Genomic DNA, 72,089 nt, shown 5'->3' on the forward strand with positions numbered 1-72,089 from the left:
CAGTAGTATTTCCCATCCTTGCCCCTGCTCACAAGTTCCCACTCAGCCCATAGATTTTTAAAGATTTGAAGAGAGTTTTACAGATGTCTCTTTTATAATGGTGGCCTGTGGGTAAAACAAATACTTTTTGGACTGCAGCAGAATTTTTCACTGCAATACCGTAAGTGGCCACAGGGTCAAAATGAAGGCAAGGCTGTGCAATAATTCCCTGCCTAGGTTCTATTATATGTCTAAGATTACAGCTCAGCAGAGGAAGATGCCATAGACACACACTTCCTTCTGCCTGGGGATAAGGTTGGCGGATGTAGTTTGGTCAAAAGACTGCTCACAACAAGGTCTGTGGGTTAGCTTGAGTAACTGGATTATGATTTTTTGACACTTTACGCACCACAAAGTCCCATTTTGTTTCATTACATTATGGATGAGGCAGACATCCCTATGCAAGATATCTACAAAACTCTGCAACTCACACAAAAACAATATAGATGGATAAATAGTATTACTGGTTTTGATTTTGGGGTGAACTGCCCCTTTAATCAACCATCAAACGTAGGTTTGAGGTTAATGGAAAACAGGCAACACAAGAACCCACTGAGGATTAAAACATTGCAGTTTTGAGTCAGTCTGCAGGTGTTATTTTCTGTAGGTAGCACGTCCATCAGAAAAATGTAATACACATTTTGCATCAGTGTCTGAGTTTCAGCACATTTGCAATAAGGTCTGTAATACTGTAGAGCAGACAGGACGGGCAGCATGGATTAGACTTTAAATCTTATACATACTGAACCATCTTCAGATTGGACTTTTCACACACACACATTACTATGCATTAAACATATAATGGGATCTTCAGTGGGAAAAAAAACTCGCCCTCACTAAGTCCAGGCACTTTTTTTTTTTTTTTTTGCAGCCAGAACAGTCAGAACTGCTGATGAGACACAACATGCTTTGCTCGACTCCCAGTTTTCCCTGGTTTGCCTGCCCCAGCCAATTCTAAAGACTGGGTGAACTCTGAGTCTCCTCCTGCCTAAGCAGATTTTGTGTTGAATAATGGTTATATACAGGAGCAGACAGAAACACTCCTCCTGCTGTGAAAAATGGTCAGCAGCACATTTCCAGACTGGAAACCAACCTGTAGTTAATGAAGACATGGACAAATTGACAGCTGAGCATTTGCACCCTAAAATTAAGTTGTCATCTAACTGGAAAAGAAAATAATTCAAGTTACATAAAATGTGAATGTTTTCGGCTCAAAACTGGTTAAAATGTGATGAGAGAAAAGGACTGGATGACCCCGTTCTTAGACTCAATCCTCTCTGTCACTGAGGATGCAAATAGGAGATTCAAGAGGATTGAAAAGCTCCAGTGTGACTTATCTCTCTCTGCTCCATGTTTTATCTCTGTGCTATCCACGCTGCTCTGTTTCATCTCAGCATGTCCTAAGTAGCTGTAATCAGAGGGAGAGGCTGGTTTCTGTAGCAGCAAACAAATATCCCTCATTCAAACTGATCATATCTTCACTGTCATGCTTTTTTTCCTCAAACACCTTATTTCACTGCGTGTGTTAAACATTTATGTGCAGTACGCAAACTGTTTTATAACATATCATGATGTGGTTGAAAGCAGATTGATTTTCCAACAACTATGACTGTTCTTATGAAGCATCTGTAACCAGTGTATGAACAGTTAAGTGATTTACATTATATCACAGTCGTGACCATGCAAAAAATGTCTTCATATATTCAATATATATTCCTTTTAATTATATTAATCAATTAAGCAAGGTTGTCAAAAGTGTCTATACTTCATTGAAATCACGTTTAAAAACTATGTTAACTATGGCATTTTAAAAATTCCTATTTTGTGTGCCTTTTTTTAATACTAGTTTTGTGTTGAATAAAATAAAATGTTATAATAATAGTTCTACATAAACATCAATCTTTACATTTATTCAACCTTTATGACAGGGGGCCATATCACTGAGTTCTACTGACACCAAGGTCTTCATCTAACTATGTATTGAAAGAAAATTAAAAAGTGTTTAAATTTGAATGACAGCAGATTTATTTCAATTATTTAAATCAGATAAGTATACATTTCTTACACCTATTTTTTCAAATTATTCAGCTTGGTTTCAAACTATTAAAATGTTATTATTATTATTGCTTTAGCAAAAGTACAAGTGAAGTGGGGGCAGCCATATGCTAATGATATTAATTATTAATGAATTATTTTTTTCTTTTCAGACGACATTAATTACATAACTAATAATGATTTTGAGAGGAATTAAGTGAACATTTTGCTATGATGGTTGTTTCTCACCAGGGCCGTGCAGAGACCTTTGGAGGGGCAGGTGCTCAAAGTTAAAAGGGGGCCACAAATTTGCTCCATGGTGCTGATTCATAATCTGCCCTTTATTATTCGTAGTGCTAATAATAAAGTAAAAAATAATTAAATGATATAGAAATCATGTATTTAAATGTATTTGTGCTTTTATTCAGTTTGACTATCCAGTTTGTGCAAGACAACAAAGTTTAAAAGTTATATATTTTATATTTATGCATATTATATTGAATTTGTGTGTATATATACAAATGTTATAAACAAGTACTGATATGTTTAAATGAGAGGTTGAGAAAATCACACTTCAAATTCTTCTATTTATTATTGTTATTGTTGTTGTATTTATACTGTAATAGTCCAAAATTATGTGAATATGCATGTACATTGCATAGTTTTAGTGAAATAGCAGCCTATGCCTCATTGTCTCTAGAAACAGAGGAAAAACACTGCAACTCACTTGACATTAAAATGATACATCTCTCTAATGCACTTTGCTCATGACAAAAGAAACATATAGCAACAAAAAGAAGCCTGACTTTTTTCTCTCAGCATGCTGTGTGTGGTTAACTAGCGGGTATAACTTATGCGAGGTGTGTGCAGAGTCAGACACACACACACACAGGATGCTCACGGATCGTATCACGGTTTTGAGTATCGGATCGGATAATTTTTCAGATCAGCAAAAAAGAAAAAAGTGGTGGGATTAGGGTTAAATTATTTTAAAAATGTACTTGTCTTTGATCTTTGTCCATCTGTAATTATCACCATAGTTATGTAATGTAATAATAATGATAATAGTAATGATAATGGTAATAATATTAAAAACTTCAAACTTAAACAGTGCTGTACTATGTATATACTACACATATATCAGATCATTATACACTGTACAGTATAATACACAACTACGCTCTGTAGTCTGGCTCAATGTCCCGCCTACAGCAGCACATCTGATTGGTTAGAAGTCATGATCAATCAATCAATCAGCAGACACACTGTGTCACAGACAGGGTGAGACAGAGCTGCAGCGGTGAGCAGAGAGGAGCTGTGTAGAAGTTAAGACAGCTGATATCACCAAAGTTTCAATGAACATCACAGTTTGATGATCTGTTTCTATCTGTTTACTTATACAAAAGTAACAGTGACAGTAAAACTATGATGCTCACATGTGGTCCGCGGATCACATGCATGCCGAACCGTAGAGGGCGATCCGTACGGGACACGGATCAACTGCGATCCGTTGCTTAGCAGCGCTTAGCTACAGGGCACATCTGGCCACGTCAGGGCAGTGAGGGCATGTCTGCGTGGATCATGTGACCGACCGAGGGTAACTCTGAATTATTATTATTTTGTTTTATTTATTATTTTGGGCCACACAGACAGACTTTCACACACACACTTACAAAAAACAAACAAAAAAACAAAAAAACACTTTGACAAAAGGGCACTTTGGGCATCAAGGGGCAAAGGGGCAGGTGCTCCAGCACCCTCCGCCCCCCCCTCTGCACGTGCCTGTTTCTCACAGTCATCTTTATATGTTAAATATGTTTGCAGGATGAGGATTATTCATTCAGTTACAGATGCTTCACAAATGTATATTACAGATGCTGACAAATGTATTCAAATCCACTTTAAAATGCCCTTTTCTTTGATTCACATTACATTAAAATGTGTTATAAACCATTCATTAACAGTTTGACCACAGTGCCAGTTTTCCAGATCTAAGCTTTCAGTCTACTTGAGAGGAAGGCGAACCTTAAGATTATTAAAGCATCCTCACTGCGGTCTGCAAGTTGTTGTGAACTTTGCAGCACTTTGTCTCCCCCTAGTGGGAGCCACAGATCTTACAACCCTGTTACTAACAGCTGGCTGCATTTGAATTCAGCATCACATCCAGTTTATCACGTCCCTCGCTGTCCCCCACACCCCCCACCCTGCTCTGTGGTGGCGTTGTGAAGCAGCTTTCACAGAAGCCTTATAAATAGTACTCAGGAATCAAATATTTATCATCTCAATTCGTGTGTCCCTCCAACCCTGCAGCGGACACACACACACACACACACGCACGCACAAAGAGTGGTGTTCCTGAAGCACAAGAAGAAGAAAACGCCACAGATACAGTTAACCCACACAAAAAATTTAATACCCTTCGCAAGGGGATAAATGGTCCAAACTTTGACATACTAAATAGGGAGAGGTGTGATGACACAGGTTTTTAATGTAAAAACTTGCAGCCAACACCCAAATGCTTTGTAAAAAGTCATGTGACATATGACTTACTTACTTACATAGTTAGTACACATACACCAATGTTTTTAATATACTTATATATGTCTTTTTTGTTGGTTGTCTTTTTATCTAGACCAGCCAGATACAGTACCGATTAATATACAGTCACATCTGGAACAGTTACCTATTTAACATCATACAGTCCGACCGTTAAAGAGGAATCCACGCTCAGTTTCCAGCAGGTCCGTCCTCTCTGTGCTCTAACTTTAGAAATCGGCATGTGTAAAATCCCGTTCTCTTTTTTTAATCATTATTATTATTGTATAGACTGGTGGTGATACTTGTCCTTGTATCTCGTGTCTTCTGTGCAAAAGTTTTTTTTTCTTTTTTATTAATCTTTTGAAAGAACCCAAAAACATGATTGACATAACAGGATACCTGGCTGTTTCACTTTACAGTTAATGATGGAGTTTTTTTTTTTTCTTGTTTTTTTTTTTGTTGTGTTTTTTAACAATTAAAACAGTCACATCCAATCACCACACTCCCTTGGCATGTCACAGAAAACGGAGGAAAAAACAAAAATCCAAAGAAATGCCTCCTGTTATCAGGGCGGGAGGCAATGATAAGAGAGAGGAAGGTTTATGACTACAGTGAGCAGCATCCTCCATTCGTACATTTTTTTCAGAATAAGGCACTGCTGCATAAAGAAAGGACATGGCCGACAAACCTCTCTGGGAGTATGATGAGGAGGCAGGATGATGGGAGACTGCGTTCTTCTCCAGCGACTCACAGAAAGTTTGCTTGTCTTAGTTAATGTGCTTTGTTTGCTGTGTGCGAGAGGAGAAAACGTGTGTGTTTTATATGGCATGTTTGTGTTTTTACATGTGTACGTTTGAGCTTTCCCTCTCACACTGTGCTCTCCAGCATCCACTCAGTGCTGCTGAACGTAACTCTCCTGTTGGCAAGCGGCGACGACTCCATGTTGAGCTGGTTGGTGGACTTGTGCCACCTCGTCCTCGCCCTGCGCGGGTAACTATGACTCTGAAAAATGGAGTAATCCCCTCCGTCGAAAGAGAATCTGTGCCTAGTTCGTGCAAGCTCATTAGGGAGCAGCCCCATGTTGGCGAGGGCGCTTTTCTTGTCCTTGAGCCGGGGAGCCTCCTTGGTGCCGGCGTTCGGGCCTATGAGACACAGGGACATGGTGGAGCCCGTCAGGCTACTGTCCGTCTGCGTGTCCTCGGACGGTGGGCCGGAGTGCTGTGCGTCCAGGCTGGTCCTCCTCTTCAACTTGTCTGCGCTCAGTGGAGGCAGCTCCACCTCCAGGATGGCAGTGGTGGCTCCCGGATCCTCCCTCTTCTCGCTGTCCACCCTCAGCACCAGCGCCATGCACTCTTTGGGCGCTGAGGCTTCACGCTGGCCCTCATCGGACGGCTGCTTAGAGGCAGAGCGCTGCAGCCGCTGCTGGCTGCCGTTGGTCTGGGAGTGCATGCTGGAGCTGACCTTGGTCTTGGCGTCCTCTGGGCTGCTGTAGGCCTTGTAACGGATCATCAGGATGATAATGAAAACCAGAACAGAAGCAACGATTATACCACCAATAATGATGATCATAGTGCCTCCCAGGAACTGGCTGTGCATGAAGCGGCACTGGCTGACCTCGCTGGCCGTGTGGAACTGCACGCAGCCGACCACACGTGTGGCCGTTAATGATGTGATGCCGTCGTCGTAAACCGCCAGCACACAAAGGTCATACTCACGCCCTGCGGCCAGATCATTGATTAAGAAGTTCTTGCTGGTGGATGGGATCATTCTGCAGAGAGAGGAGACACAGCGAGGTGGTAAAGATGTGGACGATTAATCATCAGAATTACAACGCCCACATTTACTGATTTGCATAAGGTGTATTAAATCACACAAAGGTGTCAACTCCGCACAACAAAAAGACAACAGGGCCGCCGCAGCTCTAGCATTAAATATCACTCATTCTGCTAGACAAACATAAAAAGCACAACACTTCATTAAAACTGACTTATGAGAGACGATGTTATATGATAAAAAAGCTGTGAGAAGTTGCTCCACTGGGTTTGTGTATGAAATGACAGCGAGGGTAAACTCCAAGGTGATAAACACGACAGAGGAGGCTTGCTGTCTAAAGAATATGCCACAACAGCTGCGGGCTGCAGGACAAGTGACGCATGATGCGAAAGCACTTTTGATGTGTGAATACCTGAGGTCACATTTCGTTGGCAACCGCAGGATTACACCACTCTAAATACATCGGAGCATGGCATTGTCTTCAGGTCAGCATTGGCGTTAATATAATTAGAAGCTTGTTCCTTTTCCCTAAAGGGGGGCTTTGATGGTTATCATTTGTAGGTAATAATGTACCACCTAAAGACAAAACAACACTCAGCTCCATGCCTAAACCGGATGAGAAAATTATACAGGAGAGCGGCTCATTATATCTGATAAAACCTCAAAAAAAGGGAAGTCGACCACTATTATTAACTCGCTCCATGAATGCATAAATCCTGAAGTATTTCTCCGTTCGGTTCATGTGAGTCACATATTGCATTAGAAGCACATCAAACTTAATCTCATATTTAAAACTGTATTTAAATAAGGTTTGCAAATGTTTGCACTCACTTTTCAAGAAAGAGGGAGCTCATTTCGCATAACCATTAACAGATTTTAATTGTAGCACAGGTGTATTGGTTTTGCCATTTTTGTCTGCACTTTATATATTACACATTGCAACTTACCTTATACAGTATATTGACCTTGTGCTTCTATAATATTTTCTGTTTTTTGCAACCAAGCAGTGGGGGAAATAATTCAAATAATGTATTTAAAGGTAAAAATTCAGCACTTTTCATGTAGATGTTCAGTCAATGTTGATTGTAAATCAGCTGAAGCAATAAATTCTTCAGTGCCGTTATATCGACCAAGACAGATGAGCTCTCCTGCCGCAAAATCTGATGTTCCTCCCGCATCCAGTGATGTCACAGTGATGTCACTGAATGTAGGGAAGAACTACAGACAATTTCAGCTTAGTTTCTGGTCTCTGCCTCTGGGTGTGGTGGTGTGGGTGTGCCAAATGAGTATACTCATTTACTTTATACTCAGCACCTTCATTTCACAGCTATTGTTACAAGTTACTTTTCAGATTAAGATTTTATATGCAAAACATATAGTAAAATATGATTATGTAGATGCTTATAATATCTATATATCTATATCTATAATGAGATAAATAATATAAGTAAGTATAAGTATTCCATGTCGACTTTAACATCTCTTTCCACAAATCATGACCCACTTATTCAAAATTAAGCACAGAGCTTGTTGTGAGCAGTCTCATGTAGGAACTGTTTTGTTTCTAGTACAAAGAATGAAAGTTCTACTTTACATTTTAAAGTAGTTTCTGCACATTTTACTAAGTAAGAGGAAAATGTGTATTTTTTTTTTTTTTTTATTTTGGAGTGAACTGTCCCTTTAATTTATACAGCATATTGATCTTGTGCTTTTACAGTATGCCTATGTTTTTGCAACCAAGCACTTACTTGGACTTGTACAGTCGTACATTTATTTCACAGGAGATGCTGACATTTTTGTCAATTACTTTTGAGACAATTTTGAGGTTCTTGTACTTCATTTGAGAAATTCTATTTTACTTTACCCTTTATTTACTTTAATATTGTGCTGTTTAATCTAACAGCTACGGTTACTAATTACTTTCTTACATTAAAAAATATGATGACTTTATAACATATACTCAACATAAATTTTAACACAATAGTTTTTGCTCCCATTTTACAGGAGTTCAAGTAAAAGATCTGAGACTTAACATCTGTGTTGTTGAGCACTGATGCTGATTAAACAGCATGATTATTGAACAGGTGTGCCTATGACTGGTCACCACAAAAGGCCACTCTAAAATGTGCAGGTTTATCTTGAAAAAACCCCCCACTTATTTGGCAATGAAGTGTCGCTACTTCACAGATTCATTTTTTTTTTTCACAGGATGGTAAAGTCATGACCTGCTCCACTCGAACGGGAACTGCAAATCTGTGAAACAGTCATAGTTCAGTGCCAAATAAATGTCTCTTTTTTTCTGTTGCATTTATATTTTTGTTCAGTATACAATATGTTCTTAAAAAATAAATCATTCATGGCCAACCTTTCTGGCTTGTGACCCCTTCCATAAAAGTCTAGTTGGGGCCTGCTGTCATGTTTCAGATGTCTGCGAGCTACTTGACATTTCCCCTCTGAACGTCTCAAATGGTTTAATTTAAATAACTGTTTGAAGGCCAGAAAGGTCAAATCATTGAAAATTTCACAAATAAACCACAGATTAGAGAAAAGTTTTATAGAAAAATCAATACAAACTGATATAGTAGAACTTTCTTTTTCTTTTTTTTTGCTTCTTCTTGTGTCTCCCATTAATAATCACATAACCCGTTGTGACCCCTTGAAAGGGGTCTGACCCTCAGGTTGCAAACCATTACATTAAACTAACAAACTACATATAATACAGTTAATACTAGCTCCACTTCCAACAGCTACAACAATGAAATACTGCTTACACATCAATGCATCAGTGTTTGTATTTTATAGCGTGTTGTTAATTTACCTACAGTAAGTAAATGATCTGAATACTTATTCCACCACTGCAACCAAGCCTATCATTAGACAACCACATCTAATCACACTCTGTGTTTCTACCAATTAATACAGACACTCGCTAATGATACAAACAGTTACATGCAGTGTAGTAGTTGGCCCTCATGTTATTGTTTATTGTCATATTATATTTTAATGATGCTGAAAAGGCTCTTTGGTGCTTTAGAGAGTTGGACTCCACAGTCTATTCAGCTGATGGTGAAAATCAAATATCAGAGATTGAAAATTGTTTACTGAGGCTCTAAATATCTTAACTCTACTGTATATTTTAATGTATTGTCATTTATGGAACCTTCCTCAGTTTTTCTTCAAGATCACACTATAGGGGTTCTGCTTATTTTTGGTCGTACTTAATCATTTTGCGTCTTTGGGATCTGTCAATCTGCCATTATGTACCACCGTGTCATTCAGCAGATGGTAACTCCAGATGTCTCACCTTTCCTCGTGTCCCTGCTCCCCCACCCACTCCCGTCCCTCCACCATGGCTTACCTGTACACCAAAGTATCATCCGCTGTGCTGTTGTACTGAATCTGGTACATCCTGATGCCGGGGATGTGGCGCTCAGACGGCCAACGGATCACAGCGGAGGAGGAGGTCAGCTCGGTGACCATCACCCTCCTGTCCTGCTTGTCGTAGCCCTTGGTATCGTTGCCAGATTTGGAGGAGGTGGTGATGTCTGAGAGGCCGGGGTCCTCGCGCATGTGGCCTGTGTTGTTAACAAACAAGGGTAAGGGGATCATGTTGATCTCAACAGCAGCTGTGGCGATGCCTGCGGCATTGGATGCCACACAATTAAACGCCCCGCTGTCCTTCAGCGTGGTGATGAGAATATCAAGGGTGCCATTATCATACAGGATGGTGCGGGAGTTATTATGCACCAGCTTGCCGTCTGGTGACCGCCAGTGGATATCAGGGTCCGGATCACCCACTGCTTTACATTTAAGAGTCACGCCCTGCCCCTCCATCACGTAGGGCTTTGTGGCGAGATGTTTGGTGATCAGCGGAGGCTCGCAGATAAACTCTTCCTCTTGGATAGACCAGAAATACTTATCCATGAGGTGCTCTGGTGAGGCACAGGTCTCCAGATCATCCTCTCGTGTCAGCCTGCGCAGCCACAGCAGCTCGCAGTTGCAGTGGAGAGGGTTTCCGCCGAAGCTCACTGCTAGCGTGGATGAGCTGGAGCCTTTGGCGTCTGACAGCACCTGTGCGTGCTGGAACAGGCTGTCTGGCGGCAGCTTCTGCAGCCTGTTGGAGGTCATGTCTAGGCGGACCAGCTTAGTGAGAAGCGTAAAAGTCCCCGCTCCTATGTGGTCGATCAGGTTGTGGTCCAGCGTGAGCGTGTTGATGTTGGTCATTCTGGCTATGGCTTCCCAAGGAAGGCTGCGCAAGTTGTTATTGGACAGATCCAAGTCCTCTATGGTGGACACAAACTCGTCAAAGGAAGAGGCGGCCACCTGGTGGATCTGGTTGTTCCCGAGGATGAGGTGCCGCAGGTTGATGAGGCCTTTAAAGTGGTCAGTTTTTATCACGCTGAGGCGGTTTCCGTCCATGTGGAGCGCTCGCAGGGAGCGCAGGCCGACGAAAGCGTGGGGCGTGATCTGACTGATGGTGTTACGGGACAACGTAAGGTGCACCAGACTCGTCATGTTGAAAAAGTCTTTCCTGCGGATGATGGTGATGAAGTTGTCGGTGAGTCGCAGCTCGACGGTCTTGCGGTCGATGGTGGGGGGCACAAACAACAGCCCGGTCTTGGCACAGAGCAGAGTCAGAGTGGGGGAGAGGTGCTGGCAGATGCAGCGGCCAGGGCAGCTGTAGCCCTTCACCAGAGCCGCACAGAGCAGCACGCACACGACCAGCCGCTCCATTGTTGATCTGCTTCCAGGTCCTGTATGTAAGACAGACAAAGACAAAATAAGAGAGACGCTGAGTCAAAAAATAGAGACTTTTGAATTAATAAATAGCATCATAGCCTTTATGAGACCCTGCTGCAGAAATCCAGAGTCTGACCAAGACTGCTGAGACTGCCAGCGAGGTATCAATCACAAAATGAAATGGAGCTTTTCTGAAATAATGGCACCTGGGATGATGAAAGGCTGCACCAACTCTGTCAGCCCATGTCTCTGTAGCCTTTTAATGGAAATAATAGAATGTTTTTTTGTGCCACCACCAGGCTGCATCACTGCTGAACCATATAATTTCTTGAGTGATCACAAGGCGGTTTTCCTACACACGGTAACCATATGCCACGTACATTTCCATCATATAACAAGGCTTGTTTTTCTCGCTCTGAAACTCCACATCAGGATGGAGAATTAAAGGTAGAAAAGGGCACTTGTCAACAGCGCTCAAGGATTTTCATGACCTTTTCATGCTCTCTACTCTCCCTATGGTTCTGAGATGTACAGCAGAATTAGACAGAAACCTGTCATGTAAATCACGGCAGCAAAAAGTAAAGGTGAAAACGGTGGGAATACGGCTTGTTTTCCAGTCCATCTGATCCGATGGAGGCATTGAGGATGTTCTGACTCTCTGATTTCCATTAGAGGTATTGATTTCAGTCTGGGAGAGAACACGCCTGTGGTGACAGGAGTAAAAAGTGATGTTTGCTGTAATAACCATAAGAGACCTCAGTGGAACACAAATGGTGATGTGCTGATGCCACATTGTCGGTGGTTTTACCCTCTCTGGCATCCATCTTGATTGCTAATGCCTTAAGCGCCACCGTTGATGAGAGAGCCTGTTAATGCAGATAAAGTAAAAGGATGACAACTGACTTTTCTAGGTTTAGAGAATGACATCCAACCCCACAGGGTGACATTTTTTTTTTTTATCCCTGCCGGATCCAATATGTCAATCAAAAGGCAATGTCTGTTTTTTGGAGGTCCAGCATAATTATTTTAATTCATACAGGAAAACCTGGCTGTGGATTTTAAACACAAATTGTGTCTGTTTTTCCACCATTTTTGATGCTTCATCCAATTTGTCAGGACTAATTTTAGAGCCCCTTTATCTGCGTTCCACCATGTTGAGGTGGCACTGACGTTTTAACACCACCGATTTTGTCCCCCAGCGGGCCCAAAGCAAAAAGCATAGCGTAGAAGAAGTCCTAAATTAAATTTGATTTAAAAAAAGCGCCTGGAATAAATGTCATATGTCAAATTTCATGGCAGAAATAAAGCTCTGTTCCTCCATTTCTCAAGCTTTGCCTCATTCACATGCTCTGCACAGACACTGTTTTCACCCATGTCTGCAACAAAACAAACTTGAGTCTGATAAGAGTTGTTATGCATGTTCGAGATAGTGAGAGAAGTGAGAAATTGTGAGTGTATTGCTGTCATTTCACTTCAACCTGTGCTGCATTTGCTAGACAGCAATGAAAATTCCCAGTTGCTTTTTCCCTTTGCGCTCTCTTGCACACACACACACACACACACACACACACACACACACACACACACACACACACACACACACGCACACACGCACACATACACACTGACACTGCTGGCTGTCTGGCTGGCTACTATCTGACAGACAACAGGGCACCTCGTTAACTATGAAATACCGCTGTCCAATCAGAGCTCTCATTAAAATCTGGGTTTGTCTGATGTCATTTTATGAGGCAAGTGGAACAGCTTGAAGCACGAGTTCAGGCCAGTGGGAGAGTTTCTCAAAGGTTGTTGATAGAATTTAGTCAACCCTGACAGTTGTATTACATCTAATTTATATAATACATTTAAAGCCACTGGAGACCAAAATCCACAATAGCCTCCAAACTATGTAATTTAGGGTCTTGTGAATATAATAGTATGCATCTAAAAAGTATTATAAGTTAGTTTTAATAGAAATCTGAAATGTTGACCTTTCCTAACCTGCCCCCTTTGGAACCATGGTCAAATTTCTTCTTCCCTGTTTCCTGTACTAAGATATGCAATCTGCTTGGCTCGTCTATGAAAAGAAAAACAGTTTGAAGATGTTAGCAAAACGCTAGCTAGCTCACTCGCTAATCCATCAGTTGTTAGCTAGCTAATTTCATTTAGCTAATGTCAGATAGGTCAAACTGTAGCTACACAGAAGTGCAGGACCTGCCTGCTACACCAGCCCTGAAACTGCACTATGATTAACCACCCAAACTACATGGGTGGGTTTAGCCAAAAAAAAAAACTTGGGTATGTTTAGAAAAAGATTGTAGTTTGGTCCATTAATACAGCAAGTTGTGTCATGGAGGGAGTCGTGCAGTGAAGTAGGTGCATCATTTAATAAAGCAGGCGTGTATTGTAATCAGTGAGGAATGTTATCAGCCTAAAATCAGTCATACAATAACACACACAGCCTAACTGAGGCAGCGGCTGTCCAACAGCTCCTGTGTTCTGTGAGGTTTTTGTGAAAGGGAGCGTAGTGTAGAGTGTTACTTTCCAAACTGTCTTTTTTAGGTGGTTAAAATGCATTATACTGCTACTCTTTGTGTAGACTATTTTTTTCAATTCAATTTCAGTTCAAAAGAGCTTTATTGGCATGGGAAACAGAGGTTTACATTGCCAAGGCAAGTGTGAAAAAACAACAACAATAAAACTACATTGCTAAAACCAAAAAATGAACATGAACAAAAGAAATGTGGTTTTGTTCTAAGAAATATGCATATAAATGCAAATGTGTGCAAAAATGGCTTTAAAAAATGTAGATTTCAGTTAAAAAATATAAAGACAAATGTGAGAACTGTAAGCGCAATCTTTCTTTTATGAATGTGTTTACAGATATTTGTTCTGCAGACTTTATTTGACATTTCAACCATGTAGCTTGTAGGCTACTAGTGAAACAAAACGTTCCTCAGGGACCAAGGTGCTACAACAACACTACAGAGCGTGCACAGGCTACACAGGGCTACATAAAGTGCATTTAGTGTGCAACCATGTAAGATGTTTGGTTGGTGTGTTCAGTGTGTTCTCAAGGTCTGGGTCACACGCTGAAGATGTACAGACCATTAAACTGTATTTAAGATAGACACTAAACCCAAACCTTTGCTTGGTTTGTATCTACACTTCTCTCCCTCCTTGTTCTGACTCTGCAGGTTTAGCTCCATCTCCGAAACAGAAACTGTGCACCTTATTCAACAAAGAATACACACAATAAACCATTTCTATGTGCTTAAAACACACACTAGGTGGTACACTTTGTGAGAAAAGTTCCAATCCCCCCAGAGACAATTTATTTATTTAGCAACGCTCCTTTATTGTTGGCAGCACAGTGCTCCTGCCTTGTCTAAATTAATTCCCCAGATTTCCCTTTTTACAGACGCAGGGAAAACAATAAAGTAGGCTACAGCAGTGCAGATCAGACTTCCTGTTAAACAGGCTCCAGTCCTGTGGTCTTTTGGTTCAGATTTAATTTAATATTGTTGCACAAGTTTGTTAAATTTCAGTATAATAGTGACCTTACTCGATTGTGTTAGTTTTCAGATGCTAACTAGGCCACAAAGCTCGTGGTTTCTCAGAGGACCATCTGTGCCAGAGCATTTCCTGCCACACCGTCGAGGATACTCTATTGATCTTTCAGCATCTTGGGGAGGGAGTGGGGTGGGGGGGGGGCGTTGTTGCCACGGCAACTCTGGTGTAGAATGTAGGTCTTTGAATTGCATTAAGATGATGTCGGGCTGCCCAAAAAGCAATCTTAATGGGTGCTGAGGAGGTGAGGAGGGACATGAACAGATGTATGAATGGCCGAGTGAAAATTAAAAGAAAAGGGCAGCTCCGCCTCACATTTCTATTTCTGTTTTATTGCTTAATATTAGCGGCGGTCCACCGAATCAATATGTAGAGGAGGGAACACAAGGTGAACTGGAGTTTAGGCTTGTTTTTGTGTCCAGTCGTGCAGGAAAACAACACTTCACAGGGGATTACTCAGATCACACACATTTACATACACCCATGCAAACATATGATACACAAAGTTATGCATGCAAATACACCGATAAACATATGGTACAGGCATTTAGACCTATAAACATATGGAGCTATCAACAATCTGCATGCAGCTTTAGAAACTAGTTTTACATTGAACTTACAAGTTACAACTTTATTTGTGAGGTCCAATTTAATTAGACCCCTATTTAATTCTGAATATAGTGAGATTAGCATTAAAATTTGTTATAATTTCAAGATCTGGACCCCTTTAAGCCCTCCTGGAGTGAACCAGACACTCAACACTATGCTCAAGTTTTCTAAATTTGTATCCATCCCACAGCCTAAAATCCATCGAGCTTCCTTTGACATTTGTTGCCGTTGGCTACAAAAGGCTGAATTACTATGAGTCTGAATGGTTAAAACACCCCGAAGACCTGCAGAAACAACCTGAACATGAGATCTGAGCTGCATAAGAAAGATATGGAATTTTGAGCCAGTGATAAAAAAAATGAGCAATGATAAAATGTCTTGCTCTGTTGTTTTACTATTATATCTAAAATAAATACATTTTTATTATTAAAGCTACTACAAGAAGTTATTAATTGTTTGTTAAACCATCTCAGTGTAATTGGGTGGGGACTATTTGCATATTCATGAATCCTTGAATACTAAATGAAGGCATGGTGTACAGCTTTATGTAAGCCATTTTAACAATGGCTTTTTTTTTTTTTATTTTGCAAAAAGAAAAAAAACCCTATTGTTTAAAACATAACTGGAGGTGGGCTTAATATTAATTAAAAAATAATGATAATTAATTTATCCAATTGGAAAGTATTACCATAAATATATTAAGAAAATAATGATATTGACTTTTTTCCTACAATTTGCTGTTCTGCAAAATGATTCCCAGGATTTTTTTCAGGCTCAAGCAACACTTTAATTCTGACTATATTAAAGCTACTACAAGGATCTTTCATATTTTGTTGATTTTGGAGGACCCCGTGGAGAAAAGCCGTAGTGTTTTAACTGAAATGCTCATAAAATATAACCTAAAAAAAAAAAAAAAAAGTACTACTCACTGTTACTGTACCTGGGGAAATGTAAACACAAACACTTCATCTGATTCAAGGGAATTTGGACCCGATGGCAGCAGTAAAAATAACTACATGGAAATAGCTGATCTTCTTGGTCTCGTTAACTTATGTAGGTCAAATAGAGGCATCAGTATTGAGACTGTTTCACAACCAGTTAAAACTCCTTGTAGTAGGTTTAAGTACATTAAATACAAACTGCCATGAAAGTACACAAAAAACACACCCTGGCGCACAAACAGCCTCTCATTTCCCCTGATAATGGAGTGTGCTTCAAGTGACATGCAAACAGTCAGTCATTTGACGGGAGTGTTATTCAGTCACACCACCAACATGTGACATAACAGCAGAATCAGTGTGTAAAATGAGAAAATGAGTACAGACAGTGAGGAAAACGTTTTTGTTTGTCTGTTTGTTTTTGAAAGTCTATTAAGTCTTCTACCTGTGTAGCTTGATAAATTAAGTGGTTAAATCCTTTTTTTTTCTCTATGCCTTTATAAAAAAAACTTAATTAACTGGAAGGACACACACAGTAGAGTCCAACATTTTGGTATTAAGTAGGGCTAACTATTAAAAAATGTTTCTTGTTAACACTTATTCAACACTAATGATGCATTCATGAAGTCTTACTTAAGTAATACATGGGATATATGGTTTCAATAAGGGTCACAAACAACATTAATAAATGGTTAAGTAATGCACAAAAATGTAGACGTCATGTAGATGTCTGTTTAACAGACATCTACATACAGATTGAGGAACAACAAACCTCTACATTAACTTTTTCTACAATTTTCTGTTAATGAAATGACTTAACTGAGAGTTAATACTTACAATGATTTAATTAATGTTATATTATGTATCCTTATTGTAAAATGTTACCAGATTTATTTCTTTATAATACCGAACATCTGCAAGTACAAAGACCTATACAAATTTGTTTTTCTTATGTTTTTTTTTCTTCTTAATTTTGCTGCATGGAACAGCTTAAAATGCACATCAGACTTACAGTAGTAAAGAAATTCAGGTATATTTGACAGCTAAGTAGCTCTCCCTCTGGACACTAATGCCTGATGACTCTCATCTGTATTAGAGGTGTATTTGAGTGGGAGGGAAAACAAGCATGAATTTAAAAAAGTTAATTTAAATGCTGAAGCTTGTGTGAGATAACAAGCTGCTCCTTCCATGGCAGTGGCAGTCAGGGGAGGGGGAGGATTTGCTGTGCACGACTTCTGGCGTTGCTGTCGTTGTGCCCCTGAGGAAGGGCTGAAATAATCACAAAAGTGGTGTTTCCTCAATACAGTGTTTTCACTGGAATGAATTCTTCACAAAAATGTAACAACTTACAGAATAACATATCTACAGGTGCGTAGAGGAGTAGACTATACACACCCTATGGAAACCACAATAATATTTACAGAATTAACTCGAGATTATTCTCACTCCTTCTCATCTCACTTTCAAGCGAAAAACTGTTTAAGCTCAGTAAACATTCACACAAGTAACCAAAACTCACTAAAGTGCATTTAATATGTTAAATAACAGTGAAAAATATATTACAACATGTGTGCATGTGAATTCACTGTATAAACACAAGGTAGCGTATGCACTTGGCAAGATGACAGTTTGCTTTGTTAAAACAAGGGAGCACATAATGTCAGGCAAACACACTTTATTAAGCTCCTCAAAAGCTCTAACTTACTCAAATGTCACAATAACAACCTCCAAACACTTTGACATGTTTATAATCCACAACACATCTGAAAAAGGGACAAGTTTCCTGAATGAGGAAGTTATCACAAATTCCCCTGGGACTCTGGTTGGGTGCCCAGCTTGGTTTACATGAAATCAATCAGTGCAAAATCTTGATACCTGGGAGCACATCTGGGTGAGAGACTATCTCAAAATATAGAGAAAAAGAGAAAGAGATAAAGTGGAGTTAAAGCGAGCAGGAGCAGCGGGGAGTGAGTGAGACACGGTAATATCGAGGTGAAAGTGGTCACAGGGTTAACTTTTCAAAACTCATTGCAGACAGCGCTCGTTGCAGTACATCTAAAGTGAGAGTGCACCGTTTTCACGGCCTGAAGTTAAATCCCCCGAAACAGCAGCAGCTAACGTTGGCATGCCTGCAGCTAGTGTCTAAACAGTGTAGCTTAACCCTACTTAAGTAAGGTATGGGCGTCCTGTTGAACATCTCTAGGTGATTAACTGTCTCACTGGATAACCTGCTGTTGGAGATATCTGGCCTGTTTATTGTGATAACTGCTTTGGTTGGCTTAGCATTTTTTTTTTTTTTTTTTTTACAAGAGTTTGCCAACATTCTCACACTGGCTGTGTCTGAAACTCCTTACCAGCATGATATTTAGTCAACAGTGTGCAAAATTTATTGGTATGTCAGAAACCTTAGTATGAAGCCAATATTTGTTAATTGCAGACTATCAACAGGGAAATATTAAAGATTGCAAACACAGTGTTGGTAATGACGACAAGAACATTACAGGAAAGAAATCACACACGTTCCCTCTATGACACAGACAACAGTGTCGCCCTTGAGACTGCACCTTTGTGTGTGTGTGTAAAATGCTCTAAATAACAAAATATTCAAAATAAATAAGAATGTTGAAATGGAGAAGACAACTGAAATTACATTTTGTCATTACAGAAAAAATACCCCCCCCCAAAAAAAGTGTATCAAAATCCAGGTACTGGTATCGGTACCATGTTGATTCAAATGTGAACGGCCCCTCAGTTTGGTGTGATCTTGTGTGCCCACTGTTGCTTTCACTGGGTGTGCTTGGGTTTGTTTTCTCCCCCTGTGCAGATACACAGAATACTGTATTCATGGTTTGAAGGAGGAGCCGTCCTTTAATCGACTGTGCGGGGGTTTTCTGTCCCATGGTGCCCATTCAGACCTTAACTGAATTGTTTATGTTGAGTAAAGGTTGTAAATTTGTCTGCTTAACATCTGGCTGTGTGGCGATTGTCCTCTTTTGCCTGACATTGCACCAAAAATAGGTGATAGCAACTAGAACTGAAACGAAATAGTGTAATTGTCAATTAGACAGTTGATAGAGAAATTAATCAACACATATGATGTTTTTCGGTTCCAGCTTATTCAATGCAAGGATAATCGATTATGCATCTTACACACATCGGCACTGAGCAAACAAAAAAGAACTAATCTGTCTGATCTGTTCTGTACAAGTAGAAGTTTTTAAGGTGTTTTTGAGCAGCATTTGACCGGATTACTGGGCAGTCCTCCAGGTGTGACAGAACACACGACTGACTATGCATTGCATATCATTAGGGTAGCAATTGCCTGTTTGCAAACTCAATATAAAACTCAATGAACACACACATCTTCACCCTTATTTCCATAGCAGTGTAACAGTGTAGCAGTAGGTTATGGTTTAGCATATCAGAGTAAAGTAAGGGTTAGGGTTAGGGTTAGACATACTGACAGGGAAACAGATTCAAACACAACACTTGTTGTATTTGCTACAGTGGCACGACAATAATACCGCTGGTAAACACGAGGGGCCTGAAAAGTTGTCTGTTTACATTTTAAATGTCATCTTTCAACCAACAGAAGAGACAACACTTCCATCACATTTACATAAAAGCACAAGTCTGCACAGGGCATGTACACGTGAGAGTGCACACACAGCCGCCCACATACACAATCACAAGAGAATACATGCAGAAACACAACATGTCCATGTATCTACATATTAATGTACAGACAAATATACTGAATAAAGCAGTGAGTGCCCAAGAGGAGAAAACAAAGAGAAGAATTTATTATTAGTTTTCAAGGTCAGATGGACTAGTATTAGCTTGTGTTTATACTCAAAAATTCTGACAAGAAACATGAACAAAAGATAAACTCTCTAAGCTCTTTTTTTTTTTTTTTTCACAAACTCACAATAGAGCTCCGTTAAAAGAGGACACAAAAGCAAGTACTTGTGCAATTTCTTAAACAATCAGCTGCTCAAAGACAGATCTCAGAGAGCATCATAGACGACGCTGGAGGAATCAAATAAAAGCTTCTCTAACAGCTCGTGCTATTTTCTGACTGAGAAACACCTTCCTGCTGCTGCATTCTTAACACATAGCATCCAGTTTACACATTAGACAGGGGATGATAATGCAGCCGCACAACTTCCAAGAAGGAGTCATGAAATCCTTGAAATCAGAGGTCCGTCTTTTATCGGCTAGAATAACACAGTTTGCTTGTTCACCTTCTCCGTCGTGTTGGAAATTTTAATTAGGGCGTCCATGAAGTCTCCAGGATATTCTCATAATTAAATAAGCAGGGAGCAGAGCGGGCTTTATACATTCAGCAGCTAGTCAAGACAACTCAGGACCTCTCATAACTCACAGAGCTGTCACATGAGGGAAACACACACCCCCAGTTTAAAAAAAGGATCTGATGGTGTCTTAAATAATCATTCTCTGTGGGAATAATGTATATGAGTGTTAACTACCGTCATTAAACTGTACAGGGACGTGCTATTATCTGCCATTTTATATTCACTCAACATGAAATATGACCTACTTGATGTAATCTTGACATCATAACATGGTGACAATAGCATCCATAGGCTGCTTCCCACTGAGCCACCACTGGACATTAAAATCTGAATTCATATGACATCGGAGCTGAAATTATTGGTCAGTGATCAGATAATTAATCTGCAGTTATTCTGATAATTGAGTAATCTTTTTTTCAGCATAAATGTAAAGTTTTAACTAATTCCAGCTTATGGACTGTGAGGACTTTCTTGTTTTATGTAATAGTAAACTGGGTTTTAGACAAAACAAGCAATTTGAATATGTCATCCTGGATTTTGCCATTTTTCCACGTTTTCACTTTTTATAGACCAAATTTGTTTTTTAAGCCAAAATGCCCCAAAAATGTTATAGTCTCAGCTCCTGAAATCAAATAAGATTAAAAAATTAATCAGCAACAGAATATACATGTACTGTATGTCTGACAGATTTTAATAATTGATCATTTTGCATGGGCTGGCTCAAATGATGAAAGAAGTCTGACTGTGAATGCTTGGGGTGTTGCTTGTTTTTTTTGTTCTCAACCACACATAAAGTATTAAAACAAGAGCATGTACTCAAAAATTTTTTTTTAAAATATACATATACAACTGTCAACAAACAAAGCCACAAACAACACAATACCACTGCATTTAGGATTTAGTGCAAACAGTGTATTAAAGAAGAGCAAACCACAAAACAACAACAGAGAAATCAAACCGTCAGTCCAGAAAACTAAAAAAAATCCAGTCAGTTATTTCTCCCCAAGAAATCCCAAAACAAAAAGCACTTCCTTTTCCACAGTTCAGTTCAGTTCAGTTCAGTTCAGAGCAAAAAACAGAACAATCCACTCGATTCAAAAAAAGACAAGAGTTCAGAAAGTTTAACTGAGAATCAGCTCATCAGTTTTGTGTGTGCAAATGCTTATTGAACATATTGTAGACATATGTGCTTACTTCTTGTACACATTTGCCAAAACATGATTGAATGATTAATCCTTCTTTTTTGTGTGTATTACCTAATTCCAGCTGTGAGGACTCATTGCTTTTCTTGCTATCACTATAGAAAACTTGGTTTTAGACTGTTTGTCAAACAAGTAAGTAATTTGAAGATGTCATCTCGGGATTTAAGCACTTGCCAGGAAATTTCTGACATTTTTTTTACTTTATTTAGACCAAATTATGAATGGAATGGGTCTTTTTAGCAGTGACTGGGAGCTCTATAACTCTATTGCTCGTTGGTTAATCCACATAAAGTTCCCCACCATTTGGTGGCCATATTTGTTGCCCTAGCAGGACGGGCAATAAGCACCAGCCACAAGCTAAATGCTGGTAAGTGGCAGGTAGATTTCAGACACAAAATAAATACTAATAAGTGGCTGAGTGATTTATCTGTCAGTGGATGATAGATGTTCCTGTTTTGATCATTTTATTTTGTGTGTGTGTGTGTATGTGTGTGTGTGTGTGTGTGTGTGTGTGTGTGTGTGTGTGTGTGTGTGTGTGTGTGTGTGTGTGTGTGTGTTCATGCCAACTGACAAAAAGGGGTTATGGCAGTGAGCTGTGACAAAAAGGTGCATCGCTTCTAAACATATTCCCTTAACCTTGAGCAAATAGTTTAGAAAGACACACACACACACACACACACACACACACACACACACACACACACACACACACACACACACACACACACACATACAACTGCAACTTTCTAGCTATGACTGAAATTTGCACTGGAGGTCAAGTGTTCATGAGTCTGTGTGTGTATGAATGCAACAACATATGAATGCATATGCATACATCATATGAATTTACATTTAAAATTAAAAAAAGGATTTTAAAAAATCAGTACTACACTTGAATAATAATTTTGTCTTTTTTCCCCATTTGAAGACAGTCAAGAGGTGAAAGGTAACGACATGTTAGAGAGGAGGAATGACATGCAACAAAGATCTGAATAGAATATGTCAACTAATGATAAGGAAAATTATGACTGACAATTTCACCACTTCAAGACACTTTATAGATCAAACGCAGCAGCCATAGTGTTACAACATAGTACAGGAAACACAGGTGTTACCAGTGATAGAGCCTTTCCAGTGAGCCAAGATGCACAATAACAGTAGCCTGATTCTGTTTCACCTGAATGTAACAGAATCTATTCCATATTAAAATATAATAATCGTTAGTTTAACAATAATAAATAATCATTAGCAGCAGCCCTAGGTTACAGGTAGAATACATGTTAGCTGAAGCTACAGCTTATTTTGAATATGACATTGAAAACAGGGACTGAATACAAACTATGGCAGAGCGTGTCCTCTCCTCAGGAAAACATCTGCCCAGAGCCGGTGCATTGTAAGGATATTTTCTGGACACGACTTTGTCGGGGAACTGTAAACGCCAATTAGACAGCGCAGGCAGTGAACTGCTAGCTGCCCTTGTGCGACTCTTGTCAGGATGCTGGCATAATTATTGACAGCCCGAGTTCATCGGGAGTCAGCTCTGTCTCCACCAGTGGACGCCTAAACCGAGGCTCCACAGCCCCGGGGATTTCTGGTCGCATCTCATCAACGGGGATGGGGGCTATCATCGTAAACAGGAGGAGCATTTGCATATTATAATTATGTCTGCATGCAAAGACGGTCTTCTCAATTACATCCCATTTAAAACTTTCAATGAGGAAGAATTGAGAAGCACAAACTATTGTGGCTCCATAAAGTTTAATTGTAAGAGATTGTTCCCTAAACAAGATAGAGAACATTACATTGGTGCTGCGTCAGTATGGTCACGTCACTTGTTGATTGAACACTTACGGTAGATGATTAATTGCTACCCTTTACTGCTACCTGTTCTTTTTAATTTGAATATATCAGACACAAGCGACCTTCAATAGCTGCTGCTACACTTACTGCAACATGTTTTTTTTTTTTTATGAATGGATAAATGAAGCTTTTAAAGGTAAAATAAAAGTGCAGCCTTGAATATCCCCTGCTAATTGATGATTAATGACTGCTCTAACATAAAAAGGAAATGACAGGGAGGGATTGGAGGACATACAGTACTCATGATTAACGTTAGTCACTAATATTTGCTTTGACAACTGGTATACAGTCTTGGAGACTCAACAATCTAAGCACATTCACTGCAATTAATCTGCTGAGTGCTTTCTCAATCAATCAATTAATTATTTGACCTATAAAATATCAGAAAGTAGTAAAAAAAAATGTCCATCATAAAATAAGCAATGAAAAATACAGTGAGTCCCAGTTAACTATGATAGAAGAAAAAGAAAATCATTAAAGACTCATATTTGAGAAGCTGAAACCGGTGGATTTTTGGCATTTCACCTTCATACATGATTCACATGAATGCTAGTGGACTATTCATTTAAAGGAGAAGTCTGTACAATTTTACTGTAATAAATCAGAAAATAGCCATGATATATCATCAGAGATTAAGGAAACATGCCAAGTTGAAATACTTACCTCTCTGACAACAATGTGACAGCTGAGGTGTCTTCTTTTGAAATGTCTTTTCTGGCCTGTGACTTGTTTTTTAGAGTTCAGTTTGGATCTAAATGAATCCTGAATGTTTGCAGAATGAGTAAGTGTTAGAAGACATCAATGATCTTTGAGAAGGGGTAGATGTGGTAGATGTAGCAGTTAAATTGAGCAACATGTTATTGGAGTCTGACAGACAGTCACTGAACTCGAACTCCAGAGTAGAGTTGGGCGATATGTTAAAATTTTCCAAATGATCATCGTCAGCCCATCCATCGGAGGCTCAGAGTACTCATGGTCGGCACAGTGGGTGTGTACTGCGCCGATGGACGAGAGTACAATGCAGAGCAGATGCTGTCACTCTGCAGATTGTTACAATAGCAAAATAAAATGACAAACACCCTGAAAATTGGCCAAAAAAAGCAAACGGCGATGGATTCAGCCCATTGTCCATAGACAATATAGTCATCCAATCACCCAAACCTACTCCAGAGTGTGTATTTTCAGGGCAGTGGGCTTTTGTTTTCAGGATAACAGGCTTATCTTTACATTGACAGACAAATGATAGTGATGATGATGAACAGCTGATCAGATCTCGCTGTCACTTGTCATTGTCAAATTTTTATGTTGGACTCGTCTTGTGCTCCTGCAGTGTTCCTGCAGCCTGCCTGAGCTTCCTTCAGTCTGGGGAGGAGGGGTCGGGGCGAAACAAAACGCTGCAACCATGGACTATGTATCTAATAATCAATCTATTTAATATACAGTCTGCTGCTGCAACTCGTTATTTGGTCTGCAGTACTCATTTTTATATCCACAGTTATTACATATTGCTCCTTTAAGCTCAGCCTCATGGTCTACCTCATATTTTGCTTAAACATGTCTTTACATCAGACAGTCTTCATGAATCATCATGCTATGTGATGCTCTCTAAAGGTCAGACCACTCAAATAATCAAAGGGGAAATTATCCTGATTTACATGAAAGACATATGAGTGATTTTTCCATGTCAAGTGATTGTTTCCTTCTTTTTAAGTCTCACAGCCACACATACTACATCTCTGCCTAGAATCCTGATTACTGTACATCCCCTGAATTCTTCACTAAAATATCCTCATTAATCACAAGTAGGCTACCATATGATACATAATAGAATTATTAGATATGGTGCTGTTCCAGTCAATCCACTTTATTCTCAAATTGCTTCCACAACTGAGCAAAAAAAACCCTCTGATTGGATTCCATCTGTTAGCTGTCATGATTAATAGAATAAATAGGACAATGTGCTGCCCTCCGATTTACACTGGCCACTTGCCTATTTCAGATCTGCTGCGAGAGGTTTCGCAGAGGCTCACACACGGAGAGGAAGCTGGCCTTTCTGAAGTTCACACTTTGGATTAGGATGAACTATACTGTTTGATGTTTAATGATGTCAAAGGTGGGAGGAGTATCAAGATCTTTGCACTGCTTGTTCTGGCAGAGGCTGAACCTCCCGCAATGTTCAGAATAATATTGTTCATATGGTACATACAACTTACTATTCATGTTCTGTCCATACTGTACATAATAACCCTTATATATACATTTCCTCCGGCCACATTACCTTTAGGTTTAACACACTTGAGATATACACGTAGATATATTATATAATAGTCAAAATATATGTTGCTCTCCACTGTCAGTACAACTGTACATACTGTAAGATATAACATCACTTACGTGGTACTAACTTACACTTAATCTAATCTAATCTAATCTAATCTAATCTAATCTAATCTTAGTAGTAGTTACGAGTACAATTCCTGGATTTAAAATCTTACTTAAACATCGAATGTGTAGGTATTACGGGATTTTATTGGCAGACTATTGCAGAAATGTAATAATAATTTAATAATATTATTCATAAATATGTTTTCATTAGTGTATAATCACCTGAAAATAATATTCATTGTGTGTATGTTACCTTATACTTGGTTGTTTATATCTACAGAAGGTGCAGGTCCTCCTCCATGGAGGCCATCATATTGTTTCAACTGTAACCCAGAACTGACAAACCAAATGTCAGCTCTAGATACGGCGTTATGCATTTTGTGGCCACCATAGGTTCTCCTACATGCCTGGAAATGTATTTAAAATATAAAAGTAAAAGTACATATAGTTCTATCAATGATGCATTAGTATATGTTATTACATGCTTTGTTAAATACTTCATTTTGATTGGTCAGTTACAGGATTTTAACATCTGTTATTTCTGTACAGCAGACCGTTGTCATGACAAACAGACCGTTGCTATGGATACAGACTCTGGAGGAACAATAAAATAATTTTTAAACCACCAAAATCATTTTAAAATTAATATTTTGTGTCATATAAATAAGTGACCTCTTTTTTTTTTGGTAAATAAACATGTAATATGCAAGATAAATTATTCAGAACCCCTCCACTTCGTATCAGGATTCTGCATCAACCTGTCGGGATTTATTTCACAATAATGACCTGCTCACTGTACTTTAACACTCATTTGATGAATTGTTACAGTAACGTGTAAGCTGCTTTAACTTACTGTTTAAAAATTGAAGGTTGTCATCTTCATCTGCAAATTAACTAGTGACTATAGCTTCCAAATAAATGTTGTCAAGTAAAAACTACAATATTTCCCTCTGGTATTTAGTGGAGTGCAGGCAGAAAGCAGCACAAAATTAAAACACTCAAGCTAAGTGCACAATTTTCATTTTCATTGACAAAAAAACAAAAACAAATTCATGATGATGTGACATTTGTTGGGGTTTGTACAAACATGTTTTCTTACATCTGGAGAACAAGATTTGTAGGCTGGGGGCAGCACTACAGTGCTTCATTATAATGCTGTTTTGTCAGACGTTTTCCTTCATCAGAAAATTGTAGCTTCTGTGATTTGGACATTGTACTTGGCCATGTTATGCTGCTTTGTTATTTACCACCATTGAATGATGATGAATAACCTGCTGATGAATTATAACACACCACTACGTATTCTGGGGTGATTTTCTTGACAGGTCATGAGCCAATTATAATGGTCTCATTACAGTCAATGTCAACACCAACTACATACAATATAATGTAATATTAATTAAGTTTCTTTAAGTTTGATGAAGAGGCCTGCTATGACATGTTTATGACAGGTAATATTGTCCTGGTTAAGTTGTCGTAATAAAGACATACCTGCCTTAATGAATGTCAAGTCGTCATAGCAAAGACATTGACAGGTTATGTTACTGCGGTTTAAGTCACGTTGTCATAACAAAGACATTTTAGTCTTAATAAATGTCAAGTTGTCATAAGAAAGACATTTTTGTTTTGAATAATGTCAGGCTGTAATGAAGACGTTGATAGGTTATGTTGTCTTGGTTAATGCCAAGTTTTTGTAACACAGGTAACTCAAACAATGTCAACTGCCCATTAAGAATAACACAACTGACTGATGACACCAAATGATAACAGTCATAAACATTCATAAAGACTCCTTCATGCTCATGACAGTGGCTATGTCATGGTTACGGCAGTGTCACATCAGTCTTATGCACACTCCTTAAAATAAAATGTTCCCCATAATTTCTTCACGAGCTCAAAAACACAGAATCTGTATCTTTAAAACATAAAAAAACAATACTCCTCAGTGATTTTAAGGGCCGGGCTTAAATTTGTTCAATTTTGGAGTACTTTCAGGAGGTAGAAAGCCCTGACATCAACAAATATCTCTGCAATACACAGAGTGGCTGTTACTCTTTTTTTTTCCATCTAGCAGTTTCACTGACACCCTCCAAGAGATTGCTGAAGTACAGTCGACATATTTGTCAGAAAAAGAAAATAAAAGCACAGACAAACAGGCCGTGATAAAAGCAGAAGCTGCTAGCAAACAATATGAGGACAGACAGTGATTCTGAATGACACCCAGCTTATGGGATTTCTATTTCTAGAGCTTAGTTTTTTTGAAATCCAGCGACAAGAATTGGTGATTTTACAAATACTGTAGCAGCATGATGGTCTCTTCCATAGGTTGTGTCTGCATGTGTTCCCCTGTGGTGACAGTTTTGTTATTTCCTCATTGTTTGTCCTCCACGCTCATCATTTTATCCACTGACTGTTTTATTTTAATCTTAGTCTTCTTGTCCTTTAGCATAGCGGCTCCATACCCTGCTTACTCTGTGCTGACAAGCTGAATAGACCCTGTGAATTGGAGCCTTATGGTGCCACGTTGTGCTACAGTGACGCTGAGGAATCCACACTTGGTTTCAAATCCTCCTCCCAAGGCTCCTATACTGCATTGATCCTGCTCTGTATGTACCCTCGCAAGGTATTATGTATGCCTGTTATGTGCTCCACTGTCACAGCAGCATCTAGCGAAGAGGCGATTTATACTGCGGAAAGAAAAAGTGTCAAATGGCTGAACTTAAAACCTTTCCTGGTTGAAAGTCTCCATATTATTCTTTTTATAAGAAGACATCACTGATCTTTCATTAATATAGGTCGTTGTCTTACACTGGAGCTGGATTAGTAACCAGCTTGTTCTACGACAAAGGAAACACGTCTGAAACAAACAATGTAGACCATCTGTTAAATCACTTAATAATGAATTCCTTTAAAACAGTTACAATAAAACTTTGGTTTTATTCAAAAATAAAAACATATGCACACACACACACACACACACACACACTAACACAGACCAATGTTTCTATCATTAACAATGAAGCTACTGAAATTTGCAGAACATTTATCTTCGGTTTTTGTCACGTTAACCGGATGGAAATGCCAGTCTTTCGGCAAACCACTTCGATCCTACTGAAATATTTGCTGGATAACTACTGAATGGATTGCAATACAGCTTTGTTCAAACATTTATTGTAATGACTTCTGTGATCCTCTGACATTTCCTCTAGCAACACCATAAATTTGGCATTTTTTGCATTTTAGTGAATTATCTTGACAACTTTTGGAGGGACTGAGATGAAATTGGGTTCAGGTCTTCATTGTGTCCAGAGGATAACTTAATGACTTTGGTGATCCCCTGACTTTTTATTTAGTGTAATCAGCAGGTCAAATTTTCACTTATCCATAAAATAAAAAGAAATATCTCAACATCTATGCAAGGTTCGGTACATTTCCAGATGATGTATCCTAATGACTTTGGCATTTCTCTGACTTTACCTCTACCACCATCATGAAGTTGACATTTACGGTTTCCAGGAAATACTATTGGATGGATTTCGAAAAAACTTGTTACAGGCATTCATGTCCCCCTTAGAGGGTGGATTCAATTGATCCTAACAATTTCTTGACAATCCACCCAGTATATTTTGCTCAAAACCACAAATGTCAACTTCATAGTGGCAATAGAGGAAGATGGTGCTGGGAGACCTGTAAAACAGTCTTATGCTAGCCGATGTTAGCAAAATGCTTGCAAACATTAGATGTAGATTAGCTACCTACTTAACTAGTGTTTTTCTAACATTAGCTATCAGATGTAATACTGCAGTCTATTGCAAGTCAGAAGTCGATAGTTATGAGTTGATATTCCTGACTTATAACCTAAATGTGTACCAGTGCAACTGCTTGGGAAAACATGGACGCCCACAGCACAACGATGTTTGTATGGTATCACTACAGCAGCAGCTGCTCAGCACAGGAAGTGACAGAAGGAGTAGGTGAACGCCACATCCTAACTTTTATCAAGCACAAATCACCTTAATGGGATCTACTAAGTAGATAAAACACGTTTCACACCAAAAAACACTACATATAGTAAACAGCACTGCCGTATTGCTGTGGCATCAAGTGTGTTTGTGATGGTAAACTCAGATCACATGGATCTCGTTGAGTTTCCGACTTGAAATTCTGACTAATGTAACCATCCTATTGCACTTTTTTGCGTTGGAAATTGTTTTTTCAGAGTACAATAGCTGCAGCATAACTAGCCAGCTAATGGTTGCTAATATAAGCTATTAGATGTTTTGATGTTTTTTATCAGACATTTTGCTAACTTTTGTTAACTTAAGGTGTTGTTATATGCCCCCCAGCACCACATTCAACTGTCGACTTTTCATGTAGTGCTATCATCAGGTCAAAATTTAAATCATCCCAATACTTAGCTCTTTTATTTCAATAACAGATATATTGTACATATTATTTTTATTGTTGAAATTTTATATTTATGCCTCTTTATTTGCAGTGCTTGCTTTCATCTTCTTTATATTTTCTCACACTATGTTTATTAGTATGAATCAATATACAAAGGCAAATTCTTTGTATGTGAAAACCTACTTTGCAATAAACCTGATTCTAATTTTTCTCCACTGAACTTTGGATTCAACGCTAATTAGCAAACATTAGACTGCTAACATGCTAAACTAATATAGAGAGCTGGTAAACACTGTGCCTGCTAAATGTCAGCATACTGACATCTCACTGAGCTGCTAGCACGGCTGCAGACGCTCGTTCTTGGTAAACCAGTGCAGCGTGTTGTTTTCCAACCAGACCCCACCAAATGTAGATGATCCCATTCATCATTTTGTTTCTTAAGTCAAATGCAAAGTAAATATCCAATACAACTGCCTTATGACTTCAGTATCGTTTAATTAAACAGAAACAATTGAGATTTATTACCAATGGGATCTGCATGAATAAATCTGTGAAAACTGGATGCAATAATGAGAAACTTGCACAGCTCTAATTGATATAGAAGACAGTGGCCCAAATTCACTCAAGGCTGTAATGCTTATGAGTGTGTGTTACAACCTCAGAACAAGGCAGCTATGGCTGCATGTGATTCACTCAGTGCACATAAATAATAGAGCGCAGAGCTTCAATTTGACACACTTCAGAGGAAAGCCTGTGCAAAGCAGGTTTAGGCAGAACTTTTGTCAAACATATATTGTAGGTATTATATTCATATATACTGCGGGGCGTCTGAGCTTCACTAATCCTGTCTCTGCGTCAAATAAAGCACCTTTCAATGTCAATACATACACAGTGGCAGTGGGGCAGTAAATACACATAAGGGGTGGATTTATCTCCACTTGGCTTTGTACCAAGAGAATGAAGTAAATTAAAGTGCACACTAGCTGCTTCCTGCACCATAATTTTATCACCAAGAACCATTCGCTATATCCCAGTCCCTCTAGTTGTTTACTGCAACTCTTCCAAGAGAAAAAAAAGCACCAAAATTCTGTGCACCAGTTGCTTTTATAGAACTGTTAGCGCTGGATTAGCATTCGCATGTGTGCATATCTTTATTGGCATGTTTAGTGTCATCCTGATCTTATTTTATTTCTGTTTGGGGTGCACCATTAAGAACTGGTGTGTTGTTAATCCTTTTTTTTTAAATGTTTTCTTAAAATATAATCCTTAAACGATGATTCAGGTTTATTTCAACCTGGAGTATTTCCTATGAATGTGGCTATTGTGGCTCCATGTAGATCCACATTCAGTTTTCCTTAATGCAGGTTCCAGGTGTCTACTTTCTATGTGTTTAATCAGACTCAGACTCAGATACACAAATCTGAGATAATTATGGTAAAAACCATGTCTCTTGGTTGTGGAAAGCTGTTGGGGGATTGTGCTGTTTGCGACGATATAGTTTGCGTGAGTCCTCGTTTCCCCTCTACAAAGGAGGTGGTGGATGCAGACCTTGCATGAACCACTGAAGCACATTAGCCACATTCATCTTTTTTCACACCCAGAGAACAAATAAGGTTCCGGCTTGAGTCTTGATTTGAGATATTTCTTATTAAATTCATTGCAGGCCTGTACAGAAAGTGAGAAATGTGCAAAAGTGTATAGAGTGCAAAAGTGCAAACGCTTCAGTTCAGGTTGGACTTTCCTTAGTTCAGACTGAAGCATGCATGATGAGTCACCCCATTTGAGGGTCACTCTACAGCGGCACATAATCAGTGATATATAAGGCTTGATTAAACAAGCATGAAGACAAATGCCAGCAGGTGAAGTCACCACAAATGCATCAGAACAGTAAAATTACATAACGTTGATGGTAATGGAACCCACTGGTATTGAAAAAGTCACAGAAAACAGGTAATATCCAATTCTTCATTTAAGCCACTGTGGTGTAGTGTTTTAAGGTAAAAGACTTTTTTGCATTCACACCGGGGTAAAATTTGATTCACATTTCCACAATGATGATTAGGAATCATCATGTCAATGTTATAGAGTGCCAAATCCAAAATAAAATGATTGTCACCTGAAAAGTGAAAAGAGAAGAACAAAGGCACAGCTCAGTCCTCCTGAATCACAAACATGCCAACTTTAACTAAACCAGACTGATCCTTTAACTACATCCAAGTTAATGGAAAAAAACAGAATAGTTTGTAAATGCACCATTCAAAGTTGGCTGCTCCGCCGCAGCTCAACAAACAAGAAAACGGGGGAGAGAGTATGGAGCTATATTGGGGTCAAAAGTTTTGTACTTGAAAAAAAAAAATTTGAAACTGAAAATTCAAGTTTTGATCTTGAATTTTGAAAAATACATTAGCGTATTCAAAATAAAAATAAGTGCACAAAAAAAAATTTCAGGTTAAATATAATTATGAATCACTCTGGTAATTCTTTTGAATAAATTATTAATTTTCACTTTTCACTTTCATATGTTTTGATATTTGAGATCTTATTTTTTTCAGATTCAAATCTTATTTTTTACAGTTTCAAAAAAAATTTTTTCAGTTTCAGATCTTTATTTTTCAGGTTCAGATCTTTTCTTTTCAGTTTCAGACTTTTGACCCGAATTTCGCGTGGGGGGCGTGGCATCAACTGAGAGGGGTGTGGAATCATGACAGACAGCTTAACAAAAAGGCTGGGGACCTTCCCCTATCACGTTGCCTTTAGGGAACGTAGGAACTAAAACAATTCAACTCAACACTTCATGTAGGCTACACCAGGTGATTGGCAGTGAAAAAACTGATGTCAGTGACAAACTTCCATTTGCACGGCGTGCAGGAATAAATCTGTTTTAATTTTCTCTGTAAGTCTAAAGCTGCTAATATGTCACTTTATATACGTTTTATATTCTTTAATACGTGGTAGGTTTGTCCAAACATCGCCTTTTTTGAAATTTAATCCGACGTTTTCGGAGATGTGAGATGTGAAAGCTGTTTTAGACAGTACTGAGGACCAACTGCAGAAGCGGGGGGATAAATTATGCCAGATTGTTCACTTCAACAGACACACTTTAATGCTTTCCACGTAGTACTGTGAATGCAGCACAGTGTCCGCTCGTAATGATGGCGTCCGGCTCTGCAGGCCGATCTGCTGGAGCAGCACACAGGTGAGACATGTTCAAAATGAGAGGTCAGTTTGTGACACCATGCAATGTTTCTGGTGTCTTAAGTGGTGAATTGGCAAAGCTGGAAGTTAAGCATAGGGCTAAAGCACTCGCACTCACACCATGCATCTATTTGCGATATAAACTCAGTAGGACTCGCGATCAACAACTAGCCAGAGCCCCGTTTCCCAGAGCCTTCGTAGCGCTACGTGCGTCGTAAGTCTCCGTTAAGGTTGTCCCAACTCTGGGAAACAGCCCATAACCTTAAGGGAGACTTTAAAATACAACTTACGACGCACGTAGCGCTACAAAGGCTCTGGGAAACGGGGTCCAGAGCTATACCAGCTGCGGTTTTGTTTAGCGTTACCATAGCAACCGTTTATCGTGATCTTGTTTATTTGCATGTCGCTAGCTTTCTTCTTTACACTCATAGTGTCACTCATACACCCACACACTCGCACACACATCCAGTGTCCCCCATTTTGATTTATTATTTGAGGGTTGTTGTTTTTTTTTTGGTTTGTTTTTCATATTCGTTGTCACCTGTAACACATAAATAGCAGGGCATCAGATCAGTCTAATTATCTGGTAACCCCATTTGAAGTCCTGACCCAAGGTTGGGAACCACTGCTGTAAGGAGTACACTTCACAAACACTAGCTGATAGCATTAGGCCACATTCATCCTGTAGCATGGATCAACATTTTCCACCGCAGGCTGATGCATGGTGTCAGTGCGAGTGCTTTAGCCCTATGCTTAACTTCCAGCTTTGCCAATTCACCACTTAAGACACCAGAAACATTGCATGGTGTCACAAACTGACCTCTCATTTTGAACATGTCTCACCTGTGTGCTGCTCCAGCAGATCGGCCTGCAGAGCCGGACGCCATCATTACGAGCGGACACTGTGCTGCATTCACAGTACTACGTGGAAAGCATTAAAGTGTGTCTGTTGAAGTGAACAATCTGGCATAATTTATCCCCCCGCTTCTGCAGTTGGTCCTCAGTACTGTCTAAAACAGCTTTCACATCTCACATCTCCGAAAACGTCGGATTAAATTTCAAAAAAGGCGATGTTTGGACAAACCTACCACGTATTAAAGAATATAAAACGTATATAAAGTGACATATTAGCAGCTTTAGACTTACAGAGAAAATTAAAACAGATTTATTCCTGCACGCCGTGCAAATGGAAGTTTGTCACTGACATCAGTTTTTTCACTGCCAATCACCTGGTGTAGCCTACATGAAGTGTTGAGTTGAATTGTTTTAGTTCCTACGTTCCCTGAAGGCAACATGATAGGGGAAGGTCCCCAGCCTTTTTGTTAAGCTGTCTGTCATGATTCCACACCCCTCTCAGTTGATGCCACGCCCCCCACGCGAAATTCGGGTCAAAAGTCTGAAACTGAAAAGAAAAGATCTGAACCTGAAAAATAAAGATCTGAAACTGAAAAAAAAAAATTTGAAACTGTAAAAAATAAGATTTGAATCTGAAAAAAATAAGATCTCAAATATCAAAACATATGAAAGTGAAAAATGAAAATTAATAATTTATTCAAAAGAATTACCAGAGTGAATCATAATTATATTTAACCTGAAAATTTTTTTTGTGCACTTATTTTTATTTTGAATACGCTAATGTATTTTTCAAAATTCAAGATCAAAACTTGAATTTTCAGTTTCAAATTTTATTTTTTCAAGTACAAAACTTTTGACCCCAATATAGCTCCATAAGAGAGACCTATAGATTGCAGGGTGAGGGAGTACCATCAGCAAGAACGAAGCAGTGAATCATAGAAATAAAATGTTATTTTCCTATTGTTTTCAAAGCGGTTACGCCCTAATGCACATGTCCACACCTCTGAATAACAGACTTTTGTGTGGATACAGCTGAAACAAGCTGTGTTAATGTGTTTAAAACTCTTTCTGCAGCTCTGACAGCCCAGCAGAGACTAAGAAAGCGATGTAACGGTTAGTCGCTAAGTCCTGACTTCAGAACTTGCATGGTGTATTTGCTGGAAGCTACACACCGCTGTCAAACAAGCTTTCAGGAAAGTCTTGGCAATTATACCTTTAGGCTTAATATAATTTCAGTGATTGAGTTATATAAAAATGCTGCACCCTCCATACAACTGTCATGAACGGGAATATTACCTATAGACAACTGTTCTTAAATTAGGCTGTAAACATGTCTATTTCTGCGGGTGTCTATGAGGACTGACTTGCTTTTGGAGCTGGTCTCAAGTGGCCATTTGGGGAGCTGCAATTTTCGGCACTTTGCCTTAATTTTTCAGCCCCAGAGGTTGATGCTTGTGTTTCACACAAGTCCTTGTTTCGTCACATCTCTAAAAATGGAGGTGGTGGGTGCCAGTTTCGCGCCGACGATAGATAAATGTTTCAGTGGTTTTAACAAAATCTATTATGTGTGTCCTCGAGGCCTAATAAACATCAAATGTTTTTTACTTTCTAAAAACATTTGAGAGACAATTTTTGGAAGTGGAAACCTCCAGTGTTTCAATTCTGTTCCAGTCTTCTTCCTTGTCTTTATTGGCACACTGTCACATTTCTTGGCACGCTGCAATCACCAACTGCTGATCAGTGCAAGAGCATGAAACCACTGGCAAGTCTGCATATCGTGTCACCCTTATTTGTGTCCTTTTGCGTGTACACAAGATGCTAACACAACAAGGACTTACCCTCAAAAACTCTAATTTTAATGGTGATTAAAACTTTAAAGGTCACCCAACCTTTCTGTAAAATTTCCTCAAAAATGCCAATAATGAGCTTAATTAAGCAAATCAGTCCATGTAACATGCTTGACAACAATAAATTGTGTATATTTTGTGTTGAATGTGTTTAAAAAAAAAAAAGAAAAGAAAATGTTAATTAGATTTAAGTCTGTATTTTTAATCCACCAGCCATACCTGCCAGGGTCAGACAGGAGTCATGTTTAGAAAAGACTGATATGCATGATTCTCTGACTGAATTAGATCCCCACTTGCCATTTTTCTGCCACCAATTACAGTTATTTGGGGAAATCAGGTCAATGCATTAAATCCATGACATATCAGTATAATTAGCAATTATGTGAGTGAAATGTTTAGGAAGACTGCAGACGAGCTCATGCCACACTGTGTGAGTCCTCAGTCACGAACCTGTCAGGCCTGTTATTTGAGACTGAAAGGCATATTTAGCTCTCTCTCTTATCAGTCACATAATTATGTTTTATCTATGCTCTTTTTTTTTCATCGCTGTGCATGGAGTCAAAATCCTCGAGAGACATCTTACATACTCTAAAATGAAAAGTCAGTGTTGATTAACTGCTCTGTGAGATTGTTGATGTCTCACAAACATGCCAAAGGAAATAAATCTTGTCAAACATTTGAACCTACGTCCTTATCTTCACAATACTTGACAACTAATGTCTTGGTTTCCCTTTGACTTCTGTCGTTTTTTAACCTTGGAAATATATTTGCTGTAATATAACTAAAATAAAACATTAAAGGTTAAAGGGACAGTTCACCCCAAAATCAAAAATTCATATTGGCAGTAGAGTTATGTGATATGTTAAAATTTTCCAAATGATCATCATCAGTCCATCCCTCTGCGATTGGTGACATCTTCGTCCCCACTTCCACCTGCTCCCGTTCTCTCCAGTCTCAGCTGGGATACGTGCGCAAGTGGCGAATTCACTATATTACGCATGCTGTGTATGTTCACTACGTCCAGGAGACTAAATAAACTCACAAAGTGTGTGGAAATTAGATGTTCTCACACGTATATTATATCACAGTTGTATTTTAAACAGAGAAACACCACCGTTCACCTTCTGAATTCAAGTTTCTCTCTTTCACTGAACTAAAACAACCGTAATTGGCTCGTTAACTGCTCGGAAAACACGCTTAATTCAAACTCGACAGAAAAACGTAGTGTTTCTACTATATCTTTAAGCTTTTGGTATGAATTGTGTCCATTTGTACAAGCTGTACCAACATCTTCTCTGGGCACAGAGATGTGTTGCATTTAGGTCTGGGTACCAAAATCTGGTGCCAACATGGCACCGATTCCCACAGGACCAATACCTACCAGACTGAATCACAACACAGATTATGGTGCCTCATTTCGGTGCCACACGCCTGAGCTGTCTATCGAAATAGTTGCCCTGTGGTGCAGATGTTACAGACACAGATCAACAAACATGCCAAGGTAATATTACAGCAACTCTGACTCACATGGCCCTGACAGCACATAGTCCTCTGTAGCAGAAGCCACAGTAAACACAGTTGAAATGCTGAGCTAAATGATCTAAAGTGCATCTGTATTTCACTTAAAATGACTCAAACACCAGTCGGGATAAACTGCAGGACATGACTTCACCATCCTAGGAAAAAGAAATTGTGAACAGGACACACTTGTAAGCAGAGAGATGACCCCGGAGATGGGAAGCACAGATATGAAACAATAGATGACATGTATCATAATCACTTGACATTTATATCTATGACAAGGAGACCACTGATGATGATGACAGCAGCCTTCATCAGGTTAGAAAATATGATAATATTCTTCAAAAGAGTTGCTGAAGTTTGATGTTGGATTTTTTATTTATTTTGGTGTAATTAGTACTGTAACTGTTATGCAGTGTTAATTTATTGTAGTTAGGATTTTAATATATTGTTCAATTTCAAGTTCAAATGAAGAATGCTGTGCTTTTATGTCAGTGACTATCATTTTGTGCTTTCTTTTTTTTTTAAGTAACTGTTTAGGCACTGATACCATTTTAAAGCATCATTTTAGCACTGGTATCAGATAAAACTCAAATGATACCCAACCTTAGCTCTCTTACACTCATATAAACAAGTAAGAACAGGAACAGTTTATTCCTTTGTTCATCAAAGTGAAGACTGACCAGAAGTACAACTAAAACAACTAATAGAAGAGTTTGTTGCTTTGAGCACCACAACTCATGTAGTTCCATTATATTGGAGAGAAGGCAGACATCTCTGTAACTCACAACAAAAAAAAAATCTAGATGGGTAAATAGCACTTCAGGTCAGTGTCAAAATATGTGTTTTTGATTTTGGGGTGAACTGTCCCTTTAAGGTCTATTGACTGTAATAATTGTACTGTTTGTTGTTAATGGACATGGAACATTAAATACATGTGGTGACTTCACCACCAGCTAGAAGAAGTTCATTATGGGTCACTGTGCTCGTGGCTGTACCATAAATAATTAGTCCACAACCTATTTGATGGAGGTGGCATTATCAGAAATTGCTCTTTATTGTCCGTCTCTAGTTAATTAGTAAATTTGATAAATTAGCCGCTGAACCAAATTGCAGTCCAAAAGCTATCAAGTTAGGAACAAATTAAGCCTGAAAAATGAGGACATCAGAGAACATTCGGTGGGATTGAGCCGAGAGTGCTTTTTTGGTGTTGTTCCCTGTTTTATTGGGGGAAAACGTGAATTTAATTTAAAATCCTACATCAAGCACCTTCTAAATATTCTCCCAAGCGAGCTCTACTGCTGCCATATTCAATGCAGTAGACGGCTGCTCGGTTCAGAAAAATGGTTTGTAAATAAAGCCGCTGCTTTGGATTTGAATGAATTCTCAAAGAAGATTTTAGGATCACATCCCAGGGTTTGATGTGTGATCTGAAACAGAGAGGGCAGCGCAGCAGCTTGTGTGTGTTTTTCTCTCTCGGTTTAATCCTCAGCCCTGGCCCTTTCTTGTGTAGTTATTTTCTCAATGTTTGCGTGGGCTTTCTCCAGGTGCGTGACCTTTTATCTAAATTAATTCCAAAGAAATGAGCATATCACTTGCTAATTAGTGGAATACATAACAAACAGCACCGTTTTTCAGAATTCAGAACCTTATTTGTTGCATGCATTCTGACTGATAGTATTCATATACACTCTTAGAAATAAGGGTTTTCAAAAGGGTTCTTCCTGAAGGAACCATTTTTTTTTTCTGAAAAATCCTTTTTTCGAAGAAAGGGTTTGTCAAGGTTTCTTTGTAAGACTTTCTGTTAAGAACATTTATCCAAAGAACCCTTCCTGAAAGACAGAGTTCTTCAAAAATTGTTGAAATCATTAAAGAATTCTTTTGTCAAGAGATTTTGCACCATTATATAAAATTGTTCTTGGTAGAACCTCCTGAGTGGGTTCTAGATAAAACCCTTGGAATATAAAAAGGTTCTCCTTAGAACCCCCAGATAAAACTCTTGAAATGTAAAAGGGTTCTTGGTAGAATCCCCTGGGTGAGTTCTTTATTAAACCCTTGGGATTTAATAAGGCACTTGATAGAACGCCTTGAATGCATTCTAGTTAAAACCCTGGGAATATAAAAAAGTTCTCTGTGGAACCCCGTCAGTGGCTTCTAAATAAAACCACTGCAATAATAAAGAGGTTCTCGGCAGAACCCCTGAGTATGTCATAGATAAAACCCTTGAAATATGAAAAGAGTTTCTGTAGAACCCCTTGAGTGTGTTCTAGGTAAAAACCCTCGGAATATAAAAAGGTTCTTGGTAGAGCCACCTGAGTGTGTTCTAAATAAAACCCTTGGAATATAAAAAGGTTCTTGATAGAACCACCTGAGTGTGTTCTAAATAAAACCCTTGGAATATAAAAAGGTTCTTGATAGAACCACCTGAGTGTGTTCTTGATAAAACCTTTGGAATATAAAACACTTCTAGGTAGAAACTATTGTAAGCAATTTTAGAATGTGGAACGGTTCTGGATAGAATACCCAGAGAGGGTTCTTGGTGGAACCATTACACCACAGATGGGTTCTCTGTAAAACCTCTCACAGGGGGCTCCGGGTGAAACTTATCACAGGTGGTTCTTGGTATAACCCTTCATGTCGGCTTCCATCGGTAGAACTCTCCGAAGCGGTTCACAGGTGGAATCTTTATAAAATTTTCTAACAGGAACCAAAAAGAGTTCTCCTGGGGGGACAAGACGAAGAACATTTTATGGTTCTAGTCATCAGCTTTATTTGTCAGAGTGTACTGCTGTAGACAGCTGCTGGGAGCTAACAGAGAATAATGCAGCTATAAAGCACAGCAGCAGCAGCAGCATCACAGAATGTGACTGGGAGAGTTTCAAACACTACATTTCTATAATTTACTCTCTCCACTAACACAGACCATAATCTTGGACAGCAGGCCAACTTGCTCAGCGCCATTATTGCACTTTAATGTAGCTCTGTCCATGCCACTTGTCCATAATACTACACCCAGGCAAGCTCATTGTGCTGCCAGGACCACTTATAACATCCCTGCCTCATGTGCAGCTCCTCCTCCTCCTCACTCTCCTCTGCCTATGAGCCAATGCAAATTACAGTAACAGCTTGGACGTGAGTATAATCTCAAGTGGTGTGAGCTGGGCTCCATGGCGAGGCATGCAGGCAGATGGAAGCAGAGACTCTGCCAGGCCTCTTTAGGGGCTCCCACTCTTTCTCCAGCATGCTAGACAATGGAGGAGCTGTGGCTCATAACCAGCTACTCGTCTGCCACTATCATGCGGCCTACTCCCATACGCCGCATTCTGTAAAGTGATACGAAAGGATGGGAGGGGGGTCCTGTTGTGGCCTTGTTCCGACCAATGCACAGATGGACACGGAAACTGGCAGCGTTATATCACAGAGCAGAGGGTGGAGACTTCAGGAAGGATGTTCAGACATTTCATCACATTTAGGATGAAAGAGGGGAGAGGGGAGAATAGTAGGCGCGGTTCAGTAAATTCTCTCTGAGCAGCGGGGGGTAGAGGCATTTCCTTTGAGCTATGGTAGATATTCAAAAATAGCTCTTTAAATAAACAACCTATTCTATGAAAAAGTAAAGAGCTTTGAATCTCTTTAAAAAAGCACAATATACCACTAATTAATACACAACAATTCCAGGGAGTACGACACTAAATCCAAAACTGTGGATGTATCTGAACATGTAATATTCAGACAATAAACACTACACAGCATAATTAACTTGAGCCTTGCAGAAATATGGTGTGGTTCTATGTTCCCTTAAGGGAAAAATTAATGTATACTCAAAATCCTATTGCCTGGGCATGTTTGCTCTGTATTACTGAACCCCTATCCACCGTATTTAAATAAGTTATCTGTCTCTGATTGCCAGGAATGAGTTGGGCGCAGAGGAAAAAAATTGATTCTTAGACGCATCACAATTTTTTCTTGGAAGACTCTCTCCACGCAAAAAATTCAATAATCAGACTTTGAAAAGCTAATTCTCAACATTATAGCAAGGGTGGGCGTTAAAATAATATCATAATATTTCAGGATATTCTGGGTTAATACAATGACAAAATACTGAAAAATATTTTTGGTTTAGAATTCACAATAGCTGTTGAGCTCTCCTGGTGGGATTTCTGGCTCTCCTCCGGGTGCTTCTGCTTGAGGTGATGAGATTAGTTTATTGTATTGCTCCTTTGCTTCTTGCATGTCTTACATATTAAAATGATTTACTGTACATCTGCTATTTTGTAACCAAACTACTTAAGTTGCTCCCCTTTTTGGAACTGACTCCCCTGTGGAACTGGAACGATACTGTCACTTTCAGCCATGCTTGTCACTGTGTGTAACAGTATGACATCATTATGTCAGCAGGTCATAATATTGCCATCATCACAATATGAAATCTTGTAATCGTGAATACAAATGATGGTGGCAAACAACATGATACGGCTCATTCCTTGCCAGTGGCTACAAAAAAATTGTCTGTGGCCACCAAATATTCCATGTAGGTGCCTCCTTGTGGCCACCAAGCCTTCACCAACACAACTTTACAATTCCACAAACATCTGGATTCCTTTGTGCCTTTTAGTTCAACTTTCTACAAGAACACCAAAAGAGTATTCTTCATCGGCTAGCTACCAATATGACAGGGCTACTGAAGTACACAGACTGCCGATGAGATCTTTACCAAAGAACCAGAAACATATAACAGAAGAACTGCCAGAATAACTGTCATTTATGTATTGTTTTTACACATTTACATTTGGTCCCCCAGAAATATACTTTGGCCACCAAATTTAGTGGCTCAGTGGCCCATGGACCCAGTGCTTAAACATATTAGCATCCATCCTATGCTTGCCTGTAACATTTTTGTGAGACCAGGATGTACGTTCCTCAAGGCCTAAGCACATTAAAAGCATCTGCCACTCACGTTTTGAAGTGCATCCATTGTTTTAAATGGCAGAACACACACTAACAGAATCTTGAGGCTCTGCCTTGACGCCCCTACTCCGACCTCGTTTTGATTTCGAGCATCAAATGAGGACCAGAGCGTTTTTCTGCAGCCGCATTATGTGTTTGAGGAGAGCTAAATGAAAAAAAAAAAAAAAAAAAAGAAAAGGCATGGACATGAGGAGAGGGTGCTGACAGGACCACCTAAAATCAGGTAAAAAAAAAAAAAAAAAAGTGCGTGGACCTGCAGCAGGGAGGAATGAAGAAAAAGAGGGGGAGCGTGTGAATATAGACAGAAGTGTCGATGTGGTATAAACTATTTTAATCATGAATCCTGATGTTCTTGTACAGCTCTGTGGTCTGTCAGTGAAATATGTACTACACTGCAGACTGGAGACTCAAAGAGACAGATTTGTGTCTCCTCCATGAAATGTCTGTCACTGCACTGCATTATTATAAACTATAATGAACTGTCCTGTCTCTGACACTGTCTCTCCCCCATCATCTCCTTCGTATATGTTAGTGTTCAGTTTGTTATCTACTGTAAAATGCCCTGTTGTAAATCGTTGTTAATAACTAAGTTATCCTGGCTGCCTTGTACACCTTTTAGTCATTATATAGACTGACCTGAGGTCAATATTTAATGGAAGAAATAGATTATCAATAATTATAATATTAAAAAAATAAACATTTATGTAAATAGAGACCTTTTCTCAACATACTGCTGGGTCTGCGGTGTTGACATTTCAAATCTGACAGCTACAGTGTGTCATTGTAGCATCAATTGCTGCACATCACATGAGGCATGGCACAAAAGGCAGTAACTTTTAGTGTGTTTGGGCCTTTGCAACTGAACCAACTAGATGGTGAAACCTAACGCACATAAACATATGCATCGTGTTTACGTTTTCAGCTAAGTCCTTGGGTTTTGGTGAGGGTGGCTGAGCATGAGAAACCACAGATGAATGCAATCTGAGCTTAAAAGCTAGGAAATGGAAGCATTTTGACTTCTTTAAAGTTGAAGGGAAAATGGACTTGGACAAGGACCACACTGTATGCAAGTTGCGTCTAACCGGAGCTGTACAGTGCAATGAATAAATGACTGCTGTAGCGCTCGTGCCAACCACGACCATGGTCAAGATCCTCTTGCTCTACCCCTCCAGCAGCTGGTTGTTCTGCTATGCACGAAGCGTCTAACAGTTGAAACAAGCCTCCTCCACACGCGGCTCACCTGCTGTTTTAAAAATGGAATCGCGGGTGAAAAAAACCCAAGGTGTGAGTCGTGTTTTTGGGAAACTTTATAAAACATACTGCTGACGAAGAAAGTCAACAGAGCAGACGCACACTGTACAGGGAGAGAGAGAGGAGCAGAGAGAGGCGGGGCAGGGCGAGCCCCGGCGTGTGTGTGCAGAGATGGATCAGTGTAGGTGTGTGTGTGGGAAAAAGAGAACTGAAGGGAAAAGCAAGGTGAGCAGATTAAACTAGTTTTTCAGTAAACACTGAAATAAGGTGAAGTAAGGAGAAAATGGTGAAATAAGAAACAACCTAGTAGAAACTGGGTAATTTATTCTTTCAAATATTTTATGAATCTGTTGTACTGACACAACAAAAATCTTTTGGATTCTAGTTTTTAGTTGTTACACCACTCGTCTGTTTGTGTGAATCACTAATCAGAGAAAAAAAAACACTTTACAGATTTATGCTCTATGATCAATTGGAATGTAATAATGTTTTATTCATAATGATATCAATTTACTGAGATTTTTTGTATAGCTCATTCGAAACATAAAATATTGATGTTTTGCTAAAACAAGTGGTGTTATGTCTCTGCGTCTTACCATTAAAGGCAATTAAGACAATTTATGTCAGATTTCTGTGCCCTCGTGTGCTTCTGTGATGTACTGTGCTACTTATGGTGGCTTTTAGAAAAGACACGGACATTTCGTACTCCTGCCACAATTTTTCTGGACTGTGTTTCGTATTTTCAGCCTCTGTGGCACCAGTGCATTCTGCAAAATAAGTTAATGTGCTAACTAAACTTTAAGGCTGTAGGTTGTATTCTTCAAACCGATCGATTGGTCAGTTGGGGGAAAGTGCACGTCACGTCTAGATTAATTAAATCAGCCACAGTGCACTGTGTGCAAATGAGTGCTAATTTAAGTTAAAGTGCTGCTAAGAATATGAATTCCTGAGGTCTGACCATTTGTTTTTCACATGTAGCTATATCTTTATCTTCAAGCCACAGAAATATCGTTTTTATCCACTCAGCTCTTCTGTCCTCTGAGGCTGGCCAGTAAATGTACAGTAAATAGCCTCTCACTCAGAAATAAAATGCATCAGATGTCCCACATGCCCCCAACAATAATGGATAGAGAAGCTTCTTTCCTTATTAAAGTAAAATCAGCGACCGTCCAACCAACGAGAATATGGTCATAACAACCAATCAAACACAAGGTGTCAGTCCTACTAAACTAAATAATTTTAGAACGCAACAAATATGAGAAATCATATTTCACGTTTCCACCCAGACACTAGTGCTATTATTATTGCATTAATAAAAGTTGGTGGAAAACAGAAATTCTGTTTCTTCTGTGTTCTGTGTAATCTGTGTATTTTTTATTATGGGTCATAACAAACAGGCTACTAAATATTTTAAAAGTAGCAAGTGGTCACACATTGAGAAAATAATAAATCATGTATAGGAATCAAACATTTTGATGCATTAATAATCATTTCATAATCCCATTTTAGCTCTCTGAATCGGAGTAGAATCGATCGGTGCCAACAGACTCCCACCCATAGGACCGAGACTGCTCAGTAATCTGGGATGCTCTGCTGATTCCTGCAACAGTGAATGAAATGATAAATTTATAAACTGTGAGTAGAAAAATTTTGCTGTGGTTACGGATACCTTTTTAGGTTAAGAGCTTGCCTCTTTGGATTCAAGCACTGCAGTAAAGGTTGCATCAAAATGTAATGCACCTTTCATTTTGAATGAATGAGCTCCGGGCTTTACACTTGCATGACAACACAGATGAGAGGTTCTCTGTTTTGCTGCTCGAGGAGACGAGGCTTGTTTATGAGGCTCACAAACACTGATTGTGCTATTTTTGGCCATTACTGTAAATGGATTCTTTAACTCGGCCGTGTTCCTTGTATCTAATAAGGATGCTTATGCAATAAGGTTGCACTTACATGTGTCATTAAGCATGTCTCTGAATTTTAATCGTGTGATGCTGCCCCGAGACAAACATATGTGCCTCGGAGGAGTTCAAACACCGTCCTCCCTCCCCGTATATACATAACAACAAACAGTACAAAAGAATATGATGTATGAAGAAATCAATAGACTGTGAGTCAGCTGCGTGTCAAGATGAGGCTGTTTAAATGACTCAGTCTTCAATGTGTTTGCCAACCCTGAGTGCATCTGCACTAACAAAAAGATATTTGACTGAGAGAGAGAGAAAGCACCAAGACGCTGAGCACAACTCCCCTGGAGCTACGCATCTATTGTATCTGCCTTGTGCTTGCACGCACGCAGGTGTGTTTGATTTTACCATATTTTCCTCCGCTATTGTAGAAACGGCTTCAGCTTCACGATTTCAAACTCACAGTGATCTCGTTATTCTGAGACGTGGCTGACACGGAGTGTATAGCTTAATTTCTGCGGATGATTAGAGCCGCGGTAACGAGAATCAGGTGCAGAGATGATATCTTAACATGGAGACGTGCTGTAAACCTCAAGAATACACCGAGCCGCTCGACGCTGCCTGTCACCGCCTTCAATACTTAGTATTCCAGGAAACACGGACTGCAAGACTCAGATTACCCTGACAAGAGACCGCAGAACACAAGGCAGGGGAGGGCAGGCATATATATGCACAGTGCAGCCACTGGATTTGTGAATATGTGAGGGTAATAACTTGACCTCCTCCTCACTCTCCCTTCGATCCCTGATTAAAAACATGTATTCACTGGCTACTTACAGAGCACAGTTTTCTCTGTTGTATCACCATAATGTTGAACTGGTGGGGAATCCTGTTGTTACGCCTCTTATCGCCCTCAAACTTGACAACCAGGATTAAACTACTCTCCAAAGAACAGCTGGGCCAAGACGTCCAAAGAATACAAAGCACTCTTAGACATAAAGATGCTAACTAGAACCGCAAAGGGCTCTTTGGCGTATCCCCCTCGGAGAACCCTTTATGGTTCCTGGTTAAACCTTTTAAAAAGGTTCTACTTGGAACCCTTTCAAAGAGTTCTGCCTACAACCCAAAATAAAGGGTTATACCTAGAACCATCTGTGAGAGCTTTCACCCAGAATCTCCTATCTGAGGTTCCGCGGAACCTTTTTATGGTGTAATAGTTCCACCCAGAACCCTCTCTTGGGGGTTCTATCCAGAATCTTTCCACTTTCTATGGGTGCTAATAAAAACCCACCCAAGGCTTTTCTACTGAGAACCCCTTTATATTCCAAGAGTTCAATCTAGAATATATACAGAACCTTTTTGTATTCTATGGATTTTATCTAGAACCAACCCAAGGGGCTCTGCCAAGAACCTTTTTATAAACTAAGGGTTTAATCTCGAATGCAAACAGGGGGTTCTCCCTAGAATGCTTTAGCATTTATTACCACAAACCCTTATAGAGAGTTCTACAAGGATTTCAACAATTCTTAGATAACTTTCTTCCAAGAAGAACTTTGTCTGACAAAGAACCTGCTGAGGGACCATTAATTCAGAAGCAAATGGTTCTAGGTGGAACCTCAACCCTACAGGAAGAATCCTTTGGAACCGTTATTTCTCTCCTTCAGAGTGTGGGTGCAAATGGCTCTAACTTGACAGGAAAAAGTGGATTCTAGTCTCTTAAAAAGGATTAATCAAACTATGGGAATTATTTTCTGTTTTAAGGCCAAAAACAGAACAGGATGTCTCACAGTACACAAAATATGCAGAGTTATGCAGGGTGCATGACTGTTGTAGACACTGCTTGTTAGGCGTACGACGAGGGGGAGGGGGAACACTGAAGGGAACAGCAGTTATGTTCAATTCGGTAACACAAGCTGGCTAATTAGCATTGCCCTGCCATTCCCTTTGAACCAGAGGAGGACAAGTGGGAGCCATCATATTTCTTTGTTCTCAGCACTGTGTGATGCCCTCCTGACCGCAGAAACCACAGGGGTTCTGACCACAGAGGGTCAGAGGTAAGCAACATAAGCTCCCCTCACCCAACCTCCTGCTTACTGAAGTCCCCCGGGGGAATTACTCAGACCTTTTCCTAAAACCAAGCCCTCAGCCAAGTACACTTTTACTGGCAGCAAGCTGGATCAGATATAGCGCCTAGATGTGGTGCAATGACATTTTCAGGATGCAAACCTACTCTGAGTACAGCAGACAGATGTTAAGGGGATACAGATACCTACTGCACTTCAGATGCACACAATTATTCTCGGCTGACTGCCCTCTGAAGACGCAGCACAGATCATTAACTCTATCCTCTCGTGTACCGGGTTTTAATTAATAGTTTCATGCTATATAACGTACGATTGAAACATGAAACTGGGTTTATGTACTGCTGCAGCGTTTTGAAGAGTGTTTTATGGCCAATTTCAGCTTAGTTAGAGATGCAGCCAATTACACTATGACTCCAGATAGCACCTTTTTGTACCACACACAGGTCAAATTATTTGAAATACTTGGTTAAGTTAAGTTAGATGGGTGGGAGTTGCCTTTAAGTCTAGGTTTAGTAGTCAAGAAGTAGAGACTGAAGGGACTGTTCAGTCTGCGGAGACGATCATTGGTGCCAACTTGTCCAACCCCCAGGACAAATCATGAAAATGAGCAGGTATAATCACGAAAATGAGCAGGTATAGTTACAAAAATGAGCAGGTATAATCAGACCTCCCACCCTGGACACAACCTGTTCTAACTCTGCTCTGGTAAGCTCTATAGAGATCTGTGCACCAGAACAATCACACACACATAATTGTCTTTGTGAGGCAACAGGCAAGGGGAGATCATATGACAAAATTGTAGATGTGCGTGACAAAGTGCGCTCAAATTTCTGTCCGCAGCTAAACTCACACTACTGGACCCAATAGACTAATATTTTTTTGTGCTCATTTATGACTTGACATGCTCAAGAACCTCTCATGGTTGCAGTGATTCACATTTTTTTGAAAAACCATAACAAATTTGTATTTTTATCAGCTGCTCTGTTTTATATTAAGTCGTCAACATCTGTTAGGCTAAATTATTAGGCTATATTTTGGCCATTGCCGTATGTCAAAATCTGACATTCATAAATTTGAATAAATCCCTGTTTAGCTATCTTTGCCGCCATCCCTGCTTCTTCTTTATCTTGAGCTTTTGTTTATTTATTTACTTGAGATAAAATAAAGGTTGAATGAATGAATCCCTATTATGCGTCTGTGCAGTCGCCATATTGGTACGTTCAAGGTCTGCTTAATGAATGAGAGATGAAGGCTTCACAACATAATCAACAGTGACTTGATTTATTCTGAACTGATTTTCATGAAATTCAGGTTGTTATTAACATGAAAAATTTATGCATAATAATGGTTACTTGTTGTAATTAAATTCAGTTACTGGGGGCGATCTTATCAGAACTATGCCAAGACATTAACCTTCTGAATAGCCACAGCTTCCACTGGGACACGCTGGCTCCGACCTTTGAATAGGCAACATCAAGTGTAAATTATTCTGAATTTCAGCTCTTGTGAGTTTCTCCAAAAATGTAGACCTGTATATCTAGAGCAGAACATGTAGACTTCTATACCTAATGCATTGTTTTTATCACTCGGCTTTGTTAAATACTTGATTCTGATCAATTACTGTTACTTCTGAGTATCATTTGCTATGAACAAACAGACTCTGGAAAAGCCGTCATTATCAAATCAATGAAATCATTTTTAAATTCATATTTTGTGCGTCAAATTATTGATTTTTTGAGCACATAGTGTTATAATGAGCGGGATAATGTGAGCAGGTCATTATTGTGAAATGAACCCTTGAATCACTGTACATTTCCCCTTACATAAAGCTGCCTGGTTGTTTGTAATGTTCTAAATATATAACAACGTTTAAACTGAAAAGTTTGGGCTTATATCGTTCTGTTTGTTGTTTCCTTATTAGATTATTACTAAAATCTCTCTGAACAGTATGCTCCTGCTGTCCAGCTGTCAAAACAGAATAGAAGGTATGATAAAACTGGTGAGAGGCTCAAAGCAATAACCTCCACTGCTCACTGCTCTATGAGCGGTGCAGCAAGCGCTTTGTGGCCTCATTTTGCCGCCAAACTTTACCTCTCAGGCTAGATATATATACCTTATATATACCATATTGATGAAGGTTGTGGGGGCTGAATGCAGTCTGAGAGAAAGGCTGCAGACACTGCTCAAGGCTGAACAAAGTACTACTATACCTTCTCTGCATGTTTGAGGATGAAAAGTTACTTTTTTGAGGCAGTTGTTGTTATACCACCACTATTAGCTGACTATTAGCTGACATTGGTTGAGAGGCGGGGCACACCCATGAAATCATATTACCTCTGAGTGCGACCTCCTTTTCTTAATTCAGATTCATCAATTACCCTAATTAATTGATGTCTTTGGAGTGTGGGAGTAAGCTGGAGAGAACAGAGAACCCACGCAGACATGAGAAGAACATGCAAAGTCCGTACAGAAAGGTCCTGCCTCAGTGCCAAACTCCCCAGCCCCGCAGCCAGCTGGGTGATAAAGAAACCATCACTCTCATGAACAGTTAAATTACAAGTGTGCTGTCAGGAAACAATCAGGAGTGTAATAACAACAAAAAATAACAAATTATATATATATATATATATACTGCCCAACTTTATATGCATACCTACTGTATGCATATAAAGTTACCTACTACATTAGCCATGCAATATTTATCCAGCACACTCCCACACACAGTTTGTAATCCTGCAGACACTGTATGTTGTCCATTTGTTGTTTATATACAGAATCAGTTTCTTATACTTCAGCACGTAATGGTCATATTTTTATTGTGTTTGTTCGTCTCTGTTTAGCTTTCATGTTTGTTTAGATGCACAGTAAATGTCACGTTTCACTCATCTGTCTGTTCATACCTGGCCAATACCAGCTGATGCTGATTTGACAAACTCCACCCCATATGGCTGTTTAAACCGTGTAAAACAAATGCTGCAAAATAAAAAAGAAAAAGCATCTGGAAATTTGACCCAGTTCTGCTCTGCACCTGTAGTTGCTGTAGTCTTTTCTGTAATAAATTCCCAATGGTGATCTACATAGTACTGCATCTTCAATCTGCTGATGCATCACCGCTAGCACGTTTTCAGCATAGTTGGAGGAGAGCTGCCCCAGCTAAAGGCGGAGGAAGAGCTGCGACTGCTCACAGTCAAAATGCAGTGACTTGGAAAACATGACAAACTCACCAAATATCAAGCCCTGGTCTCCATCGCGGGTTTCACATCAGCATCCCGATCAGCTGGCGGTCAGAGACTCGGGGCTGAGGCAGGCGACTCCCGCTGGCGTCACACGAAAACACCACCTAGAGGACAGGAGATGAGACCGTTTGTTAGAATTAGGACACATTACAGCTGTCGTTTTCACACATTTTGGGGTGTTTATCATCTACTTTGAGACAGTATTATAGTGAAAGAGAAGGCATTTCTCAACACACAAGAGAAGCAGTCATACATTCATAATCTCATTGACTGAGCCTGCTCCTTTTTCCACTTGGCAGCTTTGGGTGCGATATGAGCGCTGATCTGATTATGAAACAACAGGAAAGAAGAATAACGCAGCAGGAGAGGCACCAGGAAAAACAGAGTTGGAGATACCATGACTATGAATGTGTGTCCTGTCATTAATATTTCACTGCATCATTGTAGCTAAAGGAGAACAAAGTGTAAAGGGGAGCGTCATGAAAAATTTATCATATTTTGACACAGCTTTGGAATTTATCTGTGCTAAACAAAGGATGGGCGAGTCTTCTGTGCTTTTGATGAAGTTTTGCGCTGAGAAAATAAGGTGATTAATGTGTGCAAATAATTGCTGCATACTCTAACATACGGTTATTAACATTATATTCACATATGTGATGAGGACAGGTGAGGAAATGCTTTTCTTTCTCACTTCAAAGGCGAGTTTTACTGCCAAAATCTTTCTTCAGTTTTTACTTTTCTCCACAAACAGGAGGGAGGTGACTGTCAAGGTCATAAGCCTTCAGTTTCTCACTTGTCCCTAAAATTCAAAACAAGCTACATGACATGTCGCAGCTCTGCCTGCAGCACAGCAGCACGCAACCCAAGAGAGATTACCATATCGCTCGCATTTGTCTGCAGAGAGCCTTCATGCATTAAAAAACACAATTCTCCACTCAGGTTCTTCTTCCCAGCTCTACTGTACATCAATTTGTATTCAGAGAGGGACTTTAGGCTTGTCACCTTCAGCTATTCATCCAGCCAATGAAGTATTTATGACGCAAGCTTTTGCTTTTTGATACGTCATTCCAGTCGTTTTCAATTCGTCTCCAGGTGGAGTCGGCGCTGTCATGTCAGAGTTTAAGAAATGAAGCAGAGAAACAAAGTAAGAGTGTAGGTGTCATGAGTTTCACAGTCTATCATTTCACAGTGTCTCACGCCATGCATATTAAAGCTTTTGGAAATGTGGCTTTAAATACCTTCTTTGAGATAATGGTTCCAAAAGGGTTCTTCCTGAGGGGCTGAGGTTCTATCCAGAGCCCTGTTTTGACAAAACAGTAAAACTACTCAGTAGAACCCCCTGAGTGGGTTACAGGTAAAGCCCTTGATATATACAAGGGGTTCTCGGTAGAACCTCCCTGGGTTTGACTGAGATAAAACCCTTAGAATATAGAAGAGTTTTCAGGAAAATGCCCTGTATGGGTTCTAGATAAAACCCTGGAATATAAAAGGGTTCTCTTAGAATCCCCAGTGTTGGTTCTTGTTAGAAGATTCTGGACAGGACCCCAGAGAGGGTTGCTAAATTCCATCAAGGGTTCTTCTTACCATAATATAAAAGGACTGTCAGCAGAACCCCCTAGGTAGGTTCTAGATAAAACCATCGGAACATAAAACAGATCTGATGAAGCAAAAATGTTGAAAAAGTCATAACAAGACAGAAACAGAAAAGAGAGTAAGACTTGACCACAGAGAAAAGTTGGGGTTCAGTTAGCTTTGCACAGAAACAGCCCAAATATCCTTGAGTACATTTCAGAGCCTGTACTTTTTCACTTTTACTTGATAAAAAAAAAAAAAAGCTGAATCAGTACCTCTACTTTCACAATTTTTTTTACCTCAGTATTTTTACTTAAGTAAAGCATGTGTGGACTTTTGCCATCTCCGCTGAAAACCTGGCAACTGACATTGGATTAGTTTGTTGAATTTTTGTAATAAATATTCTAGCTCAAGCACACCCAATTCAAGGCCAATACTGGAAAGTGAAGAAAAATTTAAATGACAATGTTTAGAATTAGGATTATAACTAAATTGTCACACTTTTTAGGTATTTACTATTATGTATACAAGACCCTAAAGTACGTGGTTCGAAGACTATTATAGATTTGAGTTTCCAGATTCTATTTAATACATGGTCTATAGTTGAAGCGAGTTGTTTCCCCAGACTTGGGAAAGCTCAGGCAGGCTGCAGGAACTCTGCACTACCACAAGAGGTGCACATCATTGTATAATGACAACAACAAACGATGATGAGTCCTACACTGTAAGTTAACCAGCTGTTCATAACTGTCAATTGTCTGTCATTTTAAAGTGAAGCCTGTTTTCCTGAAAGAAAAGCCCACTGCTCTGAAAATACACACCCAGTATACTCAGTAGTTTGAGTTCAGTGACCGCCTGCCAGACTCCATTAACATATTGATCAATTTAACTGTTATAAACATCTGCTCCTTCTACAAGATTATTAATGACTTCTTACAACTCATAAACAGACGCATAGTCATTGAGCAAATATTTGGCATTAATTTGAACTCTAGTTAACATGAAACAGGCAAACAAAATCAGTTATTCTGGGCCAGAATAGGAGTTTCAAGCGAGTATTTCAGTTTAACATGTTTCCTTGATCTCTATTGACATATCATGGTCTTCTATGATTTACGATAAACAGATTACAGATTTCTCCATTAACTACCTCTGTGGCGCCACAGCCCACTCCCTACAGCCAATGTGAAAGATGAGTGATGTGACTGCAACGTGACACTGAGCAACCACTGTGAGGTGCATAAAGTTGTAAATTTGTTTCGAACATGAAGTCCTTCACCCATCCACAATGGTCTAACAACTGATTTTTCGGTTTTATCTTCGTCTCCAAGCATCAAATCATCACCTGGCCCAGTGTGATAAGTCCGTGTCAGCTCAGGACAAGCCGGTCTCGCTTAATCTCCAACATGGCTCCCCTTCACTGTATCAAACACTCCACTTCCCTGCTCCATTTTCCCTCTCGCCGCCACGCGATTTCACCTCTCTATTTCTCTCCTCCAGGCCCTTATATAAAGTGAAAAGACAGACCAAAAAAAAAAAAAAAAATCCTCAGTGCTGGGCAACTTTGGCCAAAGGACACACTCCGTCAAGTCATTATCCATCACGGTGATTCCCTCCTATCTGTGCAAGACAAAGACAGTTGTTAGGGAGACACTCATCCTCCTTCACTGCCAGCTTTGTTACTTAAAATACTCTGGCATGACAACACAGGCAGCTGAGACTTCCCTCTATACCTCTCTGTGGTTATATTCTGTCTGTCAATCCACATGGAGACTTGATGTGTGTGCCTGGCATAAAGAAGAAATGAAAGGCCGTTCACGTTGCAGGAATGATAAAAAAAAAACATGTCTTTTTCTATTTCTTTTCAAAGAAAACAACCTTAACCTTGAAATCCACCTCCACAAACATACTGTCTCAAAAGATGAGCAGCACAAGCATCAGCATGTATTCTATGGGCTTAGAAATAGATTTTTTTAAAAATCATAAATAGTCATGAATGTACTGGAAGTGACAGCATCATCTGTCCATATTAGGGATGTAATAATACCAAAAACTCACTCAGTATGATAACACCAAAATTAAGTCTGAAATACTTAATTCGCGATATTAAAAAACAAAGAAAAATAGTGACTTGAAAAATGTCCTTCTATAAAAGAGCAAAATGTAACAACTGTGTACACAAAATGAGCAAGACAACACAGGTTTATTTAACAGGAGCACGCAAATAATTAAAAATAAAACATTAAAAGAACATTAAAATTGAACTTAAGACCACAAAGTGAAAGGCAAAAGCGAGTGATAAATAGTTAAAACATGACGGAAACTGCTTTTAAACAGAAATTGCATTTAAGGGAGTTGTTATATTTTAAAAATATACACAAAAAGGCAAAGATGACAAATATACAGTGCAGAGATGCAAAAACCCAGAGAGCTACTTTAAATGACACATTTGATGTGCACAGCATGTTTTTGTTTCTATACAATTCATTTTTCGCTTTTCATTTTAACTTGAAGTGCTTCTGCTTTCCTTTTTCAGTAAAACAAAATACAAGAAGCCAGGCATGACCAAAGGATGTGCAAAAACTTGGCACGAATTGTCTTTGGTATCGAATGTTTGAATTATGTACAATTGCAAAACAAAAACAGTGCAGCAGTCAGTAGCAGCCCTTTGATAAAATAAAATAATAATATTAAATAATTAATAATAAAGTAATTAAATATGACGGTAGCTATGCTCACAGTCCAGTATTGAGACATTTTTCATTGCAATATCACAACAAATTCTGTATACAATGGCAGCAACTATTATTTTCACTGTTAATTATTTCCTTCATTCATCAATAAGTTATTGGTCCATTATTGGTGGATTAATTGTTTATCAATAATTAGTGATTAATTTAATAGGTGACAAATCATTGATTAATTGTTTCACCTCTAGTTAGATCTCTTGTCCATATCTGACAATTAGCTTGCTGAGAAAATAAAGGAGACGGGGATTTTATTTTATTAGAATGTGAAAATGAGATCTCTGAAGCAAGCTTTTATTCTGCATTATGATTTTCTTGGAGATTTCCTTGGAAAAGCCTGCAGTAAGAATCAGGAAAAGCAGATCAGACCAACATTGATTTATTTAAAGATTGGAATAACAACAGAATTGTCATTTTAGATTTTATGTCCATGTAGAAAAGATTAAAAATTACACGTTCAGAAAACAATGTTAGAATTATCTGTCTGGCTTTAAACAGAGAGGAGATTTTTTTTCTGTCTTAGATATCAGCTCTGGAAAAGCAGCAAAGAAACCTCTGCAAAACCTTGAGGCATCTCATTACATCAGATCCTGCTGACCATCTGGGGAGACAAAAACAAGCCTTGGAGCTTCAATCAATTATAGATTTGAGTGAATGCATTCATATTGGATGTAGTCGCCTTTCTTTGTGCTCCATTCCCCAGATATCGACAGAAGTGATGGCAGTTCATGAGGTTGCCAGCCAGTATGCAAGGACCCAAAGCCTTTAAAAGAGCGCCGTAGTGTGGGAAATTAATTTCACCGTAGCCATGTGAGCAGGTTTTTGTGTATTAATTACACACTTTAATTATTTTCAAATTGCCCGACTAGAGTAAAAGTTTTAGAATTTAATTTTTCAGCAAGTGCCTCCTCCCCTGCAGTGATCACAGTGCCCGAGATGAAGACAAGCAATAAAAGCAGTCGCAGCTGTAACACACTTATTAAAGGACATTCTCAATGTCATCATGACTCAGCAGTGGACTGACAGAGCCACTCGCTCAGGAAAGCGGCGGTGCTGTTCGGAGGTGTAGAGTAGCCTGATAGCTGTCACAACTGTGAGGTCAAGCTCATCCTCAGCAGATCCAGGAAACTGAACGCCATCGGACCATTCCTCTTTTCCCCTGGCTTTGCAGTAATTTACTCTTCCTGTCAGCACTTTGATGAATGACTTGATTTACACACAGGATCATACACGCTACATGGCAAGGTATCAATCATAGTACTGGACGCATTCATGGATTTCTAGCAGCTGCGCTGCCACAGTCAAAGCCTAATTACATCTACCTAATAGGGGTGCACGAACAGCAATGCCCCGTAATGGCGAACATATTGAAAATATGTCACAAAGCGTGCACCTAATGTGTTTAAATATATCCTGTTTATTCATTAGCCGCAACATTCAAGGAGTCAACTCGGGACAAACCCATGAAAAAAAAAAGACATTTCTGCTAGAACACCTTGATGAACACTCCTCTCCCAATGGCCTGCCTTGAAGCAAGCTGAGCTCTTTACTTGAAATGAGACTAAAAACCAGTTTCAAGGAAAAATGTTTCTAAGAGCAGTTTGATTCAATAATTAGCTTTTTATTAGCTTTTACAAAACTGTGGCATTAGAGGTCAGGAAAAGATGAATGGTGTGTGTATGCGTGTTCCCCAGACGATCAATACTCATGAATTCGGTGCTGCTAGAGGGCAAAGTTACCAAAAGAGGGCCTGGAACTAAATGTGCAGGTTGGGATGATTAAAGCTTGTTGTATTATGTTGAGAGTCTTGCAGACTTGTGCTGGATCACATGTTGAGGTGCTTTGTAATGCATGAGGCACACAAGCTTTTCAATAAGATTTCTTCATCCAAGCACGTCAATATGGGTTAAATTGCACGAATGAACAAGCAATGGATTTTGCTCACGTTATAATCAGATCTTTAAATCCAATTATGGACACGGCCTCTTTGCACTTTGTCTGGAAATAGTCAATTCAGTTCAACTACAAAGCAACTAGTTAACTAATGACTATATTCTTCATTGATTCATCTGAAAATTGTTTCTTCAGTTAATACATTTTTTTGGTATATAAAATATCAGAAAATAGAAGACTAGGGGTGTAAATCAGAAGTTTCATCACAATACGATATGATATTGATTCTTTGGACAAAAATATGATATTTTTCCAGTCTGCCACAATATTATTTTGATTCAATTCAATACAAGGACCTGTGATTAATATTAGACGATATCATGTGTCCATTTAAAAAGGTGAAGGTCAACTTTATTGTGACATATGCAATTATACAAATTATAACGTACAGTGAGATTCAGCCTCAGTATTTAACCCATCCTGGTATTGGGATGCATTGGGCAGTAGCTGTGCAGCAACCAGGGACCAACCAGGAGGACACCCACACAAACACAGGGAGAACATGCCAACTCCACATAAAAGGGTCACCACTGCGCCACTGCGCCGCCTAACAAAAGAAGAAGCTGTCACGCCTTTCTTTTCTGCTTTTGACCACCGTTAACAGAAACATTTAACTAAAGAACTAAAATTCCTCTCAATAATAATTGTCAAGGTTCATACTGCAGACAAAACAATTGTTTTTTGCAAGACACCATTATTGGCTAAAGCCTTTTACATTTTACATGGCATAAATTAGCCTAGCGATTAGCTGAAATTAACAAATTAAATGTTACATAAACAGCAAACCACAGTTGCATGCACGCTTTTTCAGCCTGAAAGGCAGAGTCACAGACTTTGTCCGAGATGTTCGCGAAAACACCAGAAACATAAGTTGATTGTCAAGTCTTGTTCCCAGGGTGTCAAATACATTTTTTTTTTAATTAGTAAAGCGTTCCGAGCACAGAAAAATAATGAGACAATAAGAAACACAGGCGGAGCGCAGAGTCTCTGTGGATACAGACACCACCGCACTCTTCTAGTCAGTCATAAGTGATGATTAAAAGGTTTATATGTTGGTGGGTGTACATGTTTATATGTTTATATAAGTCTATGCATTTTTAAGGAAAAATGTTGCTGTAGCAAAAGCAACAAGTAAGATGCGAGTGAGATGCCTGACAAGGTTTTTTCAGATCGTTTCTCTGAAATCCAAAATATTTTCACATTACTGAATTATTCCTGAGAGCGGAATAAACATCCTAATTGTCTTTTTCTTGGCTGCTCGTCGTTATCTGCCTGGCGCTAGCACTGTTTGAATGTCAAGAGGTGCAAAGACGAGGATATGGATTTGTGTTTTCAATTTGCACTGATGATATTGAATGACTGATTGTTGAATTGATGCCTAAATCCACATCAATGGTTTGTTACACCCCTAATGCTCATCACAATTCCTCAGAGGCGAAGGTCTCTGAGGAATTGATTGCTTGTCGAACCAACAGTCCCAAGCTAAAATAGATTTTAAATACAAGAATATTTAAATGAATTTATAAGCATCATATAAACACTGCTATAATGTAGTTGTAAGCAAATATCAGGAATCTTTTAGTATTAACAGTTACTATAGGATTGACAACACAGTTTAATATAGTTTTAATTACATTTCATGATATACAAAAAAACATACAAACACATTAGTGTTGTATGTATGTATTAACTATTTATACTATACAGTCAATCAGAGTCTATAAATGTGTGGAAATTTTATTTTCAACTTTGGAAATAGTAATTTAACAAAAGTCTATTTATGTTCCACTTGTGAGTTTGCTTTGCACACAGTGTTCTGTGAGACGTCCTTGAGATCGTTTTGGCCAGAGTTAAATTAGAATTCTTTAGGAACACTAAGGAAGGATTGGACATGTTTTTGAGATATGATCAGCCAAAATCTTGTAAAACCTCATAGTAAGTCATAGCTTACTAAACATCAAACATCCTAATATGTTATTTATCCAAAGCAACTGGCGAGTGATGAATCATTTAATCAAAGATTGCAGGGAGTCCATATAAATAATAAACTTAATGTTGCCTTTGAGAATGTTGATTTTTTTTATACTTCAAAATAAAAGGCTTCATCAAGAGTGTACAGTGCAATAGACTTATTGCACCTTTAGGCAACAAATTCAAGTTAATTCTTGATTATGTAAATAGTATTTAGACAAAACTTTTGGTCCACTACCTTCAGTAACTTTTATCCATATTTTCGCTTTTTGTTCATGTTGGCCTAATGTGGAGGGGGAAATCCACTGACTAGACACATCAAATCTGTCTACAGGTTGTGGGGAGTACAACTGCATATGTGATGATTTTTTGAGATAAGACTACAAATGGAAAAAAATATCTGGGGTGGTGGGTGCGCCTGGCTAGCTCAGTTGGTAGACCGTGCACCCCATGTATGGAGGCTGTGAGTCCTCTGCTGCGTGTCATTCCCCTACTCTCTCTCCCCATTTCCTGTCATATCTTCAGCTGTCCTCTCCCTTACAGGCATACAAAGTAAAGTTAGTAACTATTACAGAATACTAAGGTATTGAGACATCCCAACAGTATAATTTTCAACACAGTCAAAAAAACTGATACGAAGTTGCTGTAATGAGACGATGCATTGCAGTGTGCAGCATGTGCCACCAGAGGTCAGTCTCTCTACTGGTGGACGAGGCAGCACAGCTGAGCTGAGAAACTTTGCCCCTGTTTGGATAACTCTGATTATCTTGACAAAGGTAAGCCAGCAAATGCTGCAGACTACTGACTGGTCAGCAAGATATCGTGGTGAGTGTGCAACTTTAGTTGAGTAAGCATGAGGGAGCAAGTGGCAGAAAGTGACAGTGAATCTGTGCTGAGCAGAAGGACAGGTGAGACGTAATGTTGTCAGTCTGGCAGTAAATGTACAGTGTAGGTTTGAGTCGTCAGTGAATAATAGCTGCTGCTCTGCCTACATTAATGGAGCAGCCTACTATGTGCAGTAGAGCAGAGTCAAGCTGAGCCATTTTACACAGCTTTTACATAGATGCCTTCATAACACCGTACACCCTGGTAAAATGTCCAAAAGGTATCATGGTATGAGTAAAAATGCTCTGAACACAGCAGGCAGTGTGACAGACGCTCAGGAAGTCAGTGAATTAAGACACCTTGGGATCCTGCTCCCATTTTGCATCTTGACAATTCAATACAATAGGTTTTTGCGTTTGGCCCATGGCCCACCATTAAGTTTCAGTTTAAACCCTGCAGGGAAAAAGTTTGGGCACCAGTGTGTTATGATAATTTCACATCCTCACCCCTGCTGCGCTGAAGATAAATCAGTGTCTCACTATTTTTTATTTTTTAAAAAACATCAAGCTATATTTTCCCTTAAGAACAAATTGCTCACTAGGATTAGATTTCACATTTCCCTAATTCCCAAAGAACAGGTTTGCAGTGTGGTTCCACCAATTACATGCATAATCCTTCCACAGGCAGGTTTGTAAATCTTAACACACTGTGCGCAGGTTTTGGCACAATCACCAGACTGCATGATGCTGTTTATGGAAATTTTTGACATGTTCATGTCACATCAGCAGCACAAAACATTATGAGGACTTAGGTAACAGTAGCAGAGTCTACATGTGTCTGTGAGCGGACATGAGAGCATGAGATTAATAAGAACTCCCACAGCTCGAGCAGCTCTTATTAAAACCTAAAACAATAATTCATCCAGAGATGAATTTTCTATTGTTTTCATTGTGTTCTGGACTTGCTTGGGTGAATATTCATATCTAACATCATTAACTCGGCAAACAGCGAGAATACAAAACAGCTCGTGATGGAGAATGATACAAATTTAGATCACCCTGTGATTGTTTAAAAACAGCGCGAGGTGGTATTGCTTCTCTGCACGTCTCAGGCCATCAGCATGCACTGTCACTTCAGTAATAGTGACACTTTGATCATTTTGTGCAGCCATAATAAGAAAAGACAGGTCTGATATGCTAAATGAAGGTTTTACAACTACCTCTCCTGCCCCATTGAGCTTTAACCTGAGAATGCAAATCAGCTTCATGAAAACCAAGTGATTTCATGGTTCACTGGCTGCTACATAAGCATATGGTCTGCAGTCTCCAGGAAAATGTATCATAGACATGGGGGTGTACGTATGAATCTTACTTTAATCCGTAACTGTTCATTTTGTAATCATTCGGTCACATTTAGTGCTCTTGTGTGTCTTTGCTGCAGCATCACGGCGTGCGGCATTGTACTCTTTGGGATCATTTAAAACTCAGGGGAATTCTAGTGACTTTTCTCTCACACGACTAAATTATGCCATCAGTATTTATAGTATGTGTTAAAGACATGGTCCTCTGTTCACAAATTCAAGCATGAAGATTACAAGAGCTTAGTACACGTATTAGCATATCCTGCACTCTCTGAAGTAAGGGCTCCAAAAGGGTTCTTCCTGAAGGGCTGAGGTTCTACGCAGAAACATTTGCTTCTGAGGAACCCGGTTGGTCAAGGGTTCTTCGAAAGATTATGGGTTCCATTAAGAACCCTTTCCATCCAAAGAACCCTTTTTAAAACTCTTTCTTTGTTTGATTGTTGACATCCTGGAAGAACTCTTTCATCAAGAGTTCATCAAGGGTTCTTTGTAACATAATATTAAAGGACTCTTGGTAGAACCCCATGGGTTTGTTCTAGAAAAGATAAAACTCTTGGCGTACAAAACAGTTCTCTGTAGAACCCCCTGAATGGGTTATACATAAAACACTCGGAATATAAAAAGGTTCTCAGTAAAAACCCTAGATAAAACCCTTGGCAAATAAAAAGGGTTCTTGGTAGAGCCCTGAGTGTGTTCTAGATGAAACTCTTGGACTATATAAAGGTTCTGAGTAGAACCCCAGGGTTGGGCTATAGATAAAACCCTAAATATCAAAAGGTTCTCATTTGAACCTCCTGAGTATGTTCTCAGTAGAACCTTCTGGGTGGGTTCTTGATAAAATCCTTGGAAAGGTTCCAAACAGAGCACCCTCAGGGTGTTCTAGATATAAGCCTTGGAATACAGAAGGGTTCCTAGTAAAATCCTCTGGGTGGGTTCTAGATGAGAACCTTGGAATATAAATAGGTTCCTGATAGAAACCTCTGACTGTGTTCTAGATGAAACCCCTGGAATATTAAAAGGTTCTTGGTTGAAATTACCTGAGTGGGTTCTTGATAAAACCTTTGGAATATAAAATGGTTCTCAGTAGAACCTCTTGTTTGCATCCTTAGAATGTGGAACAGTTCTGCATAGAATCCCCAGAGAGGGTTCTTGGTGGAACCATTACACCATAGATGGGTTCTCGGTAGAGCCTCTCATAAGTTTCTAGGTGAAACCTTTCACGGATGGCTCTAGGTATAACTCTTTATGTTGTCTTCTTGATGGAACCATCTGAAAGGGTTCCAAGTGAAACCTTTATAAAAAGGTTCTACCAGGAACCAAAAAAAGAACCCTTAATGGTTCTAGTTAGTACCTTTTTTCTCAGATTGTGTTACATACAAACCTCTAAGCAGAGTTATGAGACAGTAATGCAGCTGCCTTCAACTGGTTGAAATTTTGTACAATTAATTGAATATGAATAAAAAGAAAAGTAAAGTATTTGAACCTGTGCTCTATAATCCCTTCGTGGAGATCAATGATTCTGCAGAAGCCAACAGATTCAGAAGCTGAGCAGAGACAAAAGCTTTTATTATTTTTACTACCCCCTCTCCCTCAATATAGTGGGAGGGGAAAACCATTTTACAGAGCCCCAAGCACGAGCGTAATTTGCTAAATGAATGTGACAACTTGTCTGTAAACAAGAGCTGGGACTAACTATGAATCATACTGGCTAGCCAGATATTTCTCCTTATTTACCATCTGCAAATAATGTCAGAGTTGTGCCCGAGCGCTGCCAGAGCTGTCACTTTGACAGGTTGTGGAGGTGGTGGTGCAGCAACAAAACAGGTTAAAAAACAAGTGCGCTTCATTTCCTTCCCCTCATGAAAACATCACAATTCTCTCCAGGTTGGTAAATACTCGGGCTCCTGTAATTTGTGTTTCTGTCTTGAATTTACTGTCAACTGTAACAGGATTTGTCTGTCAAGACAAGAGTCAGGATGAAGAGACCAAACAGGGGAGGAGGAGGAGAGGAGGTTTGATAAGATCGTTTCCAATATGTCAAAGAGGGGAAATACAGGGAGCTTATCTGATTTCCTCAGCTGGCTCCTCTTGTTTCACTGGTGCTGAATCACAAAAATTCATTTATTTCATTTGTCTTATTGGCTTTCCTACAACACAAATTAAATGAACTAAGCAGCAGTATAAGAACACTGTGAAAGCTCAATAACATTAGGTGCAGAGTTTGAGCTGAGACTCTGCAAATCATTTAATTCACCTGTACTTTGTCATTCACATGAGTCATTTACAGGTTTTACAGTGACACACTGTTTCAGATATCATACTGTCTACAATTATCATTTGTTATAAGTTCATCCTGCCTGCTTTACTTTCTGTTCTGTTCTAGCGGTTCCATCATTTGCCATTAACCACTTAGTCATTATATCCATATTACTGATGATTCGTTTTCATCTCATTGTATTAATATTTTGAGAATCATCCCTATATTGTTACAATATTGACACTGAGGTAGGCTATTTGGTCAAAATACTGTGAGATTTGATTTTGTCCATATTACTCAGCCCTGTTTGTTTGGTAGTTTCATCGACAGCAATCCATCATATTCTGTAAGATCATCATTTGCACTATTTTAGAATTTACAGTATGTTATTTTACAGAAAATGTGTCTATCAAGATTAGGGGTGGGATAAAAAAAATAATTCTCTGAAATATTGTGATTCTTTTTTTTCCACTGATTCCTGAATATTTTTTTATGTATATAAATTAAGTTTTAGTCTGTTACCTCAGTGCTAACACATAATGGGAATACCTATTGACACGTTAACAGAAATTAGCATTGCGATCGTTGTCATATTAACATAACAAACCGATCCATTTTCCTTCACATAAAACGACACGGTGTGCTCATCCGTATTTTATTTACCACTTTTAAATGCAGAGTAGCATTGATGCTGCTGAAATAAGACTGACCAACATGTGATGTGGTTTCTTTTTGTCTCCGCAAGTGTATAATTTGGCTTTTTCACATAGCCTCTTCTTAAAAAGCAAATAGAAATCCCAATAAATCAGAATATTGAATCGCAAAACTTGAGGAATCGCAATACATATTGAAACAGCACTGTCAGTGGTCAGGGGTCTGTCAGTCCCCCACTTTGGTCCAAGTTCAAATAATTTAACCACTACCAGATGGCTTGTCATGAAATCTGATGACAATTTCTAAGACAATGATGTTCCCCTCAGGTTGAAATTTAACAACTTCTCTGACTTCATCTTTAACCCCAACGTATGAAAACCTGCAAAACTAAATGACAGCTCATCCTCATCACCACCAGTGCCTCAGCTGTACTTTGTATTTGGTGCTAATTAGCAAAGTTGGTATGATTGCACACGAAGCTCAACTAAGATGGTAAACATTAATAAACATGATACCTGCTAATTACCAGCATGTCATTACTGTCATTGGCAGCATGTTAGCATGCTGATGTTAGCTCCATTTTAGCTACAATTACAATTTACAATTTAATTTAGCAGATGCCCAACACAAACAAGAGTCTAGTCGGGAAAGAACAGCATGAGGAAGTGCCCTAAAGCAAAGTTCATGTCTGATAGGAATAGCTCATTTAGCAGAGCAGCTAGCATGTCTTTCTCTTTAAAAAACCCTCCACTCATAAATGTGTTTTTCTTACATTAATGTCCACTAATATGTCTGACCTTGACTACACTAACTTGTATCTGTGTAATGTTTGTCACCAGAGAGGTGTTTTCACATTCCCTACTCTAGTGAGTGAGATTTGGTATGTAACAAAGTTGAAAGCCCATTTGCTCTCTAATATTCTTTATGCAGGCAAAGAAATCTGAAACCATCAGTGCAGAGTGGACCTACCATTTATAAGCTAACAAACAACATAAACAAATGAAAGAGGCTAACTACACCTACCAGTCTGTAGTAAGTTTTGGATTTTGGTGTAAAACAGACTCCTCATCTTACACTTGTAGGCTGAATCTCTCTTATGTCTCCTCTAATGCTCACACTCACTGCTCTTTCACCGGTCCACCTCGTGCAAGCAGAGCCTAAATATAGCCTAAATATCTTTCAAGCCCCTTTTCAGATTTTTTATTTTCACGTGGGAAAACTATGTTGAACAAATTATCAATCATAGCAAATTATAAACACGCCTGGAGGGGAACTTTAAATGATACATAGCAAAGTATATTGTTGATTTAACTGAGACTGTTTACAGATAATGTGAATGTTAATTTTCTCGTGGCCCTTTTTGTGGTAGACAGGTATAAATGTTTCTCCTTTTATCTCCTTGTCCAACTATGTCTCCAAGAATTTACATTTATATAGGACTCATTTGCAACAGCAAACATGACTTGACGGAAACACATTGCTGCTTGGATAACATTTTTATGAACATAACGAGGAAAAGACTCTAATGGATATACTTGGCAAGTCTTTAAACACATCTGCACAGTGTTACCTGACAACACATTTCATTTAGCAACTAAGCAAAGATTTCCTTTTTTTCTCAACCATGATAAGGTGCTCATGGCACTTGGTTAAGGAAAATATTGTGGTCTTGGTTTAAAAAAGGCAGCAATGACTTTAAGTATGAGACAAGGTTACAAGGTTAATGTAATCATTACAGCACAGACTCGTACAAGATGCAAGACGCAGTCCTGTCTATGACACTCACAGAAACAGCTATATATACGCTAATACTACATACAGTAATACTATATACAGTAAAATGGGTGAATAAATAAAAAGTCAGAAATAGAAGTATTGAAACTATCTCTTGTACACATGAAGACATTACATATTGGGCTTGCTACACATTATAATTCATTCTGCTTTACTCAGATGTGTACACTTTAAAGATGGTTACTTTAAAGATGTATTCTGGTACAGTTACTAATTACTTCTTAAAAATGTACTCAGTAACCTAATCTAAGTATCTCAATATAATAGAAATGTAACTTTCCGTTACTTTAGCATTACCTCTACACAATGTTTTATGTTTGTTGAAGATTTATTAATTTCTTGTCCAGCTATTCTCTCCTTTGTTGTGTGCAGATGCAAGTTTAGATTAATAGTGATAATTATACACATTTGATATGGGCTTACACACTCAAACTTCAAATAAACCGCCCAAGCTTATTGGGGCTTCTGTTTTCACACTCACACACCATACTGGGCACTTGGTAGGAGTATTAGTAGTATTGACAGGTTAGCTGGTAACTGGGTTCCTGTGTAAGTAACATTAGCGGTTGATCTGTGTTGCTAATGTTAGCGATTGGTCCGTATACCGAATGTTTGCAGTTGGTCCGTGTGGTCAACATTGATGGTTGATCTGTGTAGCTAACATTAACGGGTGTGTACTAACTTTTGAACTGTTGTAACTGTGTGACTGTTGTTGAACTGTCCACCTCCCAACAGTTTACAAAAACATACTACCCTCCTGAGTGGAGAAAATGTTTCCTATGAGCATAATCCAGGCAGAATCCCATCAAAAACAGAACCATGAAACTAAATTAGCATGAAAATGTAATTTCTTGGAGACATGGTTGCTTTGTTAGTCAGTTAGCGTCCATGCCTGGACCTCAATTTCTGATTTGGACATCACTTCATAGGAGGCGAGAAAAAGCTTCATTACTTTAACCTGTTAACTGTTAAATTTGTTCACATTCAAGTTAGAGTGGTTCGTTTTCATCGAAATTGAAATGTAGGTAAATAAAACCTTTAATCTGCACTGTGTCTCCTGGGCCTGACTTTGTTGGCCCCTAACAAATTCATGAGCACATTTTCCGGGTTGTTCAATAAATGACACAGAACTTCAGATAAAAAACAAAACAAACAAAAAAAAAAATTCTTAAAGGTTTCTACAAAGTCTCACTGAATGTCTTGGAAGTGGAAGAAAAAGCCTCCCGCGCTCCTTAAAACAAATACTGAAAGCCACCAGCCTCCGAACATCAACTATTAATCACATCTGAAGCTATGTACTTAAAAGTGAAATACCCATAACACCTCACTGCCCTGCATGGTCTTGAACTACGCAATCAAAGGGAGCTTTCACACCAAAACAGAGTTTAACTGCAGGGCAACTTTCATGTACTTCACGGTAATCTTAAATTCTGTTTCACTCCGGGCATAAACTCTATTTTTCCTCAGCAAGAAGATATCTTAGACTAAGGCATTTTTTACTCATTCAACTTCTTGTGCAGATAAAGAAGTGAGTGTTTCCTTTCCTTCACTACAAACAAAATACAAGACAACCTTAACATCTCTATCCTCTTTAGAGGAGATACCTGCATTTGGACCCACTTTGTTTTATTTTGGACATTATCCAACAGAATTATGACCACAGCACACTTTTCCACTTTGCGTCAGTCCATCTCAGATGAGCTCGAGCCCAGAGAAGCTGGCAGCATTTCTGAATGTTGTTGATACATGGCGTTCACTTTGCATGGTAGAGTCTTAACTTGCATTTGTAGATGCAGCGACAAACTGTGTTTACTGACAACAGTTTTCAGAGGTGTTTCCGAGCCAGTCATGTGGGTCTTTAATACAGTGCCGCCTGAGGGGTCAAAGGTCACAAACATTCAGTGTTGGTTTTCGGCTTTGCCCCTTATGTGCAAAGATGTCTTCAGATTCTCTGAACATTTCAGTGATATTATGGATTGTAGATGGTGAAATCCCTAAATCCCTTGCAGCTTTGTGTTAAGTCGTGGTCTTGAACTGTTGTGGTGAACCTCGCTCCATCCATGCTTATGAATGACTGAACCTTTCAGGGATTCTCCTTTAGTACCCAATCATGATACTGTCGCCTGCTGCCAATAAACACTTTTTTCCCAGTCTTTGTATTCTCTGTATAGTATTCATTTGAATACAAGTTGAAAAGTATTTGGAAATCATTACATTCTACTCTAATGTCTTATTTAGCAAATTACTACTGTGAGGATGTCTGAATGAATAAACTGCAAATTGTAAATCAAACTGTACTTTTCTTCTAATACTTGTTGCTGTCTATTGAGTGATTTTTTTCTTTTGTTTCTATTATTATTGTCTCAGTTATTGTCTAAATTCTTGTTATTATTACATGCATATTGTCAAAGTATATTGTGTGCAAAAAGAAAACATCTCTGTCCTCATACGGTATTACTGTTGACTCATTGTTAATCCATTGAATTCAGGATGTGGATTTTCATCAGTTGGCAAGTCCAAGGTTTCTCTGATTACAGTGAATATTTACTATGAACCGATGCTCTGTGAATGGCTGAAGGTTCAATTAAAAGTCAGTTATTTACAGGAAAGTGTGCATGTTTGAAGAGGACTGAACTGAAAGTGAATCTCCAGCGGTCCCTTTAACATAATGCATATTCCCGAAGCTGCATCGGTTGCCCTGTTTTTGATTCTATGCACTTGGGCACATTTATCTCTGTATGTATTATTGATATTCTTGGGAGATAATGTTACAACAAGGTCTTCAGGATCCATCCGGCTCAGATGGATAGCTGTTTTTTCAGGACTCTCAGTGAGTCCTCTCGGTGCATTTGACAGTTGTAAACATATGTATACTGCTGGCTTGGCTGAGCCAGCCATCTATAATGGATATGGAGTCATGTGGGGTGGAACAAGTCACCTCTGGTGAGATACTGGGACTCCATAAAATGTTAAAATAGGCCTCTCCAAATATGCTCAGCATTTCCATGAATAATATCCAGAGCTTAGAGTGTGAAAATGTCAATCGCTCTCTGCCAGGCCTTCAGAGATTTTAGCGTGCAATGAGAAAATATATCTTTCTTAAATGTATGTCACTATGGAGATCTTCTCCAGCACGATGGAGTCAGTCAGTATTTAATAACCTGGACTAAATCTTCTTCAAAACTTCAAGATGTGCAGTATGCTATTGATTACAGGTTTTATATATTTCATATCAACTATATTTCTCTAGGGATTTGGAAGAAGCAGTTTCCCCAAACTTCTACCTCCTATGAATAATAATGCTGTCGAAAAGTTAAAATTGGGTTTTATGGCATTCCACGGCACATCGATGCTTTTTCGTGAGCTCCTCTTGTTGCTGTTTGTGCTGGTGATTGCTCTGTTTGAATCCTTTTTGATCTCAGGGAGGCAGTTGACACCACAGACCAGGTCATCCTGCTTGAAAGCATCGAAAAAGGGTTTATGTCACAGTTACTGCCCTTCAAACGCTTCACACCATAAATTTGCTGATCATTTTCTGCAGCCACTGGAGGTAGTGCAACATCTCGAACTGGGTGTCATGGTTGGTGTTTCCTGTGCATGGACTGATTTCAACTCCTTCCTCGATTAAATACTTTATATCAGCACAAGAGCGTTTAATCAGTATTCAAAAATGTTTGCAATCAGGTTCTCATTGCAATGCAATTATTTAGAAGAAATGTTCTGTAAGCCAATAGCAAATGTTCAATAACCTGAACAGTCAGAGTAATGTATTAAGCTATTACAAATGAATGCAAGTTGATTGCCTCTAACCTGTCTTCTATTTTTTAGGCCACATAAAATTCCACTGTATTAAAATCTACACTGTCAGGCTCACTTATCTCTGCATGGTAATAATATTGGATGATCCAACTCACTCATATCATTTGCAAACACAATATCTATTCCCCCAGCGAACACCCACCAGTTCCAGGGTTTAAAATCCATTGATAACATGTCTGAAAAACGTTTGCAATAAAAAAAAAAAAAGGTGTTCATATTCAGTCTGTAATAAAATTATTAGGACTGAATCCTCTGTCAAATTAAACCAGCAGATTCACCCTAATGATTGGATTGCAGATATGATGTGGAGGTACTATCTGCAAACTTTTCCACGAGTTAATGATAATGAATCTAGGATTGCTGAATTCCTCCCACTCTATTAATCTAATTCAACAAAAAAAGAGAAAAAAAAATGTGCAGCCTTTCTGGAAATTCCTGTTAGGTCTGCGTGTCAGAATCTGTTTTTTTTATTATTTATTTATTAATTAATTTTTTTACTCAGATCTTTTTCTAAGATCAAGATGTAAGAACTCCTCTATCTGGCTTCCTCCAGTGAAAGCACTGATAAAACACGGTCTCTTCCAACCTTGAGAAAATTAAGCATGCTTTTATTTAATCTCATTTTCATCAACACGACTCTTAACACCAGTTAAGAATCTGAAGTCAGGCCAACTAAGAGCCAGGATGATAACCCTACTTTGATGATTTTGTAGCTTCCTTAGTTTTCCTTGTTATACTAATTCGAGACTTTCCCCTTCAAAGCTCTTTTGGCTATGAAACTTAGGCTAGTGGAGGAGTTTAGGATGTAAAAATGATCAAGACCTTTTGAAATGCCTCACACAGGCATGGTGTCTACAATTAACCTCTACTTTATCTTGACCTTCTTATTTGACCTTTTCTTAAATAATTCTCTCAAATATCTCTTTTTAACTACTTTATTGAGTTGAATTGATTGTCCTAATGATTTAGTACAGTATTAATTATGCTGTATTAGGCAGGAAGTAGAGCAGGTCGTCAATTCATCGAAGTGTTGGCAGTTTAATCCATGGGACACAATCCAATCCATGAGTCGCCGTGTCCTTTAGGAAGAACCACAAGCCATGCATAGCATCTTTTTTTAAAAAAGGTCCTACTTGGAAACGTTTTAGAGAGTTCTACCTGAGACCCAACATAAAGGGTTATAACTAGAAGGTTCTAGGTGAAATGGTTCCACCCACAACCCTCTCTGAAGATTCCCTCCAGCACCTTTTCACCTTCTAACCAGCTCTACGGAGAACCTCTTTATATTCCAAGGGATTTATCTAGAACCAACTGAGTGGGTTCTACATAAAACTTTGTTTATCCCACAGGTTTTATCAAGAACATACTCAGGAGACTCCAAGAACCTTTTTTACATTCCTAGGTTTTTTTTGTTTTGTTTTGTTTTCTTTATCAAGAACCCACCAAGGGTATTCTAATGAGGATCTTCTCATATTCAAAGAGTTTCGTCTACAGCACATTCAGGGAGTTCTACCGAGAACCCATTTATATTTCAAGGGGTTTTATCTTGAGCCCACCAAGGGGTCTCTACTGAGAACCTTTTTTTTTAAAAAGGGTTCTTCAGAAGTAAATGGTACTGAGTGGAACCATTCTTTACATTATGACATTGCCACAACTCAAACTTTATACATTTGCTTGTTGCCTACACTTGAAATGACTAAACACTATTTCAACCCTCAGTTAAATTGTAGTATTGTTTTGTTTTTTGTTTTTTATCTATGCATATTAAACCGATGTCACATGTTCCATCTTGCATATCTGGCAGCCAAAGATCTAACTACATGATACAAAGTACTTTATTAATCCTCTAAGGATAAAACTGA

General features: G+C 39.0%; 1 protein-coding gene across 1 annotated transcript; it reads right to left on the reverse strand.

Moving 5' to 3' along the window:
• Nucleotides 1–4,459: 4,459 nt before the first annotated feature.
• Nucleotides 4,460–51,380, reverse strand: lrfn1 (leucine rich repeat and fibronectin type III domain containing 1). The gene is made up of 3 exons (XM_084717920.1): nucleotides 51,264–51,380; nucleotides 9,743–11,138; nucleotides 4,460–6,379 (listed from the first exon to the last, which is right to left on the reverse strand). Exons 2-3 carry the CDS (start codon nucleotides 11,116–11,118, stop codon nucleotides 5,479–5,481), a joined length of 2,277 nt encoding a protein of 758 aa, XP_084574046.1. The 5' UTR covers nucleotides 11,119–11,138; nucleotides 51,264–51,380; the 3' UTR covers nucleotides 4,460–5,478.
• Between the last annotated feature and the right edge of the window lie 20,709 nt (nucleotides 51,381–72,089).

Source organism: Lutjanus erythropterus, chromosome 4 (genome assembly GCF_056507025.1).
Source record: "Lutjanus erythropterus isolate fLutEry1 chromosome 4, fLutEry1.hap2, whole genome shotgun sequence".
In the NCBI taxonomy this organism is placed as follows: Eukaryota; Metazoa; Chordata; class Actinopteri; order Lutjaniformes; family Lutjanidae; genus Lutjanus; species Lutjanus erythropterus.

Excerpts from the sequence above, each read along its gene's own strand:
- lrfn1 (XM_084717920.1), bottom strand. The coding sequence starts at position 11,118 with ATGGAGCGGCTGGTCGTGTGCGTGCTGCTCTGTGCGGCTCTGGTGAAG. Across the intron at positions 6,380-9,742 it reads GATGATACTTTGGTGTACAG|AATGATCCCATCCACCAGCA; the intron begins GTAAGCCATGGT and ends CTCTCTCTGCAG.